The 72,089-nt window shown below is 34.9% G+C and overlaps 3 protein-coding genes across 3 annotated transcripts; 1 reads left to right on the top strand and 2 right to left on the bottom strand.

Moving 5' to 3' along the window:
• The first annotated feature begins 10,906 nt into the window (after nt 1-10,906).
• Nucleotides 10,907-11,753, top strand: LOC141398286 (uncharacterized). The gene is made up of 2 exons (XM_073975566.1): nt 10,907-10,949; nt 11,025-11,753. The coding sequence occupies exons 1-2, from the start codon at nt 10,944-10,946 to the stop codon at nt 11,751-11,753; spliced, it is 735 nt and encodes a 244-aa protein (XP_073831667.1). The 5' UTR covers nt 10,907-10,943.
• Nucleotides 11,754-40,675: 28,922 nt separating this feature from the next.
• LOC141397616 (uncharacterized) lies at nt 40,676-41,749 on the bottom strand. Its single transcript, XM_073974146.1, has one exon. It carries the CDS (start codon nt 41,526-41,528, stop codon nt 40,908-40,910), a length of 621 nt encoding a protein of 206 aa, XP_073830247.1. The 5' UTR covers nt 41,529-41,749; the 3' UTR covers nt 40,676-40,907.
• A 23,896-nt stretch (nt 41,750-65,645) lies between these two features.
• On the bottom strand, nt 65,646-66,764 carry LOC141397615 (uncharacterized). Its single transcript, XM_073974145.1, has one exon. The coding sequence runs from the start codon at nt 66,646-66,648 to the stop codon at nt 65,740-65,742; it is 909 nt and encodes a 302-aa protein (XP_073830246.1). The 5' UTR covers nt 66,649-66,764; the 3' UTR covers nt 65,646-65,739.
• Nucleotides 66,765-72,089: the final 5,325 nt, after the last annotated feature.

Raw genomic sequence — 72,089 nt, 5'->3', positions numbered from 1 at the left:
AGCAGAATGCTCTACAACAAAGTGAACAAAACGATGTTGTCTACAGATTGGGAGACCTACAAAGTTTTTTTCAATAAGTACAACAGCAAAATAAAGAAGGCATGGGTCTGCTATAGCAAGTCAATAGATAGAGTAAAGGACGTAGCCAGATTCCGTAGAGTACTCTCGAAGGACTCCAAATCCATCGGCAGTATCAAACAGGATGATGGCACAGGGACTAACTCCGGTCTAGAAACTCTGGATCTCCTAGCCAAAACCCAATTTCCCAACTGCATGGATGCACCAGGTCGCTCAGGCGATCCACCCATGTGCAACCAAGCCACGGGGGAGTTGAGAGTCTTCGAGGAGACCATAAGCCACACAAAGATAGCTTAGTCGGTAAACACTTTTAAGCCCTTTAAATCACCTGATAGAGATGGTATCTTCCCTGCAATGCTACAAAATGCACTGATGGTATTTATTCCACATCTGAGTCATATTTTCAGGGCCTGTCTACGTCTATCGCTCACTCCGGCTCTGTGGATGGAGGTCACTGTGACATGCATCCCCAAAGCGGGGAAGTCAAACCACACACTTCCAAAAGACTACAGACCAATCTTCCTTTCTAAAACTTTAAAAAAGTGCTTGACCTTGGAATAAGGTCCAGGCTTGAAAATAGTGTTATAAGTCCTGCCCAACATGACTACATCAAAGGCAGATCGGTGGAGACTGCACTGAAGTTGTTGGTTTTATCGAGAGGAATATGATGGGCTCAAACTATACGTTAGCAGCCATTCTTGACATAGATGGCGCTTTTAATAACGTTAAGCTTGAATCCATCCGCAATTCACCCTCTAATTTAGGTTTCTCCACTACACTGATCAATTGGATCGATGCAATGCTTATAATATAATTATAATTGTTCCACAAACATCCCAGGCGGGGCAAGGAAGACCTCTCTCATATAAAAAGTGCACCTCTATTCATCTTAGCTCAATGATAAGGGACCTACAGTTTATCACCGAGTCCGAACGGCGTGTCCTAAGACACCACTTGTAGAGAAGTTTTACATGACTGAAATACACTTGAAATGTCGCCAACATTACTGAGGGGTATTTAGCCACCGTTGAAAATTTGATCTTGCCTAGCGGGGAATCAAACCCACGACATTCTGCGTGTAAGGCGGGTGTGCATACTATTGCATCACGGTGGCACCCATGGATGGAATGCTTAACGGCAGGATAATCAATTCAAACATCGGGAGACCTCCATTCGGAAGTCTGTCACCAGGGGCACACCACAAGGTGGCGTACTATCGCCACTACTGTGGCTTTTGTTGATTAACGAAATCCTTACGGAATTTGACCAACTACGTATAAAAACGATAGCTTACGCTGACGATCTGGTTATAATGATCAGTGGGAAGTTCCCACAAACGCTGTAGGAACTAATGCAAGGAGCTCTAGTCAAACTATCAAGATGGGCACACAACAATGGACTTGGGGTGAACCCATCTAAGACAGAGCCGGTTCTGTTTACGAACAAAAGAAAAGTCAAACCATTCACCCTACCAACACTGGATGCAGTAGCCCTGAAGCTCTCTCTAGAGGCAAAGTACCTCGGCATTGTCCTGGACCATCCACTAACGTGGAAAAGGAATGTCGAAGAACGTGCCATGAGAGGTCTTATAGCCCTTTATTCATCCAAGAACTCCATTGGTAAGAGTTTATGGTTCTTTGGTATGGTGGAATGCATTGAGTAAGACATCCTTTCTCCACAAAATAAATACCGTTCAAAGAGCGGCATCACTTTTAATTACCGGTGTCATGAAAACACTCCACAGGCTGCCCTCAATGTACTACTGGATCTTCATCCGTTGAATCTCGTGGTGCAAGAGCTGGCTGCAAAAAGTGCTCTTCGACTCAAGAAGATAAATTGATGGTGCAACTACGAATATGGCCATTCTACGACGATCAGTGGAGGTAATCAGTGATTATATATCACCACAATAATACTTCGACGAAATTGATGTTGGGATACCCAACAGAGAGACACAACTCCCCACCGCTACCCGGTATAAGGTTATATACCGATGGCTCCAAGATTGAAAAGCAGGCGTCTACAGCGATACTCTCAATCTACGGCTCTCGTTGTTTTGTAGTATCTTCCCAGCCGAAATCTTTGCGGTCCACAGTGGTGGTACTTACATGGGAAGGTGTGACAAAAATACTTCCAAATAATATATGGAACTGAAATTGTTATCAATGGGTCATAGTGGCCTAAAAGCACTCTAAGTAAAATATTGGGGTCTCCTAGGTCCAAAATTTCGCGTGGTTGTCATGTAGTGAATCATTCTGAATTGAAGTATTTTACTGTTACCAACACATTTTTCAACGGAATTTGCTGTAATCCGGTACCAAGAGTTTTCAATGCATAGTAAACCTACCTGCGAAAAATTGTCAGTATTGGTCCATTATTTGGTATACTCCTTATATGTTTTTTATCGATTTATTTAGGCTGATGTCAACCAAATATTCTAAACGAATATGTTCTTATAATGAACTCAGATTTCTGAACACCATCTTATAAAGAAATGTCATATCGGTCCACTTTTGACAACAGCCTCCATATTCGCTTTTCTTGGTACTTTATAAGATTTAACCACATTTGTCTGCATAATTATTTGTAATAAATCTCCACTTTTAGCGTGGCCCAACATTAGGGTGTCCCAAAAATAAAATAAGTTATTTGTTAAAGTGAATACCACCAACAAACATGCTAATAGCACAACAAACATTATATTGAAACCAAATGTAAGAAAGGATAATAAAATTACTTAAAAATATTGCAAAAAAATATAAATTCAGCATCTAAAAAGGGGAGTTAAACTTTTGCAACTTTTGCATTGCAATGTATGTTTAACATAAAACCGTTTAACTTAAAAAGTTTTTTACCTATTTTTATTTTCTAGTTTTTAGTTTTTATTTCGCATTCTGTTTAATTCATTTAGTGCTTCATTATTGCAAGGTTTCTCGTCCGTTAGTTTATTGCAGTTCATCTCCTCTATACGTAGTCCCTGCACAGATCTTACTCTACTAAGAGCCACGTAGGCTTGACCTTCTTCAAACAGTTTCGCACCTAAGTATACGACTGCGTGATCCACACTGCTGCCCTGCATTTTATGTATTGTAGAAGCCCATGATAGTAGTAAGGGCAACACACATATGTGTGTATCGCTCCCGTTGTTTTGTTAACCTGGCTTCATATTCTTCAGGCGTTTCTGACGCTATCATCTGTGTGTATCGGTCACGTTGCTTTGTTAACCCATATTCTTCAGGCGTTTCTGACGCCGTCATTTGTGTATATCGCTGACGTTGCTTTTTTAACCTGGCCTCATATTGCACATGTGTTTTTGACGCTAATTGTTCCCGTCGTTTCTGTAATCGACTATTTCTATCACCTTAACTTTCTTTAGCCCGTTTTGCTTTATACTTTTCTTTCGCTTTTTGAAGCCTTCGTTTACGTTGTGTTGCAGTTTCTGTTTTATTTGTGTTTGTATTTTTTATATTTTTTACCATTTTGTTCCCACGAGTAATGGACATTTAAACGGTCAACCCCCCAGAGGTCCAATAAAGCGGCAAGGCTATGTACAACAAGATGCGCCTGAGTCTTGAGGGGAAAACGCTAACGACATATCATTTTTATCCACCCTAATGCCATACAGTTCTTGGCGCGTTTTAACCTTTCACCTTAACTTGGTTGGTGTACAGCTAACGACGTATCATTTTTAGCTACCCTAACGCCACACAGTCCTCAACACGATAAAAAATCTTGACTTGGGTGGTGGATTCAGGCTGGATTAATCAGATACCTAAATTACAGATTCAATTTCTAAATTTCAATCTTAATTATACGCCATTTAGTGGCTGCGCCCATCTTAAATATTGAGGTTGTATAGTGCACTGTATTATTCTTGTCAAGCCCTTTTATTTGATACCCATATTGGTGGGATTGATAAAAAATTGTTATTAGCCATTTAGAAGGGGCGGCCATCTTAGATTTCAATTTTGCATAGTAAATTGTATTCTACTTGTTGAGACCTTCCATTTGATACCCATGTTGATGGAATTGATAAAACCTAAGTTATCCGCCATTTTATAGAGGCGCCATCTTGGATTTTAATTTTATAAAGTACATTGTATTCTACTGGTTGAGCACTTTCATTTGATACCCATATTGATGGGATTGATAAAACCTACGTTATCCGCCATTTTGTAGCGGCCGCCATCTTGGATTTCAATTTTTTATAGTATATTGTATTCTGCTTGTTGAGCCCTTTCATTTGATACCCATATTGATGGGATTGATAAAACCTACGTTATCCGCCATTTTGTAGCGGCCGCCATCTTGGATTTCAATTTTTTATAGTATATTGTATTCTGCTTGTTGAGCCCTTTCATTTGATACCCATATTGATGGGATTGATAAAACCTACGTTATCCGCCATTTTGTAGCGGCGGCCATCTTGAATATATAATGACTAGCAAATGCCCGCTACTTCGTATGCGAAAAGGAAAAAATATATATAAGCAATATAAGCACGGGAATGGTGAATACTGGCGATTGTGTTGTACTAAGACCTATTTTATTACCAATATTTTTTCGATTGTAGTCAGAATTTACAAAAAAACAAAAAAAAAATGCCGTATCGCATCCCTACACAACTACCATATTTTTTATATCGAATTTCCAAAACTACGTATCATATTGCAAATTTTAGATTTGACTCCAGGTTTTAACCCTTCACTAACACAGCATTCCCTTCCAGTACGAATTTCCAAACACTAAACTTTATTTCACCCCTTCACAACAACAATCCCGCACATTTCAATGCAAGGTTCTAGCTTTAGCGGTTTCGACCAGAACCCAAATAGGCCCGTTAAAATTTCGGCATTCAAAATGGTCATGAAAATCCACGTTTTCGTATATCCCCATATAACGGTGCCTATCGACTTAGTGTATTTTAAAAGGAGAACAAATCTATATTGTCCAATTTTCTTTAAATTTGGACCTTGAATACTCAGAGGATATAAAAGTTTAATTTAAAAAATTTCCACTTCAATCCACGTTTATTTGAAGAGATATTTTGAAGATTTAGAGTATTTTGAAGATCTTCGGCAAATTTTCCAACTGAAATTCGGAATTTGTGGCATGAAAGGTTAGAAAAACTTTTTTACAAAAAATTTTACTTAATGTGCACGGGCATGTCCTCCGTATATGACGGACAATTTTTGAAGGCATTTCAATTTAGGTTTTTTTATTATCAGGGGGTAAATAACTTCTAGTTAACAAAATTGTCGTATTGTATCACGTTTTCAAGTTAACATACCAAAGCGGTCAGAACAAAAACATGTTTGAAAATATACTTCACGTTTGACTACTTAATTTCAGTACACTATTTAGAAACGCCTTGGCGTTAACATCAAATCAATGGAACAATATTCAGTACAATTTTTCGAACTCAGAACTTTGTCTCTAATTTTAGAGTGATCTTCATAACAAATATTTTTCCATTTCGTATTTTTTGTACAAATAGCATATTTCCAAATTATATAATTCCAGCTTTGTTCCTACACCCAACACCAAATTTAGAACCTTAACTGTTTACACAATGCCAAAATGGTTTTGGTACCAACGTGTTACCCAACTTTTCGTACACATAGGTAAACGTTTTAAAAATTACTTCCTTATATTCAACTTATATTCTAACCCCAATTCACTTTTCCAGCTTTATCCGTTCCTCTGAAACCCATTATAGTACTAGTTAGTACTTTTTGTATAAATAAGTACGAATTTTCAAAACCTCCTCCCTACCTCCACTCTAAACACCAATCGCTAATTTAATACCGAATTTCAAAATTCCAGTTCTACCATTTACAAAATGACAAATTGTGCAAAATTCTATACCATATAGCAAATACCAAAAGGTACCAAATTTTGTACCATTTAGCAGTTTTCGTACACGAATTTCCAAAATGTACTTTCATATCTCAGCTCTATCCGTTCACCTAAACCCAATTTATAGCCAATATAGTTCCATTTAGCACTTTTCTATGAGTACGAATTTCCAAAACTACCTCAATCCTGCACTTTAACAGTAATCTGTTTACGCAAATACAAATTGTTCTTCGTGCACATTAGTACGATTTTCTAAAGCTACCTCCATATCTCAAATCTATATTCCAACAACAATCTTAATTCCAAATTTCAGGATTCCAGCTCTTCAAATCCAAATCCAAATCATACTAAACTCACTAATATTTAGGACTTTTCGAGCTTTGGTACTTCATTCTTACTCTTCATCAGTGACCCCGTTCAGCTCAATCCGTTCACCCAAATTAAAATTGTAAAAAATTTAGTACCATTTAGTACTTTTGGTACCCTTATAGTTCGAATTTCCAAAAACCTTTCATTGTTACTCTTCATCAGTGACCCTCATTCCAAATGTTTGTATTCCAGTTCTATCCGTTCACCCAAATCCAAATTGTACTAAATTTTGTACCATTTAGTACTATTCGTGCACTTATAGTTCGAATTTCCAAAAACCTTTCCTTAATTCCAAATTTCAAGATTCCAGCTCTATTTAGTACCATTTAGTACCATTTATTACTTTTCGTACACTTATAGTTCGAATTCCAAAAACTTTCATTTTTACTCTTCATTAGTGATCCTCATTCCAAATTTCAGGATTCCACCTCTATCCGTTCACTTACATCCAAATTGTACTAAATTAAGTACCATTTAGTACTTTTCGTGCACTTTTAGTTCGAATTTCTAAAAACCTTTCTTTGTTACTCTATATCAGTGATCCTCATTACAAATTTCAGGATTCCAGCTAAATCCGTTCACCCAAATTTAAATTGTACTAAATTTAGTAACACTTAGAAGTTTTTGTGCACTTATAGTTCGAATTTACCAAAACCTTTCATTGTTACTCTTCATCAGTGACCCTCATTCCAAATGTCTGTATTCCATCTCAATGTTCACACAAATCAAAATTGTACTAAATTTAGTACTTTTCGTACTCTTATAGTTCGAATTTCCAAAAACCTTTCATTGTTACTCTTCATCAGTGATACTCATTCCAAATGTTTGTATTCCAGCTCTATCCGTTCACCTAAATCCAAATTGTACTAAATTTTGTACCATTTAGTACAATTCGTGCACTTATAGTTCGAATTTCCAAAAACCTTTCTTTGTTACTCTCCACAATTGACCCTAATTTCAAATTTCAGGATTCCAGCTCTATCCGTTCACACAAATCCAAATTGTACTAAATTTAGTACTTTTCGTACACATAACTACGAATTTCCAAAATCACCCTCATGTCTCAATCCTACACTTCAACAGTAATCTTAATTCCAAATTTCAGGATTCCATCTCTATCCGTTCACCCAAAATCCAAACTGTACTAAATTTAGTAACATTTAGTAATTGTCGTACACAAAAGTACGATTTTCCAAAACCACCCTCATTTCTCAATCCTACACTTTAAAAGTAATCTTAATTCCAAATTTCAGGATTCCAAATCCAAATTGTACTAAATTTAGTACCATTTAGTAATTTTCGTACACATAAGTACGAATTTCCAAAATCACGCTCATGTCTCAATCATACACTTCAACAGTAATCTTAATCCCAAATTTCAGGTTTCCAGCTTTATCCGTTCACCCAAATCCAAGTTGTACTAAATTTAGTACCATTTAGTACTTTCCATACGCATATGTAAAAATTTCCGAAACCATTTCTTATATCGACACCACTTCCCAACCTTGATTTCCATACCAAATTCCATGATTCTAGCTATATCCGTTCAAAATATACAATTGGTACTAAATTTTGTAAATTTAAGTACTTTTCGTACACTTAGAGGTCGAATTTCCAAAAAACCCTTTGGTACATCTTTCTAGCTCTCCATCAGTTACCCTCATTCCAAATTTCAGAATTCTAGCTCTTCCCGTTTGCCTAATACAAAGGGTACCATATTTAGTATCTTTTAGTACTTTTCGTACACTTCTAGGTCGAATTTCCAAAAACCCAGCCTTATCTCACCCCTACACACCAACAGCAACCTACACCCAAAATTTCAACTTTCTAGCTTCAGCGGTTTCGTCTGGGCGTTGATGAATCAGTCAGTCAGTCAATCAGTCAGTCAGTGAATACCTCACCTCACTGCTCTTTTATACATATAGATAATGAATAAACATAATTGTATTGTCTCCAAAATCCAAAGTGTATACAAAATTTCAGATTAATCGGTTGACAGGAAGAGGGTGAAATTTGAATTACTAAATTTGACCCAAGAATAAATAAAACAAACGCGGTGAGCTAAATAAAACCATTTAAAAAAATAGAAGAAATGGGACAAAGTCCAACATTTCTTTTCTATCGGATAATCGATTCACGGATAATCGAGGTTCAACTGTATCTATATAACGTCGGTGTCATGCTTAAGTGTTCCATACGCCATTTTTGACTTTTTGAGATACAGGTGGTTTTTAAGGTTTTTCGGTATGCTCATTCTGAATTTCTGATGAGCTTTGTCCTATCTGCTATAGTTTCCGAGATAAACACGCTTCTTCGCCAAATCTTAAACCTTTTTCAGCTATAACATTAATATTTTTTTTTTTTTTTGTTTTAGTTGAAGATTCAATCATGTGATTGTTTAAGTCTGGAGTTTCCCCCATTGGCTTAACTTCATCACTTTCCTCTTTGCAGAGAAAAATGTTTACAAAACGCACTGATAGCTTGCAAAATTTACTGATCGCTACCAATATCATGATTTCATCCTGGCGAAGGGAATTATCAATTGGCTTTAAGTTTTTGAAATGATGATTTGTTAGTGAAAACCTGAACTCTTTAAGCATCGAGTATTCTCATGTTAATGAGAATGATGCTCACTTTTCGGCTTTCCCAAAAACTGAAAAGTCAATTGATAATTCCCTTCGCCGAGATGAAATCATGATATTGGTAGCGATCAGTAAATTTTGCAAGCTGTCAGTGCGTTTTGTAAACATTTTTCTCTGCAAAGAGGAAAGTGATGAAGTTAAGCCAATGGGGGAAACTCCAGACTTAAACATAACATTAATATTTAAAAAAAATTAAAAGTTTAAAGACACGTTTCAAAAATCAAAACTTTAATTTTCGATTTAGCAGTTCTTAATTTATTGAGGCAAAGATGGAAACATTTTTTTGTTACTTTGTTCTATATGGTGTACAATATTTCACATTTGTGTCGTAATTGTGAATATGGAACAAATCAACAAAATTTTTTTTAAAACAATTTTCTATATTTTTTATATTCCAATACATATACCTCTATACTTTTGCAAATGTGTTCTATATACTATGATTAATAATTCAAGTAAAAAAATATAAATATTTTCTTTTGTCAGCACCACGTAGTTGTGACGCAAAACGTTAAAATGCGAGTATCTGAAACGGACAAATGGCGTACGGAACACTTAAGCATTTCGAAGGTATTATTGGCTAAACTCTTTGTGTTTAGTTTTCGCTAGGGCATAAACCACTTCCAAAAAGAATTGTCGATATAGGTCCACATATTGGTATAGCTTTCATTCAATAATATCACCGATATTAAGATATTATTAAGGTTTTAGGCTACCGAAATTTGGTAGTGGACAAGTCTGTAAGTTATTGTCGTTTTGAATTTCCATATTTTGAAGGATTTTACCCATGTCCGATATTTGAGTGGAATAAACGCTATTTTAGTCATTAACAAGTAAAAGTTTATTCATTCCTGCTACAGGGAAGATTTTTGAGAAAAAATGACTATGCCAAGTATTGTCCAATCGTCCCGAAATGGAGCTGGAGTTGCAACTAAAATAGACACCACTAATTTTTGGTAATGACTTTAATGTGTCCACAATGTGTCATTTCGATGAGTCATGTTCTACATGAAGATATCAGCAGAAATTGATTGTCCTAAAAATAGACTGCAAAAACATCCCCGAGAGAAATTAATTAACCTAAAGAATAAATTCGACTACTGTTTGCCCTTGAGATATGCATTTCAGAGTCTTCGCCACTTCCAAATGTATTTTTTAACTTTTTTGTTTTTCAAAATAGTCAGGCTTAATCCCATAGTCGTTGTTTTAATATTTTATTAAAACAACTTTAATTTATTAGTGGGAAAAAATTGGCGATGTTTACCAAGGGGTAAGGCAGGGAATACTATAGTTTCAGATCTCGCCACAGATCTTCATCAGTTCCCTTATTTCTTTTTTTTTTCAACAAGAAACTTTTTATACCCAAGTGTCAATTGCTAGCTCAAATAGATACATGCGCAAAGAAACACTCTGATCGAGAATTTCTTTGGCACTACCTAAACTCTACCTAAACTCTCTATTTTTTAACAATATATACATAACTACAATTAGTTATAACATAATTTACCAACCAACAAATCGTTTCTAATTATTTCTAATCATACATTTTAAAATAAACGATAGAAAATAATTTTGAAATTTAAAAATCAAAATATCGGTGATTGAACAAAAATTAATTAATACTATGGTCAATTCCGAATCATCATTAATTATCAGCTAAACATTCTTTGGCACATAGAAGTCAAGTGAAAAAAGTTATGTTTTTTGCCGTTTGTTTTTCGGGAAGAGATGCAGAAAAAAATAAGAACTTTTTTATTTTTGTTAATTGTTGAAAAAAACCCAAAACATGGGCAGCTCCGAGATTGGAACAATGCACATAGAACGTCTTAGTTATTGACATTGATACATCATCATTAGCACTGCTCAGTTTTCAATTGAATTATGCATTTTGAAATTTTTGCTATAAATTGAGTTGAATTTTAGAGTTCTAATCATATTCTCAAGCTTTACAGCAATACGAACAATACATTCAGAACAATTTGAATAACTAACAACATGAAGGTAATAAAAACGACAGCAAGGATATTGTCAAGAGGTATGGGAGGATTTAATGAGAAATCTTTTCATTGTTTCAAGGCTTTTATGTGTGTTTTGGCATCATTGGCTGTTGTCAATGCCGGAGGTCATGGTGGTTACTTGCCCGGCGGCGGTGGTATAGGTGGATTTGGAGGAGCTTTCAGTGGAGCAAGTGCTGGCGCCATAGCCGGTGGCTACAGCGGTGGCCATGGCATTAGCCTTGGAGGTGGTCATGGTGCTGGTATTGGCGGTGGTCACGGTGCTGGTTTTGGCGGTGGTTATGGAGGTGGTGCTTACAAGGTTTCAAAACCAGTTGCAGTTTACTCTATTCCCGCTGCTGGCGGCTGGGCTGGTAAATCTGCAGGTGGATTTGGTGGTGCTGGAGGTTATGGTGGATTGGGCGGCTCTGGTTGGGCCGGAAAATCGGGAAGCTATGCTAGTGCCGGTGCTAGCTCCTCTGGTTGGGCTGGTAAATCTTTAGGTGGTTTCGGAGGTGCTGGTCTTGGCGGTTATGGTTCTGGTGCAGGCTGGGCTGGAAAATCTCTCGGAGGTTTCGGTGGAGCAGGCGCAGGCGGTTTTGGTGGCTCCTCTGGTTGGGCTGGCAAATCTCTTGGTGGTGGTTTTGGTGGTGCCGGTGCAGGTGGTTATGGTTCTGGTGCAGGCTGGGGTGGTAAGTCAGTTGGAAGTGGTCTCGGTGGTTATGGCAGCGGTTCTGGCTGGGCTGGAACTGGTGCTACCAGCTACGCTTCTAGTTCTTCATCCAGCAAAAGCTCTTCTGGTTGGTGGTAAAATCAACAACAACCGTTGATTGCTTCCCTCTCTTAACGACAATGTATAGTAAAATTGAATAAATGTGTGATCTCTTAAAATGAAGTATTGTCTTTTATTTACGTTGTTCATAGGCTCAATTAGTAAGTTAATTATATCCAGCCTAAGCCTGTGATCTCAGCGAGATCATATAGGAACGGTCGTCCTAGAAGTGTCAATCTTCGTTGCATTTGTGCAAGGTAGGAACAGATGAGGTGCTCAACCGTTCTCTATGCCTATATTAAGATCATCAAATGACTCTATTGAATATATAGTTCTTTAGATTGACCTGCACGACCTAAGCAACATTTTTGTGGGGCGATGATGTTGGTACACTCGTCCATTTTAACATCCTTGTTCATCTTCGCCAGATTTTCCAGTAACATTGTGCCGTTGCATTCTATCCTGGGTAACCAAACTCTGGCACGAAGTCTCATTTGCATTTCCTGGGACTTGGTTGTCGCCCAAGCGTAGCTGAGTTTAATCACGCACTTTCCAGAAATGCCTTTGAGAACTGTTCCATGCAGAGTCGAAATGAGACACAAGAGAATCTTTGTTTGTAAAATCATGTTCCATAATTTTAGCCACAACAATCATCAGGTAGTCCTTAACGATTTCGTTGAAGGGTAATTTTATTGTCGAATACTCAACTGCCGAGTTGTGCTTTAGGTTCTTCCTCTTATCGTTTTGAAATATTTCGACTCCCTCGTAATTCAGGACAATTTTAGTGTAACTGAGCTTGTCCGCCACATACCTTTTGGTACAGGGACGAAAATTCGTTGATTTCTTACTACTTTGCTGACACACAACTGTTTCAATCGCAGATTGCATTTAGTTGGCTAGCTACCAGTTCCTGGCTAGATGCTAAGAGGTCATCCCAGTAAGAGTTTTTAGACTGCAACCGAAAGGGTTTGGTTCGGGGTTAGAATTTTTGCTTTGTATTTTTCTGTCGTAAGCACGCAGTGACGGCTTGAGCAGACTTGGCTACCAACAAGTACTCCGACTGGTGCCCTGGCGTCGAGGGGGAGTGCATAATAGTTAAAACTTTTTGCTGGGTTTTGGATGCATTATTTTACAAAAATTGCTTCAATTTATTGAGTACTGAGTCTTCTATTGGGCTATAAACTTTCCAACCAGTCAGTACCTGTCCCCGTTTTGATATAGACCCCTCCCGATTTTCGGAATTTTAACAGTTTTAGCCTCATTCTCACACCAAAATGACTGAAAACTTTACCCCGGTAACTTGTCAGTACAGATCCTGGATTTGATATAACCCCCCATAGAATGGTACTTCCTGATTTTTGTTACTTTAAAAGTTTAGCCCCATTATCCTACAAAAATGATTTAAATCTGATATTTAGTCTTCGATATAAGAATACAGCGTTCCTACGGAGACTTGATGCAAGTTTTTTTTGGAATTTTTATACCCTAATACCCTAATATGGAGGATATAATTAAATTTGTCATTCCGTTTGTAAAACATCGAAATATTCATCGGAGACCATATAAATATATATCACAAATATTGTCAATTATTTCATATTCCACTTTAAAAAAGGATACATTTTTTCGCACTAAATCAAAGATTTTTGGTATATAGGTTAAGAAAAAATTCGCCAGCACGAATCTGCTTGCGAGCCAATTTTTGGTGTTGCGGACAAATGTTATGGCGGTTTTATGTCGGCTTTTAAAAAATATTATAAAAACGTTAATTATTTTAATGAGCACAATTGTTACTATAAACTTCTCTCAAAGTGACTTCAGCGAGTAGATTGTCATGTAAAATGTTTCTCAGAATTTTTCAAAAGAAAGGTCCATTTACCTGTCATAAAATTACATAAAAATTGTTGGGGATCAAATACAGATTGGTATTATTGTTTCGATGTTACAGCCAAAATAAGCACACATTTTGGTCAAAAAAAATAATTTTTGGTTTGAAAAATATTTTTCACATGCATTATGTAATAGAAAATATTGGAAAAATCTATAGGAATACTTCCTTCATTTTGCTTAAATTTCCTAATCAAATAGACGGATTTTGCTTTATAGACATTAATTTTAAAGCTTTCCCATTGAGGAAGATAATTGGGTTGCGGAGGATATATCTCAAGTCTTCTGAAAAGGAAATAGAGGTCAAATAACCCATTTTAATTATATGCATTTTAAAATAAATGTAAATCGCGGAATTATCAAAATCATTTTGTCCGCATGTGATTTTCATGTAGAGCAAGACCATATTTTTTTAGTTGTATATATTTTTCGAAATTTAATTAGGAGGCTAAAATGTAGCATCGGCTGCATCTTAGCATTAAAAACGCGATAAAATATCGCTAATTTGCTCAAAGTGCATAAAATTTTTGTCCGCATCCGATTTCAGTGTGGCCTCAATATCCGACCGAAATGGCTGAAATATAGTATTTAGTATTACTTTTAACTTTTCCACTTGAAATATGTCGGTATTTCCACCTGAAATTTGTCGGTATAGGTCCACGTTTTCATATAGCTCCCATATAACGGTACCTCCGAATTTTCGGTATTCTGCAGGTTTTGGTCTCCAATCTCCCTCAAAAATAGCTTAAATTTGTTATATCGAGCCCTTCCCGCAAAAAAGATGTAAGCGACATTTTTTCGATTTTCTTTTTTTTATGGAAATCGATAAAGAATATTCCAACACACCATCTCCCAAATTTTTTTCCCACGTACCGTTACGAAATTGGAGCAAAAACAATTTTGATGTAAGCGCCCTTTTTATTTTGTTTACATTTTTAGGTGACAGCGAATTGTCGCTTACATCAAAATTATACATACCATGTAGTTATTCGACTATATTACAAGAAATACGGTTTAATCTTATAATTTTTCAAATAAATACTTGCTATTAAAGTAAGTTGCTTTGTTTTTAAATTGTAGATGCGAATTACTCTTAAAATGATTTGTTTCAAATAAAATTTTTTAATGTAACCGCCATTTCTTAATGTAACAGTCTGATTGCGTGACAGCGAAAAAGACGTAAGCGACACTAATTACCGTTATATTGAAGATATTCCACAAATTACTTATTTTTTTTAGTAAATAGCATTTAGTAACGGAACTATACCAAAACTTTATTAAAAATTTTGGTTGGATCAAAAGTTATTCAAAAAAATCCGTCTCCTGTTAAAATTTGCTTTTTGTCGCTTACACCTTTTTCGCGGAAAGGGCTCGTTATAGTCTTCGTTGGTTGTATTAAACCTTCAACCAGCAATTTATCGGTACAGGTCCACACCTTCATATAGCCCTTATAGGACGGTACCTGCCGATTTTTGGTATTTTGAAAGTTGAATTTTGGGGTTTCCAGAACATAGAAAACTGACTCGCAAACACACAGTCGAGTTTAAGTCTAGCCGTTATTGCCCAATATTATGTATTTCGAGTTTTTTTTTGTTTTTTGTAAATTGTCGATCCGATATTGCTGTAATTTAATATTGTGTGTCGCCAGGAGTTCAAAAGCTCAATTCGGAAAAATGTAAATATTTATTTATTTTATATTTATGTTTTGGAAAGAACTACGATGACGCCCTATATAAGCTCTTTTGAAAGGAGTATTATCATTTGGGATACACTACTCCTGCAATAAGAGGAAGAGCTTGTTCTTATTCACTTCCAGATAGTTAGTGTTGGAGTTTATAAATAGTTCGACCTGGCCGAACTTAACGCCGTCCACAGTTTTTTTTTTTCTTTGAAGATTTTAGGTCGTTTTTGGTCTCTACGAAAATTTTGCACCACATGTTTACATTTTCGCACTACCCCCATATCACCGTACGTCATGATTTTAGCCATATTGCACTTTAAGGTTTCTAGTTGTTTAACAACTTATCCGCAAACATTTTAGACATATGCACGTAGGTGCAGAAAGTTGAAAGAAAGTTTGAAAGTTCTAGCCACATAATCCTAGAGAAATTACTTAAATTTGTTCATTAGGAGTCGATGTGAGAATACAACATTCCTACAGAGAATTGTGGGTTTAGATCAGAGGTCCGCAAAATGCCACTCCCTTTTAATGCATATTCGCGATTTCGTGCTTTTTTCATTGCTTGCTATTGCCATCTCTGTTTAATGCTATTGCTTGCTTTGCCTTTACTTTCATGAGTGTGTGCCAATTGCACACACACAACACACTACAAGAGCTCGTTGCCTTTTTTTTGCACGCTGCCTTCGAAAAAGCACGTTGCATTACAAAAAGCAGTAGATATTTCTGGTCAAATTTACATGTTAATAAACATAAAAAAATTAATGTTGAGACAATAAAAACAACTACTAGTTTAGTTTATCCTATTATTAAAGAAACTCAAAGAAAAAGCGAAATTTGGCAAATGTATTCATTTATTCAAACAGAAGATGGTACGATACTGTGTGGTGGTATGCAGTATTGTGCACACTGCATTTGCGAATCGTGTGAATACAAATGTAAAAGCAAGCAAGCATGCACTAAAGCAGTGAATCATTTTTTGGGGTGAATCTGCTTTTTGCACATTCATATTTTTTATATGCAAGGCACTGCACTATTCGCTTTTGGGAAAAGGCAATAGAGTGTGCCTTTTATATGCATTTTGCGGACCTCTGGTATAGATGCAAGTTTCAATACAGCCCCATATAAAAGATACACCCGATTTCGGTATTTTCTTTTTTAATAATTTTAGTTTATTTTTTTTTTCTAATACAAAAATAGCAGTAATTCCATATTTAAGGTTCAAAAAGGTCAGGAAATGTACAGACATTTTCCGATCACATTAACATCTATAAGTCCACATTTTAGTATAACCCCACGTAACAGTTTCTCCTGACCGAAGTTACTATAATTTCGTAAAGCTGGTACTCAGATCGAAAGGTGAACGTTACCGCCCGATGTGAATACTTTTAAAGGGGTTTTCTACTGAAGTGGCTGTAACTCGGTATTTCGGATTCTCAATGGGTAGGAAACCTCCAGGTAGAAAATTATCAATATAGCTTCATATTTTGGTATATTCCCAATATATGAAGGTAGCTCCCGATTTTACTGGTACACTAGAAAACACAAATTGTTTTTTTTCAACTCCTACCTACTAATATTTTCCATTTGATCAAAAAACCTTATACGTATATGAAATTTTATGCGATCGGTTAACGTTAAACCGTGCCACCCGATCTTTGCTTCCATAGTAATTTGTATGGGCCAAAGGTGAATTTTCAGAAATTGTTCTAAAGGCCACATTTATTGTCCAATCGAAAAGAAAATTTTTTTACTCGATTTGATCGAGTATTTGCTCGCGAAAAGGATTTCTACACGATAAAAAAGCGGCATGACTAGATTCGATCGAAATCAAATCATTCGTGAAAATACACTTTTGACCCCATACAAATTACTATGGAAACTTTAAGGCCCCAGTGCCAAGTGATAACATATTCCGATTGTGCAATCTTAAAATTTAACAAAACTAAAATTACCAAATTTCAGTTTGCATATTTAATTTTATACAATTTTTGGTCAACAAATTGTTTATGGCAACGTTAAGCTAAACCCACACAAAAGCTTTATTCATAAGCCAAACTTAACAAAATATACAAAGTAATTACTAGATGGCGCACTCAAGCACTCAATACAATGTCTACAGCTTTTAACGAATACACAATCGTTAAGTAAACTTTTGAAATTCGTTAAAAGCTTAAACATAAGCGTTACGTTTAAGCAAATACTTTAGATAGCCGCGGTGACGCAGTCATTGTAAAGCTTAGTTTATTCAAGTTCAATGTCACAAATGAAAGGGAAAGCCAATGTGCCATCATGTCGTCATTTGTTAAACATCTGTCTGTACAAAACTTGTTGTTCGAACGTGTGAATAACAATACGGACGAACATTAGTGTAAAAAACACACACACACACCTCACATTTGTGAATGAGTTTCTACAGTCAGTATAATTACATGGTAGATATTTGAGCGTTTAGTTGAGACTTTTATAAAATTGTTTTTAACGAAAACTTTGACGTGGCTATGGATTAACGTTATAAATAAAAGAAGAACATCATTGTCACAAACGTGTATAATACATTATGGGTACTTTACACGATATTTTTTTAACATATGGGTTGTCACTTTTTAAATACAAAATGTATATGCAAAGTAACAACCCATATGTAAAAAACATATCGTGTAAAGTACCCATTACCTTTATTTATTTGAGATATAATTTATGTGTATAAGATATTTTATAATGGAACTTAATAATTTGATGGCATTCGATATAATGGTTATACACACACCTCCATACTATTACCCACCAATACGAGTGTTCGTAAACGTATGGTATTTACAGTGCATGCTTACCTTGAAGTGAGTTGTTGTTCACAATTTAGTGTAATCTCTTAAAAGATTTATAAATTTTTCCAGCCGCGTTGTCTTACTGTATATTCATACGAGTATATACACAACTATCATAATACGTTTTAAGGGATTATCAATACGGAAAAGGGTGAATGTCATAATGAATTAAGCGCTGATCAAAACAAGTAAAAAAAAGTATCAGTCAGTCGACTTTTCCGACAGAGGTATACCCTCAGCCGTGAATTTGCCAAAAAAACGTATGTATTTAGGGGGTCATCAGAATTTTGGGCGTGTGAACTTGCTGATAAAGATATGGATAAGTATTAAATCTCAAAAGTTTTGCGGAGGAGGTACCGAAAGGAATTGACCGACATAGTCCACGAAAATCATCATATCGCAGTAAACAGGGATACAAGAAGTACCTTCGGCAAAAATTTCAAAAGGCTTATCGCATATGGGTGGTACCCTAAGGAATGGACCAATAGGGCCCACTTTTGAACATAAACTAAGTTTGGACAAAATATTTCGAGATCCACTGTTTGGACCAAATCTGTTGCGTTTATGAGATATTGTACTTACCATTTTAGCGAATATTTTCCTAATTTTGAATTTCATCTAATATCCGAAGAAATATTAAGATATGCAAAGTGTGGACCAATGCAGTATTCGGTTCAGGAGATTTTTTACAGTTTTCGAGCCATTTTCTAAAGAAGTATAGACTTGTCACTGAAGAAACTTCTATCATCGTAATAGGGGCCTTGAGAGCAACCTGTTGTAAGAAAAATCAAAACGATTCGAGAGGAGGTCCTAACCACACTTTTCCGAAAGGAGTTTACCTGATTTAAGACTCGTAGAAATATTACGATGTCCAAAGTATGGACCAAATCGGTATCTGCCTTCGAGAGATATCCTGCGCAAACAAAATAAAAAGTCTTGCGAACGATAAAACCAAAATCTTTTTATATTTTGAAAAATACCTCTCCTTAAAATGTTCATAGTTTAAGCCTTAATTGAGAAAAAATATTTTTTTTCCGAAATGGCGCAAACATGCGCAATATTGGCGACATAAGCGAATAAAACATCAGAATAAACTATGGTCGGTAAATGAGGGGGAAATAGACTTTTTCAATTTTGAAATTTGAGATATCTCAAAAGTTATCATAAAAAATATACATGAGGAGATATAGTACCACTATTAAGGAGTAATTATGCAAAAACAGTTTGAAAAGTATAAAGGCTTATCAGTAGACATCGGATTTTAGCATGTTTTTATTTCTTATCCGATTTTACTCAAATTTTGGATCTAGGCGTTTTGAGGGTAAATTTTTCGATTATGCAACAAATATGCAAAATATATGCAAAAAATATGCAAAAATATGCTAAATATGCAAGTGTTTTTTGACAAAAATCGTCAATTAAATTTGGAAAATCATCAAAAAAGCGTTCTTAATTAAGTTTTTGCCGTTTAACATAGTTTTTTGCAGATTATTATGTTATTCAGACTCTCCAGATATTCCGCCACAGCAATAAATCTGGACTAACAAGACTTAAATCAGTTTTCACAAGGCGAGAAAATGTCAAGTAACCCTGCATTACAACATAAGTTGCTTCCTATACAAATGTAGACAATGGAAAAATTTCAAAAACTCAATCAGAAATGTCAAAATCAAACTGTCCAAATATGGTGATAGTTTCTAATCGGCCAAAATTGTCTAGCAGAAAAACAAAGGAGCTAGAGTTAGTCATCGCTATTTTTGTTCAGAGAAAAGCGCAATTTGTTTGGTATTTGGTATTAAAGTACCATTCGAAGAAGTATACGTTTTGAATATCCACATATTAGCTTTGAATATATTTTATAGTGTTCAGTCCTTTATTCAGTATATACAGACATAAATTGGCAATTTGTGTTCTTTGTGGTCAAAAAGCTTCTTTGGAAAAATGCTCTAACTGCCGCTTTAATAGTGTTGACATGGTTTTAGTTTAATGCACTAAAAATACATAATTTGTAATATCGATATACATATATTGTACGCATACAACCGCTTAATGCAGAATTGGAAAATGTTCACTCCTCGGCGAGAAGTAATGCATTATTGTTATACCCATCCACGATTAATAATAAGCAAAATAAAGAACACCCAATGATTAGTGCAAAATGACATCACTTAGAAAAACCACACAATAGAGTAGTAGTGGTAAAATAAGTCAAAAACCTTGGAATTGTCTTTAAAATGGCAAAACCACTCACATATTTCTGCTAGAAAAGTATTTGGAATGTTGATAACATAGTCGAAAAGCCATAACCCTTTTGTATACACAATTGTTTAATTTATACCTATCCGTGTACTCGATAATTTTTACTAATTATTACCAATGCTTCGAATTTTGACAGTTGTTTAATGGAGAAGTTGGTGCAAAAATGGTTTCAGCAACATTTAGTAAAAATTATCGAGTACAAGGACAAACCTTTCATGACACATCAGTCTTGTTGTATAGGATATAAATAAATATATTAAGAAAAATATTCGCGCAATATTGTCATTAAAGTTGCCAAATGCACTATACACCTAAAAGGCAAAGATTTCAAGGAATATTAATTTACAAAACGATGAAATTCCACATCTGTCTCTTGGTTTACTTACATCCTGATGTAAACTTTAAAAACGTCATATTTTTAGCACTACTTTCACAATCTGATTGGCTTTTTCTGGAACAAATACGGCAATTCCAATACAAATTGTCGAGTAGAAAAATCTCACTATTTTTTACACGTACAGCACTTTCGTTTATGTGTTCGGTATTAGCAATTACAATTTAAAAAAGTATTATTATATAACTTCCACGACTTTTAATCATATAAAATAATTTATTTTCCTTACAATTCGTTAATCCGAACAATTTGATAATTCGGACACCGCCGAAACCTGTGGTGTAGGGATTATGTATATATGGGGGCAATATCCAAATCTGAATCGATTCTTACCAAAATAGGGATCGCCCTAGGGCCAAAAAATCCCCAATTTTTATGCGAATTGGTCTATAAATGTGACCTGTGCCTTGTTTTCAAAAAGACATGACCAGATGGATAAGTGCGAATCTATGCAGGTCATCAAAAGGAACTGTGGGTCTATTTCGTTTCATTTTGCATGTTGCAAACTCATTCACTAAGACATAATACGGTTAGGGTATTAAAAATAGTTAACATTGCAATCAAGAATAAAAATTCCGTGCAGAATTTGTTTCCTTTCCCCAATTTCACAATTTTTATTCCCAAATTTATGCCCAAAAAGAATATATTTGTCGATTCGACTAGAAAACGCCATAATGAAGCGAATCAAGTAGTTTTCAACTTTTAACAAAAATTGATTTTAAAAGAATTTCACTTTTTTAAATTATTTTCCGTGTGGAAAATTCAGAGGGACATATTCATGATGGCACCGTATATATTGTTTATATGTTATATGTTTTTAGTAAAATATGAAAGATTTTATGTAACATTCAGTATTTTCATAGACTTAATTTCTAGCTTATTTGTTATTCTGTCAGACAATGTTGGCCGAGCAGAAACTATCAACGTATTTGGATACGTACATCTTGACATTTCTCATTGAAATTTTGAACAAATTTGAATTAGAAATCAACTTATGTTGTAATAAGAAGGCTAGGTTATAGGAAATTTTCTAAGTCTTTTAGTCCAGATTTATTGCTGTGGCGGAATAATAACACTGTGATACAAAAGTGGACAAAATTTTTTTGCAGGATTTCTGATGCACAAATTCGGTTTTGTGGGAGTCCATAGAAGACGAAAATACCTTTGGTTTCTTTGGGTCACTTCGGTTTTTCATTTTATAACGGTAAATGTAGTGAAAAATGGGCTTTCTTGAATTTTCAACTTTAAACGGACATTACTTCTTTTTTCCACAACCGATTTGCACACACTGTTTTTCATTATAAAGGGGAGAGTAATGCCTTTCGAACAAGCCATCGATTTTTAAAATCGGTTAACAAATGGCTATGTAATAGTGGTTTAAGTGTGACAAAAACGCATTAAAAATCAGTAAAACGTTTTTCCTTGTGCTCTAGTCTGCGTAAACGACACCTAACGGTACAATCATTCATAGTTAGCATGTAGAAAATTTAGTTGGCTTTCCAAAATGGGAAAAACCAACAAAATCCGTTGAAAAATGAATGCGTTATGGCATTTTTTGTGTTGCAACTTTTTGGTTTTTTCTCATATTTTCCTTTATAAAACATTGATACCTTGTGCGTGATTGTTAAGCAGGATAATCACAACTAGAATCATACATGCTGAGATACCCATATTTTATAAAGGAAAATATGAAAAAAACCAAAAAGTTGAAACACAAAAAATGCCATAAGGCATTCATTTTTCAACCGATTTCGTTGGTTTTTCCCATTTTGGAAAGCCAACTACATTTCCTACTTGCTAACAGTAAATGATTGTACCGTTAGGTGTCGTTTACGCACCCTAGAGCACAAGGAAAAAGGTTTTACTGTTTTTTAATGCGTTTTTGTCACACTTAAACCACTATTACATAGCCATTTGTTAACCGATTTTAAAAATCTATGGTTTGTTCGAAAGGCATTACTCTCCCCTTTATAATGAAAAACAGTGTGTGCAAATCGGTTGTGGAAAAAAGAAGTAATGCCCGTTTAAAGTTGAAAATTCAAGAAAGTCCATTTTTCACTACATTTACCGTTATAAAATAAAAAACCGAAGTGACCCAAAGAAACCAAAGGTATTTTCGTATTCTGTGGACTCCCACAAAACCGAATTTATGCATTAGAACCCCTGCAAATTTTCACTGTAGCACTGTGTAATTAATACATGATAATCTGCTAAGAAATCGACGATTTACGGCAATAAACTTAATTTAGAACACTTTCTGATGACTTTCCAAATTTAATTTGATGATTTTTGTCAAAAAAATTACTTGCATATTTTTCATATTTTTTGCATATTTTGTGCATATGAAAAATATGCAAATATGCAAAAAATAAAAAATATGAGCCTGTCATTGCACTCAGTTTTCTTCAAAACGAATTTTGGTCCACTCAGAATTTTCGTATCTTTATTAATAAAAAATATGCAAATAAGCAAAATCCGATGTCTACTTATCAGTTCGGAGACTGTACAAAAACAATAAATTTTGAAAAATATACATTTTTGCGAAAATAATGTCACTTCAAACTTAATCTGGGTTTGGACAAAATATTACGAAAGCCAAATTTAGGACCAACTTGGTTAATCCGTTCGAGAGTTTTTGTGCGTTCCAACCAGCCAGTCGGACGGACACTGCTAAATCGACTCCACATTGTCTGAAACGGATTTCGTCCAAACATACTTGGGATCTAAAACCATTATTTCGATAAGCAACATTTTGCCCGTATGAAAGTGTAGATACCCTGACATAAATGCTGAAGGTATAAAAACGTAATTTTTTATACCAATCACAATATGGACGTTGTGCTCAACCTATGTGGCTTGTAATTGTAGAATTCTTCAACAACTTCAGTATGCGTTGAATATGTTGACATTTCTCTGTTTGTCATTCCGTTTGTAAATCCTCGAAATAATAATTTTAGTTCTCATCATGATACAATAAGAAGGTAGCAGCAACTGCCGTTTTTGGTAACATAAGATGTCAAATTTTGACATAAATTCAATGCAATTGACACATTGTGTTACCATCAGCTGGGCTGATAATGCTAGCTTCTTATTGTATCATGGTTCTCACAATATATATTTGAGTGAATATCAAAAAAATTTAGATTCCATGAAGCCAAGGTTTGCACTATTATAATACGCGAACTATTGCAATTTACCAGTAACTATGACCATGGCTAGATCAATTCAAGTGTTTTTGAACAAAGCTCAAAAATTCAAAAATAATTGGCGCGGAAGTTATGACCGCGTAAATGAATAAAAATAGGAAAAAAAACGTTGAAGCTAACGAAGTTTTTTACGTTACTATTTGATTGCTGATTAAACTGTTCAAATGACGGACATACTCGTATGTCCAGAGTAAAAGTAGAAGAATACAAAATCAATATTACACTTCTAATGTATCACTTTTCGAAATATCCACTGCTTCCACCTTTTATGGATGCTGACATTTTGAAGCCGGATTTTAGGTGTTTTTCGTATTTTTAATTTAACTGGAACGCGCATTCGAGTATTACAAAAAACAATTAACAGGATTAAAGTACAATCAATTAGGCATAATTTGATATGTATATTGGATATGTAGCCCACACAGCAGAAGAGTAATCTACTGCCAAAGGCCAAAATTTAGTGCGAACATTTTTCTAAAAAACATATATTTTGGGTACAGTATTTACAATATCCTTTTGAGTGTGCTGGTAACCCGCGATATTTTACTTTTTCGGCTGTCCGGATCATATAAATCATAGATCTTGAAAATCTATCCCCTAGAACGGCGAAAACAGCAACACATCACTCGCGGTTTTGCCAAAACAGCGGTTTAAAAAATTTAGTGGCATGGGAGCTGTATCCGATTTATCCCAAAAATAGTGTGTGATGCTACATCCACGGTTCTTGATGGATTTGATTGAAATAGGATTAGATCGATGTATTTTTCCACGGTTGGTAGTGAAATCGGATGCGCATAAAAAGTGTATGCACTTTGTACAAATTATAAGCGTTATACAGATTGTTGCACACTAAACTGCAGACGACGCTACATCTTAGCGGCCAAAGTAAATCCTGGCAAATGTGTACAAATTAAAAGAGAAGAATTCGCCGTATTGATAAACCGCATGCGCATCAAGTGATTTTGAGGATTTCGCGATTTACACGCATTTCAAATGATACAGTTTTATTTGAAGATTATACCGCATTCAAAGTAACCAAACATTTATTTGAATGTTACCCATATCTTCCGCTAGATGTTAGCGTGTACTCGAGAAGTGATTAGAATAAAAAACGTGAATTTTTTCGTGAAATTTAACTGAAATAGAAGAATAACTCCGATCTAATTTTCTTACTTTTTCTTCAAAAAATTTGAAAAATATTTTCTCTTACAAAAATTTTATAATTTCCCTCAAATTATTTTTTTGCTTTTGCTAAAATGTGCAAACCGCTAAACAGATTTCTATATTTTTGGTTCCATTTGAATCGTCACGATGTTTAGATTTCATACATATTTTTAAAATATTTTTCCGATGCATAAACAGCTTAAATTTTAATAAAACAAGTTGCAAGCAAGCAATTTTTTTAATTCTTTCTTAATTTTTTAATTTACAACTTTGTCACTAATGTTATGGGACCTCAGTAATCACATAGTACGTAGGAGTTAACAATTAACAATGTTTCGCAATATATTGAGTAACGTTGTTTTAAGATTTATTTCTTATTATCAGAATTAAAACCGCCATAACTTTTGCGCGCAACAACCAAAGTTAGTATCTAGAACAGATTTGAGAATCGGATTTTTTTCCCAATCTATGTACCAAAAATCTGTCACGTAGCTTAAATTTTTTTTATGGAAAACTATAAAATTTTGATATTTCCTCATTTATATTCGTGATCAGAGTGAAATTCTACATCGTTATAGCCATGTCCGTTCGAACGGATTGAAGTAGGTGAATACTATTTTGTAAAATATTCCGTATTCTGTTGGTATTGAAAATGGTCTAAATATGCCCACGTTTTGGTATAGCCCCCAACAAAGTGACGCGTCGACGATATAAGTAATGTTAAAGGTATTAGTCCAAATTGACCACCGAATTGGTTGTACCTTGGTATTTTGTGTTTTCGGAGGCTAAACAAAATTTCTACCAACAATATTGTATATATGTAGGTCCACGCTTTATACATGGCCTCCACAAAACGGTGCCTCCTGATTTTTGGTATTTTCGAGGTTTTAGCCCCATTATCTTACAAAAATGGGTATTCGCTGTGGACATAATCATTCCTGCAGAGAATTATCGGTAAAGTTCCACGTTTTAATATTGTCCCTATATTTTCGAAATCGGTAACCGAAATGGCTAAAATTTTGTATTTAGACTTCGTTGTAGGTACAAAACATTTGCTCCGAGAATGAGTAGTGCAGATCCACATTTTGATATAGCCCCCATAAAATGTATCTCCGACATTATCCGACTGGAATGACCAGGGACGTACGCAGGATTTCATTTCGGGGGGGGGGGGGGGACAACTTGACGACCAAAAATCATGAAAAATTCAAATGTTGTGTAGCGTTACGTAAAGCTATTTTAAGGGGTTATGGCCACTTATAAGCATGAGAAAAGCCATTTTCATGCATTTTTTATAGAAAATCTATTAAACCTTAAGTTACCTTCTACTTTTTTTTTTGAAAAATCTTACATGAAAAGTAGGATATCGCTGTAAACAAGACTACAAAATGTCCAAAAAATCATCGAACAGTCTTTAAACTGCAGTTATGTTAGACTTGTATAAGAGGCCTGAAGATGTTGTCCAAACATATTCTCTTGGACCTTGATGTACTTTTGGAAGTAATCTTGCGAACCATATTAAGTTCGATTTTAGACCGAATCGGTTAGTCCCTTCGACCATTTTAGTGAACATTTTTGAACTTTTATGGCGGAGGTACCACCGATATGACTTAAATTTAATTTGGACAAAACATTACGAGATCCATAACATGGACCGAGAGTTATGATGCGTTCCAACCTGCCAGACAAACAGAGATACAGACGGACGGACGGTGGTAAGTACTTCCATCTTGGCTGAAACGAATATCGTCCAAACATATGTGAAGTCTTAAATCATTATTTTGATGAAATCTATACGATACAATCCTAGTGTATATAATCTCGTAATCTAAAGTCTGAGGTTACAATTATACTTCGGTAATGATAAGTAAAAATCAAGTGACGCACAAAAATTCATTTGTCTTCATTATTTTCTCATACTGTTTAGCAGCATATTTGGCGATGGCAGTAAAACAAATTTCTAATTGACTTTCAATATGTAGTCCACGAAGGACCGACCCTTCATACATTTTATTCAATAGATTTTTTATATATTTCCATTCCCATAATACTGAATTCGTTATTTTTGTTATAACCGAATGAGTTTTAAGCCTCTAGAGTTCTATATAGTTCGAATAAATAATAGACATGGGGTATATTCATTAAGGAATTAGCATTTGATAGTGGTATGATATGACATGAAGAAGTAATTCAGATTTTATTGGAAGTTTCTCTCAAAAACAGCTTACAAACGAAAATTTTTAAAATATTTTCTTACAAAACTTGTTAATGATGTACATTTTCTGTTCAGAAACTTAAGAAAATATAAGTTTTAATTTGAAATCTTCAAATATACAAAAATTTTTATGAGAAAAAAATATAATAACTAGTTACAGTAGCTTAAAAAATTTTGTTCGACCAAACCATTTCGGGGGGGGGGGCCGTACATATTTAGACTACAAAACCCTAGTAGGGTTTTGTCCTGTCAGATCCAGTTCGGATTTTATGGCCTCATCTAAACCGGGCTAAATCTACACTTTTTTGCATTTATTAGGCCTTTATCTCAGAAACGAATAGGAATTTGTCCTTGTTGTCTTTAGCAATATTGTAGCCCTAAACTAGTAGAATTTATATTTTGAAAAACCACATAAAAAAAACTCCATATAGGGCATCAAGATCTATAAAATATAGAAAATTTTACATGATTGCTGAAATTCTGGTCAGTATCGGCTAAACTATTGGTAGTTGAACAAAGTAACATTTAGCAAAAATCTTCCAAATAATAATTCTCAACAATTCTTTAAAACATACTGAAACTCTAAAATGCTTACTTCATGTTGTTTCAGCGCTATTTTGCATCATATCTTTTACAACACGTGTTTCAAACATAGTTCACACAAACATTTTATTCTCGCATTTCGGATTTCCCTACATTATTGACATTTTTATTAAATCTTCGTTGAAAAATGTTCCGAAAACAACGTCATAGAGGCATTTTACAACAATGACATGTTCTGAAGAGTTGTGTATTACATTCCAGGGAATATTTTTCCAAAAGATAATGTTCAGAAAAAATTAACGGTTTTGGAGATACGGTGCAAAATGTATACAAATTGTGGAATTTTTGCACATATTTTGAAATTTGAGGCAATAAATGTTGTTTTGCGAGTTCATTATTTCTCCAAATGTTTTATTCTTGTCATTATATACAAATTTGCTTCAGAGGTCAGAAGAAGAATCGCATTGGATTCAGAGATATAGCTCCGAATTTCTTTAAAAACTCAATATTTAACCATGTTTAGATTGGGCCATAAAATCCGAGCTGGATCTTACACAACCAAACCCAACTAGGGTTTCTTGTCGTTTGGGTCTGTACTTTCAAAAAAATCCTCAGTTCGAATTGTTTGCACAAGATTACCTTAAAAATTTTGCACAGTGTAATTCACATTTACATTTACAATAACAGAAGCTAGTGTTGATGGACTGAATATCTTCGTACATATTATTCAACGTAACGCTGAGAATCGACGAGCTTCCGATGCCGAACTAGCCTATCGCGCAAGCGGGTATTTACTCGTAAATTAAATCCACCACTTTTTTAAGCAACAACAGAAGAGAGGAATGATAAATAAACTGGCATATGACTGTAAACTTGGAACTAGTGCAGTACCATCTGCGGGAGTCAATTGGTTATTTTCGTGGACATCCCCTGGTGATGCCATGTTCATACCAGCATCACGTTGTTTTCTCTTATAATTACGTACACGAATTAACCCATTCATACGACATGGTTCACAATTCATAGTAACATGATTCATATTTTCATATGTACTTTGTACTTACTGATTTTAAAGAAAGTTTCAGACGGGTAAAATTAATTGATATGAACTGAAAAAATATTTGTCCTTCTTTCAGTTATCTATTTAATATTAAATTGCATTATTTTCATTCATGTTTTCTATTTTTTTCACAATTTTGGTGTTTTCAGAACATTTTTTAATTTTTCTATTTTGAAAATTAACGAGAGAGAGGCCTGCCAAAATAACTTTTTGGTATACAGACTTTCTGGCAGGCATTTGGTTTTTATACCCTCAGCATTTATGATAACAAGGGTATATACAGTTTCATACGGGCAAAATGTGCCTCATCGAAATAATGGTTTTAGACCCCAAGTATGTTTGGACGAAATCCGTTTCAGACAATTTGGAGTGGATTTAGCAATGTCCGTCCGCCTGGCTGTCTGGCTGGCTGGTGCGCACGATAACTCTCGAACGGATCAACCGATTTGGTCCAAAATTTGACCTTCGTAATATTTTGTCTGAACTTAGTTTAAGTTCGAAGATAGGCCATATCGGTCCACTCTTTCCGGTGCCTCCCCCAAAAAAGTTCGAAAATATTCGGAAAATTTGTGCGCACGATAACTCTTGAAGGGAGTAACCGATTTGGTCCATACTTTGCTCATTGTAAAATTTCTACCCGACTAAAATGAGGTTCCATTATGGACTCTATCGGTCCACTTTTTTGGGTACCTCCCACACAAAATTTCGGAAAATTTCAGTTTAGGACCTGCTCTCGAATCGCTTTGATTGTTGTTTTAGCAACATGTATTCACTGCCCTTCATACGTATACGGTATACGTTTCATCAGGCCTGAGGAAATAGCCTGAAAGTTGTAAAAACCGTATGAAACCGTGTGTAGTGGTTGGGGCTCAAGATAACTCTCTAACGGATGAACCGATTTGGTCTTAGTTTAAGTTCGAAGATGGGCCTTATCGGTCCACTCCTGCAGGTACCTTCGGAAGAATTGTGCGCATGATAACTCTTGGAGTGAGCGATTTAGTCCATACTTTACACATCCTAATATTTCTACCAGATATATCAGGTTCGAATATGGACTATATTTGTTCACTCCTTCGGGAAACTACCACACAAAATTTTGGATAAGTCCACTTTAAGACCTGCTCTCGGATCACTTTGATTTTTGTTGAAGCAACTTGCATTCGCTGCTTCAAATACGGCGGTGAAAGTTTTTTCGGGGACAAGTCCACACTTCTTGAGAAAGCAGGTATAGATACCCCCTAAGTCACCATATGTAGTGAATGGAGAGCACGAAACTCTCGAACTGATCAATCGATTTGGTCCAAAATTCGGCCTTCGTCATATTTTGTCGAAACTTAGTTTCAGTTCGAAGATGGGCAATACCGGTTACCAACTTACGGTACTTCCCCCAATATTTTGAAAAAGTCACTAAAATTGTATGCGCGATATCTCTTGAACGGGGCAACCATTTTGGAGCAAACCTTAGATCTCCTAATATTTTGTTCAAATTTAGTTTAACTTCTAAAATGGCCCTTATCGGTCCTCTCCTTGGGGTATTCCCCCCACAAAGTTCAACAATTGTGCCTAAGTGCAGTTTAGGGTCTGTTCGAAGATCCTTCTGAAATGTATACCGATGTTGTTCGTTGTGGTCCTGTTTACAGCGATATTATCTTTTCCGTGGACAAGTCCAGGCTTCCTGGCATACTGATCCAAACTGAAATGACTAGTGTGCTCGATATCTGTGGAATAGATAGGACTCCCAAAATAAGATCCACTTCCATAATGGACCATGTCGGTCCATTTCTTTAAGTATCTCCTTCGCAACACTTTTGAACTTTAATCCTAATCCAAATTTTTGTCGGTTCATACGCCCATACTTTTGAAAACCCCCTAAATAAATACGTTTTTAGGGAAAAAGTGTTGCAATTTGCACAGGCTGAGGGTATATCTCTATCGGCAAAGCCGACTGATACTTTTTTACTTGTTTTTTTTTTTTTTAGATTTGTACGCGAATTTGAAACGATGGACAAGAAATGCAACTGCAATGAAAATTTACTATCACTTGAATGTATTCTAGTCGTTACACCGTTTACTTTTCATTCATGTTTTGCAGTTTTGCTAAAAATGTTTGGTTTTTTAATAAATTTTTAAATGTTTAATTTTTCTTTTCAAATCGTTGTATTTTTCCAAGCAAATGTTGTATTTTTTCAAGCAAAATCGTGAAAACCTTAAGAACCCCTAAAAATATGAAATTAAATGGCGATTTATTTAAAAATCCCCCGGCGATTTTCTTGTTTCTTGATATTTCTCATCTATGAGCATTGTAGTTTCAGAATCTGCAAAAACTTCCCAGGTGTAAGCACCTTCCATTTAAATTTGGTTAAGGCGCACCGTGTACTATAAACCAGAGAATCGACAAGTTTCCGATACGGAACTAGTTCATATTGCTAGCGGGTAGTATTCGATATGGGTATAAAAATGCATAAAGAGAATTGTGGGTACAAAGGCACGCTTCAATGTAGAAAGCATAGAGCTACGCCCCATTCTTAGAATTTCAAGCTTTTAGCCACGTTGTTCATATTTATGCCTCAACCGTAAAATGTAGGATATATAAAATTTGTCATTCCGTTTGCAACACCATTAAATTTTTGTATGACAATCCAAAAAGTATATATGGGGATTTCTTTGTAAAATCGGGTACTTTTTAAAAAAGTGGTTTTTGTTGCAGCAATATATTTCAGTATATTTTCAGATTTTGTACTAACGGTTCCATAGATATCGCGCCTTGAAAAATACTTAAAACGTCTTTAATATTAGTCCAAACTGATTTTTTATACCCTCCACCGTAGTATGGAGGGTATATTAAGTTTGTTTTTCCATTTGTAACGCATTGAAATACTCATTTGCGACCCTATAAAGTATATATATTCTTGATCAGGGTAAAATTCTGAGTCTATCTGTGCACGTCCGTCCGTCCGTCCGTCTGTGGTAATCACTCTAGCACCCACAAAAATGGAGATAGGACGCTGAAATTTTGGAAAAATGCTTCTTTTGTTTGCAGGCAGGTCAAGTTCGATGATGGGCTATATCGGTTCACGCTTTTAGTATAGCCCCCATATAACCCCCGATTTACGGTATTTTGACGTTTTTAGCTACATTTTCAGACCAATTTAGCTATAATTTGACATTTAGGGTTCTTAAGTGTCAATAAACTTATATAACAAAACTTGTAGACATAGGTCCACGTTTTGGTATAGCCCTCATATAACGGTACCCCCCGATTTAAGGTATTTTGACGTTTTTAGCTACATTTGACATTTAGGGTTCTTAAATGTCAATAAACTTACATAACAAAAGTTGTGGACATAGGTCCACGTTATGCTATAACCCCTATATAACGGTACCCCCCGATTTACGGTATTTTGACGTTTTTAGCTACATTTTCAGACCGATTTAGCAATAATTTGACATTTAGGGTTCCTAGCTGCCAATAAACTTATATAAGAAAACTTGTGGACATAGGTCCACGTTTTGGTATAGCCCCCATATAACGGTACCCCCGATTTACGGTATTTTGACGTTTTTACCTACGTTTTCAGACCGATTTAGCTCTAATTTGACATTTATGGCTCTTAAGCGTCACTAAACCTATATAACAAAAGTTGTGGACATAGGTCCACGTTTTGGTATAGCCCCCATGTAACGGTACCCCGATTTATGGTATTTTGACGTTTTTAGCAACATTTTCAGACCGATTTAGCTATAAATTGACAGTTAGGGTTCCTAAGTATCAATAAACTTATATAACAAAACTAGTGGACATAGATCAATGTTTTGGAATAGCCCCCATATAACGTTACCGCCCGATTTCAGGTATTTTGACGATTTAAGTCGCATTTCTAGACCGAATTAGCTATAATTTGATATTTTGGGGTTCTTAGTGACCAAAAAACTTATATTCGAAAAAATTATGAACATAGGAACATATTTTACTATAGCCCCATATAACGGTACCTCCTGATTTTCGGTATTTTGAGATTTTTACCTACAAGTTTTAACCGAATTAGCTGTAATTTGAACATTTTACATTTAAAGTTCTTAGTGGTCACCACACCTCTCCACCAAAATTGTCTGACATTTTTGGAAAATGCGTATTTTGTTTGCAGGCAGGTCAAGTTCGATGATGGGCTATATCGGTCCACGTTTTGGTATAGCCCCCATAGCTACATTTTCAGACAGATGAAGCTATAATTTGACATTTAGGGTTCTTAAATGTCAATAAACTTACATAACAAAACTTGTGGACATAGGTCCACGTTTTGGTAAAGCCTCCATATAACGGTGCTCCCCGGAAAACTTGTGGACATAGGTCCACGTTTTGGTATAGCCTCCATATAACGGTGCTCCACGGTTTACAGTATTTTGACGTTTTTAGTTACATTTACAGACCGATTTAGCTACAAATTAACATTTAGGTTTCTTAAATGTCAATAAACTTATATAACTAGTGGACATAGGTCCATGTTTTGAATAGCCCCCAAATAACGTTACCGCCCGATTTCAGGTATTTTTACGATTTAAGTCGCATTTCTAGACCGAATTAGCTATAATTTGATATTTAGGGTTCATAGTGACCAAAAAAACTTATATTCGAAATAATTATGAACGTAGGTCCATGTTTTGGTATAGCCCCATATAACGGTACCTCGGTATAACGGTATCCTCATATAACGGATTTTCGGTATTTTGAGAATTTTACCTACAAGTTTTAACCGAATTATCTGTAATTTGAACATTTGACATTTGAAATTCTTAGTGGTCACCACACGTCTCCACCAAAAATTGTCAAGAAAGGTCGATGTATTGATAAAGCTCCCATATAAAAGTACCTCCCGATTTTCAGTAATTTGATGATTTTAACTACAATATTAAACCGAACTAGCAGTAATTTGACATTTGAAGTTCTTAGTGGTCACAACACCTCACCATAAAAAATTGTCAACATAGGTCCATGTTCGGATATAGCTCCTATATAACGGTACCTCCCAATTTTCAGTAATTGGCAATTTTAGCTAAAATTTTTAACCGAACTAACTGTAATTTGACATTTGGAGGTTGTAGTGGTCACCACACATCTGCATCAACAATTTTCAACATAGCCCCAATATAACGATACTTCCCGATTTTCGTTACTTTGAGGATTTTACTTAAAATGTTTAACCGAACGTAGGTCCATGTTTTGGTATAGCCCCAAAACAAACCTCCCGATTTTCCGTACCTTAGCTTTATTTTTTGGACGAACTTTCTGTAATTTGAAATTTAAAAGCCAACAAAAATTGTTCAATTAAGTTCATATTTTCGTATAGCCCACATACCTCCGAACTAGCTGTTAACGACATTTGAAGTTCCCACGTTATGTACCGATTTTCGGTATTTTGAGGATTCTAGCTACAATTTTTAACCGAATTAGGAGTTATTTGACATTAAAGGCTCCCATCAAAAACTGTCAACATAGGCCCATGTTTTATTATAACCCCTATATAACGATACCTCCAATTTCTAGCCCACCAAAAATTGTCAACATACATAGTTAGATATAGGCACCATAAAAAAGGGCCTACCGAATGAAACATTTTATGTGCATTACCTGACATTTTGACGTACCTACTTAAAGTTGGGGACAGGAATGAAAACTAATTACTCCATTTTAGTTCAGAATATTTATGGTGGAGGGCATGAAAAGTTCGGCCCGGTCGAACTTAATGATTTTTTACTTGTTTTTTTTTTTTTTTTGTATTTTTTGTTCCTTGATCAGCTATCTAACAAATAATAGAAAAATAATTTGCAAAGTGGTCTGTGATGCCATTTTCGCGATTTAAAATTTAAAATCAATTCTTATCAATTATTGTACTCTTCTATTTTCTTAAATTTTGTTGTATTAAACTAAGAATTATTACAAAAATTTTAAGTCCTATTTAGAAGTGGGATTAAAATAATTACTATTTTTTCGAAATTTTTGAAAATTTGTCAAGAATTTTTTCCTATATACCACCGAGCAAAATTAGTTTCTTACAAAAAAATTTTGAACTTATGAACATTTGTTTTGTTGTTTTATTTAGAAATTCATCTTAAACATCTTAAAAACTTCTACATTTTTCGATTTTAAAAATAGATTTTAAATAAAATTCTTTATTGAGCTGGATGTCAGCTTTTTTTTTTTTTTTAACATACATTCACAAGGTAGGCTCGGATGTCCATTCATATAATTCATAACCTGTAGTTTTTGATCATCAATTAATTATTTTATTGCCCGGCTGGTACACAGCTATACCAATTTCAAAATCGAAAAATGACGAAATCTTTAAAATGCTTAAGATAAATTCCTAAATAAAGCTATAAAGCAAATGTTGAAAAATGTAATTACACCCTCTAAAATAATATATTTAAATTTGTCATTTCATTTGTAACACATCGAAATATTCATCGGAGACCCTATAAAGTATATATACTCTTGATCAGGGTAAAATTCTAAGTCGATATAACCATGTCCGTCTGTCCGTCCGTCCGTCTGTTGAAATCAAGATACAGCTCGCAATTTTTAAGATAGAGCTTTGTAATTTGGTCTAGAAGTTTCTATTACTCCTAGGATGTATCGTATTGCAAATGGGCTATATCTGTCCACGTTTTGATATAGCCCCCATAGAATGGTACCACCCGATTTTCGGTATTTTAAATGTTTTAGCTTCATTATCACACCGACATGGTGAAAAAAATCAAAACGACCCTCTTAAAATTCACTGTATTCGAATTTTGTGTGGGAGGTACCCAAAGGACTGGACCGATTTAGTCTATATTCGAACCCGATATATACTTGGAAGGAATGATGCCATGTGCAAATTTTGGACAAATCAATTGCTCCCTTCGTTATAGTTCCACCATTTTACAGAAACATCTTGAACTTTTGTGGGGGAGTTACCCGAAGGAGTGGACCGATGTGGCCTATCTTCGAACATAAACTAAGTTTGGATAAAATATTACGATACCCAAAATTTGGTTCGAATCGTTTGATCCGTTCGAGAGTTATCTAGCGCACCTGATATTGGCCTAAAAGCTCCAAGAAACTCTGACGGCACCAACCAAAATGACAAATCCGTAATATAATTCTCGCATGGAGTTTCTGATTGGTGCAGACTTTGCACGTCGTATTATTTCATCCAGTCATGTATCAGGTTGGAATATGGACTATATAGGTCCACTCCTTCGGGTATCTCCCATACAAAATTTTGATAAAGGGAAGTTTAAGAGCTCATCTCGGATCGTTTTGAAAATTTTTTCAATAGGTTGTCCTTGCAAGTCCATACTTTCTGAGGTATTTTTCTGGAGTAAGTCAAGTAAGTCAATGGCCCAAAAGCTCAAAAATCCTGCCGGTACATACTTAAATGGATACTGTGCAAGATAACTCTAAAACTTTTTCTAAAATTTCTTCCAAACTTAGTTTAACGTAATTTAATATCACTGTGTAATTTTTTGAGTCATGTTTTATAAACCATATTCTGACTCCACATTGTGATAGAAGAACAAAAATGAGAAGACATGTGTCTCGCCTTTTTTTTTCTATCTCATCAACTTTCGCGGTTATAGGCCTCCAAAGGTTTGATGATTTGATGTAAAAAGGGTCATTTAGTCAGGACCGTTAGCAAAGTTGTAGCTCTTGTCATAAAGACCAAAATTGTGAACACATATAACCCATTAAACTTCAGCTGCAAGGTGAAAATCGCCATGGTCACATTTTTTTTTAATTTTCTCAAGTTGTGTTATATAGCTATCAAACCGATCAAATTTAAAGCAAGCAGCCAACTTCAAAAATGTACCTCAGATCTCAATAAACATTTTTCTAGAATATACGAACTCTGAAAGAACTGGTCTTAATGTTCAAAATAGAAAAACAATTGCAATTTTTATCCTCTTTTCTCTGGTTCTGCTCCATAGATATTAAACCGTTAAAAATTCAAGAAAACAATCAACCAAAATATTTTAGCAAAGGCTTCAATTAACAACTTTCTGGAATATGTGAGATGTCTATGAACGGTTTTTAATGGTAAAAATAGCAAAAATTTTTTGAAACTATCGAATTTTTAAACTTTTTTCTCCGACTCTGGTCCAAAGATACACAACCGCACAAAAATTAAGGATACAGTCAACTAAAAACATGTACCTTAGATTTCAACAAACAAGTTTCTAGAACTAATGAAGATTCTAGACCGATTCTTCAAGCTCAAAACTAGATTATTTTAGATCATTCTTTCCTGTTCAGGTTCGTAAATAACAAACCTTTCAAATTTCCTTGAGTTTTTAACAGTTTGTTATTTCCAGACGTGAGCTGGGGGAAAACTTAAAAATAATTAATTTTTTTTTGTGAATTTCAGCTTGAAGGACCGTTCCTAGAATCTTTTTATGTCCTAGAAAGTTGTTTATTGAAATCTTAGGTACATTTTTGTAGTTTACTGTATCCTTAATTTTTGGGAGGTTCGGTATCTGTGGGCCGGAATCGGAGATAAAAGTATAAAAATCGAATATTTTCAAAAGTTGTTGTCTATTTTCATATTTAAGAACCGGTCATAGACATTTCGTATGTTCCAGAAAATTGTTTGCTGATATATTTGCCACATTATTGTGGTCCATTGTTTTTTTTTTTTAATTTTGAACGGTTTAGTATCTATGGAGCAGGAACCTAGAAAAGAGGACAAAATTCGCATTTGATTTGCTATTCTGACCATTAAGAACCGTTTCTATAAAGTTCGTATGTTCTAGAAAGTTGTTTACTAAGATCTAAGATACATTTTTCTAGTTGGTTGTTTGCTTCAATATTGATTGGTTTGATATCTGCAGACTAAAATCCGAGAAAAAATTAAAAGGGAAATTTGACTTTGACGATTTTGACCTTGAAAGTGAGGTTGAATGGATTTTATGTGTTCACAATTATTATTGTTTAAGACGAGAGCTAAAACTTTTCCCCTACTTTTCCCCAAATTCTTAGCGATTTAGAAGATATGTATGTGCCTGACAAAATGATCACTTTTGATATCAAGGCCTCAGATCTTTGGGGGCCCATAGTCGAGGTCAACGATTTTCGTCGCCAGAAGTTGTTGTAAAAGCGTACAAAAACCATATTGGAGGTGTCTCAATTAAGCCACTGTAAACAACCCAAAACATGGTCGTATGTCAAACTGTACTGAGTACGCTTAGGCTAAAACTGTCAAATTTTCCAAACAAATGTCAAATGACTCCTTGGGACACTGCGTGTTGCCTAGGCCAGAAGGTTTTTTAGTGTCCCTCGTATTTATACCCTACACCACTATGTGGGGAGGGTATTATAAGTTGGTTTTGGCCAAAAAGTGTTAACGCATCGAAATAATGGTCGTAGACCCATACTTATATATCCCAAAATGAATGTCTCGACGAGCTGAGTCGATCTGGCTATGTGTGTCCGTCCGTCAGTTCGTCCGTCCGGCTTTCCATCTAAACCTTGTAATCACGCTACAGGTCGCAATTTTGATCGGATCGTCAGGCTATTGATTTTGGTGATGGTCGGATAATATTCAGGGGTCGGAATGGGCAAAAAACTTATTTGGAGAAAAAGTCAACGTTTTATTTCAAAGCGAATATCTCCGCTTCTAAAAGGGGTATATCAAAAGCAAAACCTGCTAATGAAAGTAGAAAATATCACGTAGGTGGTCAAACAACGAAGATATCGCAAAAGCCACATAGAACACAACTTTTCATTTTTGCGATTTTAATAATAATGAGGAATATCAAAGCTTTGGTTCTTGACCTTCCAAAGCAAAGTCTGACAATGAAAGAAAAAATCCCATCATTACAATGATGTAAAGCAGGTTGGCGTAGGTATCCAAATAACGGTGATATCGCAATAGTCGGTAATACATCCCATTTTTTCCACTTTTTGGAAATCACTCTACAGGTCGCAATTTTAACTGTATCGTCTCGAAATTTTGGGTGTTATTGGGGGTCCCACAGAGGAAAAAACCTTTTGATTTTTGATAATGGTCGGATATTTTTCAGGGGTCGGAATGTGACAAAAAAAAAAACTTATTTGGAGAAAAGGCCAACGTTATATTTCCAAATGAATATCTCTCTTCTTTAAGAAGTATATCAAAAGCAAAACCTGGCAAAGAAAGTAGAAAATATCACCTTTACAACGTTGTGAAGTAGGTTGTCATAGGTAGTCAAACAACAGAGATATCGCAATAGTCGGTAATAAAGTTGTACAATCTAGTTCATTTTAAAGATCTAGTTCAATAGTTCAGCTCTTTTAACCAAACTAGTTCAGTAATCTAGTTCAGAGTTCACTATCCAGTTCAATCATTCGGATCAGAATCGTTCACCGGCTCTTAATCGTTCGTTTGATGAAGACGCAAACATACACCGTACAGAAACAAACAGTTGAATAATGTAATTTAACTACTCCAGAACAAAAATATTATATTTACATAGTTTATTCCATTCATAAAGAAAGATTAACTTGGTATTAATTTAAGAAAAAAGTCCTTCATTTAGGTGGTGGCTGGCAAAAAATCGTTGTTGTGTGTGTGTAGAAATTGTCATTTCGAAAAAGCTTTGAGCGTCGTGTGCGTTTCTTCTATTTATTTTATCCAAAACAAGGTACTTCAATAGGTAATGGATTCGACATATTGGAATATGTTATGTCTCTATGTTTCTGTAGAAATCTTCATTTTCGAGCAGATATTACATTCCATGTACTTTCATCCAAAACGTAAACAAACTCATCACATTACGAAGGCATCACTTAAAACAGACGACGGCGTCACTTTGCATTTGTGAACGACATGTTGAACTAGATTGTGAATCGTTCGTTCGTTGATCGTACGGTCGCCGACTGATTATAGTTCAGTGAACTATAATGAACTATATCTACTGATCTAGTTCATACGCTCTTTTCAATGAATCGTTCAATTGAACTAGTTCGTTCATGAACTATACAACTCAAGTCGGTAATGCATCCCTTTTTCCATTTTTGTGCAATTACACTACGAAATTTTGATCGGATCCTCACGAAATTTTGGGGGTTGTGGGGGTCTAACAGAGAAAGAATCCTATTGATGGTTGGCATACATCCCACTTTTCCATTTTTTATTTGGGTTGTACTGTCGATGAACCTAAATGCGTTTCAAAAAAATTGACCTGTGTTAATGAAGACATTCAGAGCAAAGGCGCTAAGCTATCCCAATTTTAATATTTTGAATTTTATTAGTCAAAAGATTATGAACAGGTGTAGTGGTGTAGGGTTTCACATAGTCGGTCCCGACCCGACTATACCCTTGGCTCACTTGTTTTCTATTTTATTGTTCTGGTAAGGAAGGAAAGACTATATTTTCGGATCTCGCCACAGCTCTTCATTACTTCCTTACTTTTGCTTGAGAATGTGATTCGCTGAAAATATATATCAATAACTACTTCAATTAAAAATGTTTCTACACAAACATCAATCGTCCCCTCGAAATATAAGAGTGACCACTGAAAAAAAAGGCATTGAGAAGTTTGAGAATGTTGTCCAGAGGGTTTAAGATTGTGTCCTCAAAGACAAAAATCGATATTATTTTTTTCCATTGCAATAAGCACTATTACCTCAAGCATTATGGGGAAATAATCAAAACAATTAATCACTCCCTATATGAGAAACTTGGCCCATGTTGCACATTGTAATCAAAATTCTTTGTATTTAATTTCATTTTTTTCCTTTATTTTTCACATTTTACTTTCACATGTATTTAAATTTAAACAATTTAATTATCGCGATAATTTTGAAACAGTCTCACAATTACAAAATACATTGTTTGTTATTAGATCCGTTTCGGACATTTAAGTTAAAATTTAAAACGCAATTATTTAACTTATTTTTACTTAGAACAACTAAAAACTATTTTAAATTTCTTAGAACGATTTACCAGCCATTGGAATAACTTCCACTGGATGCAGAAGCCTGGGCAGAGGCTGTGGCATAAGAACCGCTGCTACCGCCACCACCACCGCCACAAGTGTTGCAGCCACCGCCGTTGTTGCCTCCCCAGCCACCACTGTGAGCATTGCCATATCCACCTTGACCGCCATATCCGCCTTGGCCATAACCGCCCTGACCACCGGAATATCCTCCATGACCACCATAGTTGCCACCTCCAACACCACCACCATAGCCATGACCACCGCCGCCACCTCCTTTAGGTACTGTGACAGTGTAAACGGGAACTTCTTTCACAGCAATGACTTGGTAAGTGCCGCCGCCTCCTTTATTGTAACCACCTCCATAGCCGCCATGGCCACCATAACCACCACCACCGCTATATCCTTGGCCTCCATAACCTCCACCACCACCGCCATAATATCCTTGGTGACCACCATAACCTCCACCACCATAACCACCGCCGCCTCCACCATAACTAATACCAAATCCACCACCAATGCCACCACCCAAGCCTCCACCAAGCAACTTGCTCTTCAATTTATGAAGAGTGGGTGTGGCAGTGGCCGCGGCCACCAGCAATATTAATATAACAAAACGTTTCATTATCCTCTTAATAACACGAACCGGATCTGGTTTTGTTTGCGAATGAATTTAAGAAGTTATTTGATTCTTTAGAAAGGTTACAATGAACTGAGGTGTCGTATGGTAAAATGTTTCCCATTTATAGTCAAATTGTTAAAATCAAATATTCTAGACATGCCTCACATAACACCTCTACCAACACAAGCACCTACTCACAGAACTCATCACACTCTTCTTTGAGCTGGGCGGGCTATTGTTTGTGCCTCATTTATTTTATTCTAAAATTCTATGGGAATCGCATGCATTTATTTGATGAGGGTGTGTGGAACGTCTTAATGAAAGCAAATCGAAAAAAGAGTCGGCAATAACAGTCACAATTATAGCGTCATCAATGAATACCACTAAGTAAAGTGAGGTGTTAAGTGCAGATGATTCGAAGTTGTAATCCCCTGCATTATTCGGGGGAATATATAAAGTCGAGGGTTTAAATGAAAATGGGCAGAAATTGAGGTCGACTCTATGGTGGGAAGATATACAGATTTCTCAGAATCCTGGTCAAAAGAGATCTTCTTCTACAAATTTTTGAACAAATCCGTTATGAAGACGAATGGCACCTAAGATAGAGAAAGAACCGTCGCGAAATCTCAATAAATAGTTTTTTCCCTGGACTGAGTTTCTTCCGTTTCTTCTTCAGGGAATCAACGATTGGAATAAAGGAAGTATGGAAGCTAGAAATAAAGCCACAGGAGGTCCATCGAGATTATTATTTTTGGTATATGGCGTAGGGGCGTACTGTCAAGAGGAACATTATTCAATATTCATAATCGCCTTATTTTAAATATATAAATACATTTCTTATTGAACATTCAGCACACAATGTTGCTGAGTAGCCCATAAGTTAAGTCGTTGACAACCAACCAAACATTCAATACCAAAAAAGTAGTAAATTAAAAATTTCATGCAAGCAACAGCATCAAATAGAGTGGAGTGGATATTCCAATCGAAAATGGCTATAATTAAATTCGAGCGTGTTATTACTTTGGGAAAACCACTACCACCGACAACAATATCACAATTGCTCATCTTTCATAGCAAACAGTGCCCAGTTATGACATGTCGAAGAGATGTAATTAGAAGTAAACGGGGAAGTTGTTGAACAAGTTATAGAATGTCGCTGGTAGTAGTTTTAATTTACTTCTAATGGAAAGTATTATGGTACATGTGTCATCAGAGCAGGTCTTGGAAATTACAGAAATGATTCGGAAAAATATTTGGAATTTTCATCTAATTTATCAAAGATCATTTCGTTGTAGATAATGTCTGTAATTTGAGGAAATCATTTGATTATTTAAGCGCCCTGATGGTAAGGAAGCAAATTTTATGTTAGTAATATGGTAATACCCCAAAACAAACAACTGGGATGTAAAATAAAACAACTAAAAAATATCAGTCGGCTTTGCCGACAGATATATACCTTCAGCCTATGTGTGGAGTCTTTTTTTGGCCCTTTTTGGACATTTAAACTTGCGGACAAAAATTATGATTAGGATTAAAGTTGAAAAGTGTTTCGGAAAAGGTACTTGAAGGAATGGACCGTCATAGTCCATTATGGAAGTGGATCTTATTTGGGGAGTCATATATTTTCGATAGATATCGCGCCCATTAGTCCTTTCAGTGGGTCATCGTATACATTTTGGACCAGCATTCCAGGAAGCATGGACTTGTCCACGGAAAAAATAATATCGTTCCAGACATGACCACAACGGACACCATCGGTATACATTAACGAACGATCTTCGAACAGAGCATTAACTGCACTTAGTTACAAACGTTGAACTTTATGGGAGAGGTACCCTAAGAAGACAACCTATATTGGATATTTTAGAAGTTAAACTAAATTTAGACAAAATATTAGGGTATTCAAAGTTTGGACCAAATTGGTTGATCGGTTCGGGAGTTATCGTACTGCGACTACATACGATGCCATAGGGGTTTTTTACAATTTTCGGGATATTTTCTAAAGAAGTATGGACTTGCCCCTGAAAAACTTTTACCATCGTAATTGATGCAGCGAATGCAATTTGCTTTAACAAAAATCAAAGTGATTCGAGAGCAGGTCTTAAAGTGAACTTATCCGAAATTTTGTGTGGGAGGTACCCGAAGGGTTGGACAAATATAGTCCATATTCAAACCTGATCTATATCTGGTAAATATATTAGGATGTATAAAGTATGAACCAAATCGGTCACTCCCATCAAGGGTTATCGTGGCCATTTTTGAATTTTTGTGGGGGAGGTACCTGAAGGAGTGGACCGATATGGCTTATCTTCGAACTTAAACTAAGTTTGAACAAAATATTACGAAGGCCAAGTTTTGGACCACTGGCCCTATGCTCCTTATAGGAGTTTAAAGAAATAAATATATAAGTTTTGGACCGAATCGGCAAATCCGTTCGAGAGTTATCTTGCGCTCCAACCCGTACACACAGTGTCAGAGGGGCTTTTTTTAACTATCAGGCTATTTTCTCAGGAAGTATGGACTTGCCTCAGATGAAATTTGTACCTTCGTATAGGGGGCAGTGAATAAAAGTTGTTACAGCAAAAATCAAAGCGATTCGAGAGCAGCTCCTAAACTGAACTGGGAGGTACTCGAAAGAATGGACAGATTGAGCCCATATTGGAGCATCATCTAAGTCTGGCAGAAATTTCACGATATGCAAAGTACGGACCAAATCGGTTACTCCCTTCAAGAGTTGTCGTGCGCACAAATTTTCCGAACTTTTGTGGGGGAGGTTCCGGAAGGAGTGGACCGATATAACCCATCTTCGAACTTAATCTAAGTTTGGACAAAATATTTGCGAAAGCCGAATCGGTTAATCCGTTCGAGAGTTATAGTGCGCCACAGCCAGACAGACAGACGGACGGACAACGGTAAATCAACTCTAAATTGTCTGAAACGGATTTCGTCCAAACATTTTTTTTGCCCGTATGAAAGTGTATAAATGTACGAAATTGGGCAAAAACATAAGAAATATTTACATCGGTGCTATCGTTATGTCGGGCTAATCCAAAACGTGTAGATATGTTTTTTTAAACGCTTTGAACCCTTTACCGCAAAATGACATACAAATACTTACAATTGGGGAGCACCGTTTTATGGGTTTCTATTCTAAATTGTGGATCTATGTCAACATCTTTTGCGGAGACCTTTTTGAACACAGCGAACTCTAAATGCTAAATTTCAGCCAATTTAAACCGAAAATTTAGAAAAAAACTAAAAAATACCTGAAATCGGGCAATACTGTTATATGGAGATATTTCCAAACTTGGACTATAATTTTGTAAATAATAAGTTTTTATAGATAAATTTTTGACCACTTTGAAACCGAAACGCCAAATAACATTAAATTTGGGTAGAAAATTTGATAAAAACATCATCTTGGCACCGTTATATGGGGGCTATTTCAAAAGGAGGGCTTATATCAAAATTAGAGTTTGGTCATATCTTCAAAATATTTAAAATCGTCAGGTACTGTTTTATGGATTCTATTCCAAAACGTGGATCTATGTCAACATCTTTTGCGAAGATTTTTTGAACACAGAGAACTCTTAATGCTATTTTTCAGCCAATTTAAACCGAAAATGTAAAAACTCAAAAATACCTGAAATCGGGCGGTAGTGTTATATGAGGCTATTTCCAAACGTGGACCTATGTCCACAATTTTATAGATAATAAGTTTTTATAGATAAGTTTTTGCCGACTTTTAAACCGAAACGCCAAATGTAATTTGGGAAGAAGATTTCGATAAAAACTTTAAAATACTTGACGTAGGGCGGTACCGTTTTATGGGGGCTATTTCAAAAGGAGTACTTACATATATCAAAATCAGATTCCGGTCAACTAATGTAGCTAATATCTTCAAAATACTTAAAATCGTCAGGTGCCGTTATATGGAGGCTACTCCAAACAGAGCCTCAAATGTCAAATTACGTCTAGTTATGACAAAACAATTTTGCTAACACCTTCAAAATAAAAACAATCGGGAGATGGGCTTATATGGGTGCTATACCAAAACATGAAACTATGTTTAGTTGTCTTTGTGGAGAAGTTTTGTGACCACTAGGAACGTCAAATGTCAAATTGTTCGTAGCTCGGTCAGGAAATGTTGCTAAAATCCTCATGATACCGAAAATCTGGATGTAAATGGACCTATGTTGAGCATTTTTGGTAAGATGTTTTATGACCACTGAGAACTTTCAATGTGAAATTGCAGAGGAACCTCAAATATCAACTTACATGTACATCATCAACAAGTTTTTTCTAAAATCCTCGGACTACCAAAAATCGGGAGATACCATTATATGGGTGCTATACCAGAACATGAAACTATGTTGACATTTTGGCAGAGAACTTTTGTGACCACAGGGAATATTAAAACTTTTACCTAATACCTTCAAAATACTGAAAATCGGAATGTACCGTGATAAATGGGGGCCATACCAAAAATGAACCTATATTGTTATTTTTTGGTGGGGAAGTTTAGTGACCACTGTAAATCTCAAATAAATTACAGCTAGATCGATTAAATAAGTGTACCTTATACCCTAAATACACAAAAAATCTGGAGGTGTCGTTATATGGGAGCTATACAAAATATAATATATATAATATAATAAAGTATTCATTTGAGTTTCTTTAATTAAAACTGCGATTGCTAAGAGTTAAATACTGAACGTGATTTCATTCTTTTTTATATTTTTACATTATATCTGGTTTACACTCGAGTTCCGAAACAGATAGTTCGGCTAAAATCGACCTATGTCGAAAATTTTTGCTGGAGAACTGTTGTGTCCTCTAGGGACCTCAAATGTCAAATTACAGACAGTTCGGCCAAAAAATACACACAGCTAATATCTTCAAAATATCTAAAATAGGTGGCTATACCATAACATACACCTATATCGACAATGTTTGGTGGAGAAATCTAGTGGCAACTGGGAATCTCAAATATCAAATTGCTGGTAGTTCTGTCAATAAATGTTGCCTAAAACAATAGAATACGTTAAATCTTTTTTTGACGTATAAATTTACCGACAAAAATATCGAAACTTTTGGTGTGTTTATCTTATAGAATATGAAGTTTTCGAATAAAAGCTTACGTTTTGCTAATAAATTTGTTTTGTATTAAAGTGTTAAAATTATGTAAGGAAGCATGAACTTGCCCATGGCCCACACAAAAAAATATATCGCTCTTATAAGGACGACAAGGAATACCTTCGATAAAAAAAATTCCATAGGAAACGACATTTATGCGAACATTTTCAACAGTGAGTTACCAGAAGAAGTTATCCGATATAGACCCTTTAGGAACTTGGTGTATGTTTGGAAGAAATGTGATGATGTGCAATGTCTTGGCCAAATCGCCTTTTCAATACGTAAGTTGTTGTGCTCACCAGTCATTTTAGTTGGTACTGACATAATTTTTAGAGAGTTTGGTCCATTATCTAAGGAAGTATGGTCCCGTAAAGAAATTGGGCCGTCGTATTAGGGGTATTTTTTTCCTTTTTCAAAAGCTAATTTAATTTACCTTTTCGTGAAAAATAAATAATTATACATTTTGGTATCTTCTAAGCAACCTAGAGCACGAGGAAAAGCATTTCCACGATAGCTTGGCCATTTGTTAAACGATTTAAATTTATCTTGTTCGAAAGATTTTATTCGCATCTTTAAAAGAAAAAAAGATCAGTAGAAATCCGTTTTGAAAAAAAAAAGTTATGCCCGTTAAAATTTGAAAATCTAAAAAACCACATTTTCACAACTTCTACCTTTATAAAACAATAAAACAAAGTTACCCAAATGAACTAAAAGTATTTTCATTAGTTAATTCTGCTTGGTTTCACGGGTGGTTAAGTCTGATCATCAGGCATATTAGGATGTGGTTTTTGTGGCAGACGAAGGCTACGCTTGGTAACTACTATATATGTATGTATATGCAATTCATTTTGATAAATGCAAATGCGAAATTATATTAGTTAATTGAAAATCCTAACTTTTCCTATAGTCTAACTTGGTAATCCCATTTAATGTTCACAAATATTATGGTAAGTTTTATCCCTACATCCTTTGTATTTGCTCTTCTATATCAGAAGATTTTTAAACATTAATTATTGTCTACGAAGGTTATTGACGAGTTGATGGTGGCTCAGAACTTTGACACTCGGTTGTCGGGGACCCAGGTTCCAGGTTTTCCCTGTCCATTAACCACAACACGACATACATTTTACATCAGAACGCTTGAATATTTTTGTAGTCAACTTTTGTAACACATTGTGGTTTATAAAAATTTGCACGGTCTGATTTTGAGATGTACCATAGAGTTCTCAATTATTGTTTTGGCTACAATTTTTGTCTTTTCACTAGAATCAGAAACGCGAAACGCCCATTAAGGTTTTTTCCTTCCCTACAAATCGCCCCGCCCTAATAAACAGGTATAAATATAGTATTTACATTATATATTTATTGTTTTCTTTAAAATACAGCATCCAGTAACACACTTATAACAATTGGTACAAAATATCAATTGCAGGTGCTACCATGGAGAACAATGAATAAAATCCTTGTTGTTTTATGATAGTCCAGTCAGAGAGCTTAGCTCGTCTAATTCAGAGTATTTAACGTTTATGATTGAAAATGAACTCCAGCTCCTATAAAATTAGCCTATTAACACTAACCCTTCTAAAATACCCCTCCCATTGCCTTACCTATGTCATCATCTCAGCTAATAATAAAAAAATTAAAGCCTTTGTGTATTTTGTTTTTTTAATTACAGTCATATTTGTTTTAAATTACAAACTCAATAAACACATTTATTGTATTTATTACATTAATTTGTTGCGCTTCAAAGATACTTTCGTTTCGACAGCACGACACGATATAATTAATTTTGTAAATATTTTAGTATTTTCCAATTTTGCAAAGGTGATTCCCCAATTACCCGGTCATAGTCATTATGCCACTGGGACCGGTTTGAGAAATACGTAATAATTGTTGTCTTTGGCACATTGTTAAATATTATTGTATGGTAATCAGGAATTTTGTTGTGGGATGTTAAAACTACTATGTATTTGCAAAGTAAAAAGTTAGTAGCTTTATTAATCGTTGCACTGGGAGAACCAGAAACAATTTTGCGAATAGTAAATGAGATGATTTGACATTTTATTGAGGGATCATGATAAATAGTTGGGGTGTAATTAGGGTGTAGTTTATGTTCCTGATCATTACAAATAGGAACATAAAATAACGTTACATACACATGTCACGGTGCTCTTGAATCAAATTTAAATGGAAGGTGCTTACACCTGAGAAGTTTTTGCGGATTCTGAAACTACAATGTTCATAGATGAGAAAAATCAAAAAACAAAAAAAATCGCCGGAGCGCTTTTTAAATAAATCGCGATTCAAGTTGACATTTTTAGGGGTTGTTTAGGGTTTCACGATTTTGCTTAGAAACCGCAAGTCCTATCAAAATGAGATTGAAGAAAATGTTGTAGCTATCAAAATTCTCTACAAGATTGACCCATACGGTATTTTCGTAGGTTTTACCATTTTACTATTTTGCAATGCACTGACTGTATTGCCTCCTTATATTACAATGTTATGCACAGTGCGCCTTAACTAACTTTTAATGAAAACCGCTTACACAGGGGGAGTTTTTGTGAATTCTGATACAGTAATGTTCATAGATGAGAAAAATCTAAAAACAAGAAAAAATCGCTGTAGGGACTGTTAAATAAATCGCGGTCAAAATTCATTTTTAGGTGTTTTTTTAGGTTTTCACGAAACCGCAAGTCCAATCGAAATGGAGCTAAAGAAAATGTTGTAGATGTGAAAATTCTCTACAGGATTGACGTTTATGATTTGTTCTCAGGCTGTACCATTTTTGAGATAAAGAAGCTCAGTTTACATTTTTAGGTTTTTTTGTTATGGATTCGCGATTTTGCTTGAATACGGCAAGACTTATCGGCATGGGGCCTGAGAAAATCTTATAGCTGTGAAAATTCTGTACAAGACTGGCTTATGTAATTTTTCTAGGTTGTACCATTTTTTTGAGATATATAAGTTTAAGTTGGGAAATTGCAGTCATGACATTGTTTTATAAGAGACGATACAGAATTGAATTGAATTTGAATTGTCTCAATTTCAACTTCTATATCTCAAACGTTGTAAAACCTACGAAAATATCATTAAAGTCAATCTTGTAGAGAATTTTGATAGCTACAACATTTTTTTTATTCCCATTTTGATAGGACTTGCAGTTTCCAAGCAAACTCGCAAAAACCTAAACAACCCCTAAAAATGTCAACTTGAATCGCGATTTATTTAAAAAGCGTTTTTTGTTTTTCTCATCTATGAACATTGTGGTTTCAGAATCCGCAAAATCTTCCCAGGTGTAAGCACCTTCCATTTAAACTTGATTCAAGAGCACCGCGATGTATGTATATATTTGATGTACATACATATATGCAGGAATGGTCTACGTCATGTTTCTATAGTTCACTGAAGTAAGGCGAATTATCTTGCAAAAACTTACACTTTATACATACATACATCGGTCTAATGACAACACATGCTTATATTCAAAACTCGTTTTAATAAAGACTTGTAAGAATTAGCGTAAAATTAATTTTTTAAGTACATATACCTGTTTTGCAGTTAGACAACTGAATGTGTTAAGAACCATAAATATTACTCAATTTGTATTGACACACACTTCTTTTTAAGGTTTCTTTTTCCATTTGTAACGCATTGAAATAATCATTTGTTTTCGAACCAAGAAAACTAACATTTTTCTGTATTAATTTATGAAAAATTACTGATAATTGTGATAAAAATGTCAGGTTTTTTGCAAAAATTAGTGGGTCGATTTATTTAATACAAAATAGGAGGTATAAATAAAAAATTAACCCATGTAGTCCAACAAAAAATAACGAAAAACAATAACTGCCCAGCAAAAATTTGGTAGGCACATGTCATTACTTTCTGCATTACCAGGTAATGAGTACTCATTACCCTCCGCATTATCACACAGTACATATATAACAGTTAACACATAACTAGTTACATCCTTACTTACTACTTACTTACTAAGTAATGAGTATGGTGGCACAGGGCTAGTGTGTCCGACAAAAATTCTAGAGTTGTATGTTCAAAGCTCAACGTCGGCATGTGTGTTTTTTTATTTACAAAATTACAAAAAAATGTTGATGTACATGGATGAGTTTAACCAACCCTTCCTGTTCGGGCGAGTGGCCTAGTGTGTAGTGTGTTTGACTACAAATCAGAAGTTCGTGTGTTCAAAACTAGCATGTATCGAATGAAAAAGAAAAAAACAAAAAATGTGTAGTGTTGAATTTGAATATAATTTCACTTCAATTTTTTCTAAAAATAAATCTATGCTTTTTAGCTTCTTTTCGACTGCCGGTATGTTCTTAAAAAACATATTTAAGGAAGTACTTCCGCCCTATGACATCCCCATGTAAAAATAATGACTTTTACGGTATATTTGTAAGTAGTTACTACTGCCAAATTTTACTGAATAAAGTCATTACATAGTAATGACTTTTTTTGCTGGGTGCATGTATGCATATTGTCAAATAAATGTTTTCGAAATGTAATGGATATTCCAAAATATCTCATATTTTCCGTAAATACTTAAAAATTATGACATTTTATGAATTTTATTCTTAACAAGGATTAACTACTAACAAGCATCAATATTAAGCATAGAATATCCCTACTAGGAGGGTTACCATATGGACTAAGGGAGTACCAGGTCATACAACATGTAAACAGGATCTTATAGGTTTTAAACCGGGAATATCTGAATCATCAGGATTTCTGGGGGAAAGTTTTATACCCCCTACGAAGACTTAGTGTCTAATTTCAGCCATTTCGGTGTGATAGTGAGGTGAAAAACTTCAAACTACCGAACATGGGGTTGTTCAGCTATTGAGTTATTCATCAAAAATGTTATTTTCACATGAAAAATATACTTCCCCAATTTCCTCTTGGAAAGCATCTACTTATGGTACCATATAAAGTTTCTACATTTATCTTACCGTTTTTCCAATATGTTGGGGACTTATTTCATTTTCAGTTTGGGGACTTATTTCGTAACGCCGTATTTAGGGGTTCCCAGTAGTCAAAAAAAGTCTTCCACCAAATATTGTGGACACAGGTCTACGTTTTGGTATTGCACCCATATAACGGTACCTCCCAGTATTCAGTATTTTGAGGATTTAGCCACATAATCAGATCATTTATCAGCAAGAGTCGCGGCTATTCGCAGACAGAATTTGGAACACAAAGTAGCGACTTTAGGCAGGCTAGTATAACCGTAGATATCTACAAAAACCAGTCATGATTTCATGACAAGATTTTATTAAATTTATCCGACGTACATCATGTAAAGCCCGATTTGTCGAAAGACCACCAATCCGTCACAAATTCCATGCAAAGCACACATGGGATGACCGTCGTGAAGAATGCGACATATTCAGCGCAATAAGTAGCAGCAAGGCAAACAAGAGGGAAATTAAAAAATAGGGGAGTGCTGGAGATGAGTTCGAATGAAGTGCGAATATTCTGCCAAGAGTGTTACATAAAACTGTAGTTTTAATATTAGCTTTTCCTCTTATAGAGACAATCTAGATAATTTTGAAAAAGGTACTAATTATGTAACAAGTAAAAAAATATCAGTCGGCTTTGCCGTCAGAGATATACCCTCTGCCTATGTGAATTGAAACTTTCACCTGCGGACAGATCAAATACCGTCTACAAAATCAAAATCCTTTTTCCCAAAAGGGTTTCAGAATTTTGTGATCCATTTTAGACACACATTTTGCCCGTATGAAATTGTATATACATAGCCATAGTATAAATGGTCATTCTTAATAATGATGAAAAATAATGAGCCAGTAGTGCATCTGGCCTTTCAATCTAACTAAAGATTTCAGGCAACTGTTGGTGTATGTATCTTCTGGCAGGAGAAACCCATACTCCATGATTGGTATTTTAATATTTAATCTCCATCTATTACAAAATCGTATTTAGCGTACTACGTGGACAAGTAAAGCCTAGGAAATAATCGGTAGAAGTCATTAATCAGGCCTTTTTCCTAAATCAAACTCAAGAGAATCAGATCGGTGCATATTATATTTTTGTCGACTTATAGTTATGGCTTTCGACAGAAGTTTAAAGGTCACCCAATGACCAAAGCTCATACGACTTTACAAGTCGCGATAAGAACCCCAGCGAACAGTAAGGTACCAAAGTATGTTGACATCACTGTCGCTATGGATAAAGCTTTACTAAATTTTGATTGCTAACTTACCGATAATTAACCAAATTATAGGCATTAAGGAATAATTTTTGCACCGCACCGTGTCTATGTATATTCCTGGGTGACTATTTAATGAGAATTAAACCCAAAACTGAATGAAACAATTTGAAATTGAAAATATTTTTGTTCTAAAAACAAATTGTATTTATTTTGCATTTAATGTGAACAAACATTCATTATGATGTAGATAACGTTACGCTGCTGATGTATGCTGTACACAGGGAGCGAATGGCGTGCTTTGATTTCTAATTATTACCAAGTTTTGTTGAAGATTGTTTTTTTTTCGAATCCACGGTTGATTTAGATAACGACAATAATGTCATCAAGACATATTAGTTCAAAATTAAATGTCTAGGCTTCGATTGTGGGAGCAAGTTCGTAAATTAAATAATTACAATAAGTTTTCTGACAAGAAAATAACTCATTACACAGTACAACAGGGAATATGATTGTGGGAAATGTCTTTTTGGAGTAACTTTATAACAGAACTAAAATAAGTAAAAACGGCGTTAAGGTCGTATAAGAACAATTAGTTTATTTTTGTTTATGAAAGTACTAAGCTGTTCCTCTGATTGCGGGAGAAGTATATCCCAACTGATAATATTCCTTTCAAAAGGGCTCATATGGGGCTTCATCGTAGTTCTTTCCAAAACATGGATCAATAATTGCATTTTTTAAACTCCTGGCTATACACAATAATAGACAGCAATCTCGGTTCAAAATTTTGAAAAAAAAAACCTCGAGATACATAAAATTGTGTAATATCGGCTAGAATTAAACTCGGATATATAGCATTTCCAAATTAAATGAAACCTTTTCCAAATTAAATGAAACCTTTTCCAAATCAAATGGAACTTTTTCCAAATCAAATGAAACCTTTTCCAAATCAAATGAAACCTTTTCCAAATTGAATGAAACCTTTATTATTATTGAAAGAAAAAGGCCAGAATATTTTGAAAAGGGAAGGAAATAAAAAATTATATTATATAAAATTATATAAATTATTATATTACATAAATTCTAATCTTAAGTAATGACATAAAAGTGTAACTGGCTGCATGTTTTGCTTTCTTGAAAATAATCATATTGTTACGAATGTAACTGATAGGTTTAAGTTAATTTAGTTTAATTTCCGTTAATTTAAAAATTTGAATTGTAACGTAACGTTTTATTACGCAGTTATTTTATTTAAGCAACAACAACTACCATGTAGAACTCTCTTCATCATTCTAGTCGTTACATTACCTTTTGTTAATGTTCTTTTGTTTGTTTTGCCATAATCATGTAATTATCGTTTAGTTTGTTACTTCTTTTCTTGCATTTATTTGTTGTTGTAATTACGTCATTGATCATCCCCCATGTATGTGAGTCTGGTTGTTCGCTTAGTGCGAATGTGCGTCTGTGTGTTCGTTGTACATATTCGAGGAGTTGCCAGACATTTTCTAGAGGACTCTCGAACAGGGAGACTTTGGGATATAAATACAGGGGAACTGGCAATGACGAGTGAGTTGTGTTTTAAGCGTTGAACTGAACAGATCGGTTAAATAAGAGCTGCGTGCTAACTAGAGACTTGCTGTGTGCTTTGTAATTAAAGTCGGTTCTGAATAAGTGTAATAAAGTAAATAAAGCATTGTAGAAACGTAATCTAAAACGAACCCTGTTTTATTTGGTACAAATCGTATCGGGGAATAAAACAACGTCTACACGGAGAATAGTTAAATCTAATTCCGTAACAATATCATAATTTTTGGGTATCAATTAAGGTTATAGCGAAATAATCCTAAAGAGAGAATTTATGTTTAAAAATTCATAATAACACTGTGACACAAAATTGAGGTAAAAACTGGGGAAGAGATAATTCCTTTTGGGGATGAAAGCCCTTGGTGAGTATATAAAAAATCCCGACGGACAGATCCGCCGTGAGTCGAAGTTCCGAGTTATGACGTGATTAAGTTTCTGCTGACCAAATAAGGCATCTGAAATTAACGTTATATCTTTGTTAACAGTTGTTTTAGCTTATTTATGAAATGACTTGTCTTCAGTCAAATCGAATGAGGATTATTTTCGTATAGCATTTCGACCTTCTTACTCGCTTCCTTCAACGTTCTTTTCGTCTCTTATTTTAAGAACCGCTATAAAAGTACCACATGATGACGTTTTTCAGCTTCGAAATGTTCTTCAAAAATGTCGCTCAGAAATTGTTAGGTACGACCCTGATTGCTTGAACTGTTCGATACAATGCTCAATCACGTCAACTTTATTACGATCTATTGTCCGATAGCGTAGTACGACTCTGTCACACAATTTTATTTTTGAAAGTTTTTTTTTCAGGATAATTTTTAATTAGTAAAGGAATACACATAATAATACAATTAAACCGGTGTAATTTTTAATTTTTAATGTCATATTCAGCAATGTTGAACAAAATAGTAAAGGCATTTTCAAAAATAAAATTGTGTACGAGAGTGGTACTACGCGATCTGACAATACATTGTAATACCAAGCAACCAACAGCTCAATTAACAGGACTGCTCCAATTATATAATGAGTATGTCCATTGAAAATTCCACAAGCAGCAATTTGTATATACATATAACCTTAATTGATGACCAAAAAATATAAAATGTTTAAGTTCAAGGAAGCAAAACATGCAGCGAGTTGTACTTTTATGTCATTACTTATGATTAGAATTTAAGTAAAAAAATTGTTGAAACCCCATATAATTTTTTATTTCTTTTAAAAAATATTCTGGTTTTTTTCTTTCAATAAAAGTAAAGGTTTCATTCAATTTGGAAAAGCTTTCATTCAATTTGGAAAAAGTTTCATTCAATTTGGAAAAGGTTACATTTAATTTGGAAATGTGGAAAAGGTTTCATTCAATTTGGAAAAAGTTTCATTCAATTTGGAAAAGGTTACATTTAATTTGGAAATGCTATATATATATATAGTTTCTTTGCTTGCAAGTTTTCTATCTTCTGGGAACACAAAAATCCAATTAACGAACAATTCGGTAGAAAAATGTGTCAAAAATCTTCAAAAAACCTTAAATAGTGGTGGCAAGGGGTGATTTGTACCCGTAAAAATGTCTTGTACCTTTAGCAAAGACTAAACACCAAATTTCAGCTATTCCGTTTGAATAATTTGGGTAAGACTTTTAAAACAAAGAAAATCTGAGGGTGCCGTTCAATGGAGGCTATAGGAAAACGTGGACCTGTACTGACAAATTTCAGGCTGAAAGTTTTATGCCCCCAACGAAGGCTAAGTACCAAATTTCAGTCGTTTCGGTGGGATATTGAGGCCAGAACGTTCAAAATACCGAAACTAGGGAGGTACTGTTCTATGGGGGCTGCATGAAGGCGCGGACCTAAACCGACACATTTTAGTTGGAAAGTTTTATACCCCAATCGACGACGAAATACCAAATTTAAACCGTTTCGGTGGGAAATTGGTGCCACAATCGTCAAAAAAAAAAACGAAAATTTTGAGAGACAGTTCTACCGGGTCTATGTGAAAACGTGGAACAATATTAATTTGGAAACTTTTATACCCCTAATGAAAACTAAATACGAAATGTCAGCGGTGAGATATTGAGGCCACAATCTTCGAAATACATACCGAAAATCGGGAGCTACCTTTCTATGGGGGCTATATGAAGACGAGGACCTGTACCGACAAATTTCTGGTGGACAATTTTATATCTCCAACGAAGACTAAATACCAAACTTCAGCCGTTTCGGTGGGATATTGAGACCACAAGCTTCCAAATACCGAAAATCGGGAGGTACGGTTCTATGTGGGCTATATGAAAACGTGGACATATACAGGTGGAAAGTGTTACACGCCCAACGAAGGCTAAATACCATATTTCAGCTATTTCGGTGTGTTAATGAAGCTAAAACCTTCAAAATACAGAAAATCGGAAGGTACCGCCTTATGGGGTCTATATGAAGGCGTGGTCCTATATCGACAACTTTCAGGTGGAATGTTTTATACCCCCACGAAGACTAAATACAAAATTTCAGCCATTTCGGTGTGATAATAAGGCTAAAACTTTCAAAATACCGAAAATCAGCAGTTACCGTTCTATGGGGTCTATATGAAGGCGTGGAACAATACCGATATATCGTGTTGAAACTTGTATACCACCAACGAAGACTAAATACAACATTTCAGCCATTTCGGAGGTACCGTTCTATTGGGGCTATATCAAAACGTGGACCGATATATCCTATTTTCAATACCAAACATTCTAGGAGCAATATAAACTTCTATACCAAATTATAAAGTTCTACCCTCAAAAGTGCAAGCTGTGACTTGATTTCAACAGAAGGATAGACGGACATGGTTATACCGACTTAGAATTTTATGGTGATCAAGAATGTATATGCTTTATAGGGTCTCCAACGAATATTTCGATGTGTTACAAACTGAATGACAAATGTAATTATACCCTCCATATTATGGTGGAGGATATAAAAAGGTTGTAGCGTTATTCCTCTTAAAATATTAAGGCTGAGCATATATTGCATCGGCCAAGATGGCAGGAATGCTCTTTTTAATACCAGAGCTTTAATATTTGATGTTGATGTTGTATAAACTTTGCCATTCCCTTTGTAACACAGCGAAATATTCGTTGTATATTCATGATCATCATAAAAATCTAAGTCAATTTAATAGTGCTATGTATATTGATAAATAACACCAAACTAAAACAAGTAAGAACGGCGTTAAATTCGGGCGGACCGAACTTGTTATAGTCTCCACCACGAGTTGTAATTAAGTAAAATGGAACAATTAGTTTCCATTCGTTTATGAAGAAGACTAAATACCTCGGTAAAACAATGTGGCTAACCTTCAAAATACAGAAAATCGGGAGATACCGTTCTATGGGAACGGAAAGTTTTATATCCCAAATGAGAAATAAATACCAAATTTCAACCATTTCGGTAAAATATTGAAGCCACAACCTTCAAAATACCTGAAATTGAGAGGGATCATTCTAAGGGTGCTATATGAAGGCGTGGACCTATATCGACAAAATTGCGGAGGAAAGTTTAATACTCTCAACGATGTCTATGTACCAAATTTCACCCCTTTCTGCGTGATAATGAAGCTAATACCTTCAAAATATCGAAAGTCGGCTGATACCGTTCTATTGGGGTTATATCAAAACGTGGACTGATATAGCCCATTCGCAATACCAAACATCCTAGAAGTAATAAAAACTTCTATACCAAATTACAAAGCTCTATCTTAAAAATTCTGAGTTGTATCTTGATTTCAACAGCCGGACGGACAGACGGACATAGTTATATCGACTTAGAATTTTACCCTGATCAAGAATATACATATATACCTTATATGGTCTCCGATGAACATTTCGACGTGTAACAAACGGAATGACAAATGTAATTATACGCTATTGGTGGAGGGTATAATAGCGAATATACAAACATATAAAATGCTGTTAGAACAACAAAATAAAAAATAATTTAAAAAATTAAGTTTCAGTGTTTTATTTAGAAATGCACTTAAAACTAGAAAATAATCTGTCGCTTAGCCTCAATAAATATATGCTTTCTCATGATTTTTTTTGAGATATTCCATCATGAGAAGAATATATTTATTGAGGCTAAGCGACAAATTATTTTCTAACTTTAAGTGCATTTCTAAATAAAACACTGAAACTTAATTTTTTTAAATTATTTTTTATTTTTAAGTTTTTAGTAAATATATTTTTTTGACCACTGAGAACAAAATTATAGTCAATTTAGGCCGAAAATTTAGATAAAATCTTTAAAATGTAGTACCGTTATATAAAGGCTATAAAAACAAAACCTGGACTTATGTCCACATTTTTTGGTGGGGAAGTTTCTGTACCATTGGGAACTTCAAATGCCAAGTTACAGCCAATTCTGGCTAAAAATGAAGATAAAATCCTTAAAACACTTGAAATCGGGTGGTACCACTATATGGGGGCTATACCAAACAATTTGGTGGAGAAGTTTGTGTAAGATTGGGGACTCCAAATGCCAAGTTACAGTCAATTCGGCCTAAAAATGAAGATGAAATCCTTAAAACACTTGAAATCAGGTGATATCGCTATATGGGGGCTATACCAAAACCTGTACCTATGTCCATAATGTTTTCTATGTAAACTTTTTGCTGATAATTAAATTATAGTTATTTCATGAATTCCTTCGAATTAATAAAAAGTTTTGTTTGTCCTGAAAATCATATTTCAATACAGTTATACATTTATTTATTATCCATTTTCCAAACAAGACTTGAAAATGTCATGCCAAAGAGTTGGAGAAAATGAAATGCTGAAGGGTTCATTAGGATTCATTTGGATGACATGCCATAGGGTTGTTAAAATGAAAGATGTCTTGTCAAAGGATTGGTGAAGATGTCTTTCCAACGGGTTAGTGAAGATGAGATGCTTAGGATCTGAAAATGAATTGCATCTTTTGGGGGTCAAGTTCTTGTTAAAAAGAATAAGTAAATATGCTAATATGACATCCTTTGGCATCGAACATTTTGCTGGGGCTAAAATTGGGCCACATAGGCCCGCGGTTTCCCCTAGCGTTCATGCAACGGCGCACATTAGGGCAAGATTCCAAAAAACGGAGATTAATTCAGGGAAGTATTTGGGTGATATAATATTAATATTTTTCGAATGTTTACACCTCAATCAGTATAACGGAACACATTTTTTTTGCAAATTAAGAGATTGGAGAGGTATATTCGAATAAATGGGTACCATAAAAACTATGAAGTGTTTTTACGATTTTGCTTACATTTATTATTTGATTAATCTAAAATCTTCCAATATGATTAATTATTGGTTAAGCTTATGTTAGGCAAAAAAATTATAAAGTTATGTCAATTTTTTCGTGTAGCTCCCATACAAGGGTATCTCCCGATTTTATGTATTTCGGGGGTCTTGATCAGATTTTTTAGTATATTTATCTGTAAATTAGGATTTATAGTTTTGAATGCCTAAGAATTCATCGTGCGAAAATTTGTCAATATAGGTCAAAGTTTTGGTATAGCCCCCATATAGAGGTACCGTGAAATTTGGTGGATTTCGAACATTTTAGGCATATATTGAAACTAAACTGGCTCAAATTGTGAATTGTGCATTTTGAAGGGATTGAAAATATTTTTATCAAACATCATCTCCATATATTCTCGTTTTGGAATAACCCTTATATAAAATATTCCGCTACTTTTTTTTACTCTAAATACTTTTCAAAAATAGGAGGAAAAATAAACTAAACTTCTTTTGCCATAAATATATTTTTCTAAGATTCTTATATCTATCTGAAGTTGACGATTCCATTCTAGAATGATCACTTTTGATGCGTAAAAAAATATTACACTTTATACACCAAAAAATTTAATTTTTTATGGAGCTCTTCAAATTATTAAAAATTCTTTAGCTTTAGCACAGTGTAACTGTAGAAATAAACTTTACATGATCTTCACATTTTGGTTAGAGACTTAGAATTTTTTAACATATTACCATGTAACGACAGTTATTCCAAAAAACTGAATTAAATTTTTTTTATTTAATCTCCATTTTTTACGATTTCACCCCTTGTGCATCGCTATCATTTCATATAAATCATTATATATAGTACCTATAACATAATGGTGGACGTGCACTCATTGTCTTATGTAGGGTGAACACAGACATTAAGCCAAAACACGACATACTGTACAACAATAACAGAGAAAAAGAAGACAAAACCCCCAAAATGCAAAAATTTGACCCAAGGATATTTCCACCATTTTTGGCATAACTCAAAATGCGCAAACAAGACGCAAGTTTTGTTTGCGCAATATCAAAGACAACAATGAAGAGAAAAATAAAAAAAAAAAAAATCTCACGACCTTCTCACTCTCTTTTTTGTTATACTACAATACATTTCAAAATTATGCAAAATCTGGACACATTTTGACGAATTTTTTAAACACATTTCTACAAACTTTCGCAAAAATTTTTCCTAAAATATTAAGAATTACCTCTGTTTGAAATATCCATTTTGAAAATGCCAAGTTTATATAGCAAAAACTACGTTATGTCGATTTAAAAGCAGCAAAAGTTAATACTTTTCACGTGTTTCTTAAATTTTAAAAATACATATGTTCAACTTTAACACTGTGCTGCACAAAAAGTAAACAACATACGACTTTGCTATTTTGGCTAGTGAGGTAGAATTTTGTACTCGTTAACCCTGTCAAGACAGATTATCAAAAATTTATGTTTGAATTTTTCAATTAAGACCCGTTTTTTTCAATCTTGCCCAACGTGCGGCGGCTGTCGTTTTTACGGTTTACATTCATTTTTCAATTGATTTTGCTGGGAATTGGTATATTGAGTTTTCAGAGGATAGAAAACTTATGCACAAAATATGTTCAATATAGGTTCGCGTTTTGGTATAGACCCCATTGAACGGTACCGGTCGACGGGACATATTTTAAATATTACAGACACATTTTCCAACGTATTTGGTTGTATTTTGGCATTTTATGTTCTTCGTAGATAGAAAACCTCTGTTCGAAATATTAACATCGAAGGTACGCGTTTTTGGTATAGCCCCCATATGACGGGCCCTCTCATATTATGTATTTTAAAGGTTAAAGACAAAAATTTCCACCGATTTTGATGCAAATGTAAATTTTAAGATGTTAGCGAATAAAACTCCTCCCCACATAAAAGCTCTCAACATTGGTCTACCTAGGTGAAGCCTCACAACCCTGCACATCCATTAAGGAGTAAAATGTCAATAATTTTTTGTTTTCATTTGTATCTAAAATGTTTATTGAGCTATTTAGCAAGTCTCTACCATTAATTTTATTAATAATGTCTCTCAGATCACGTTCAGGTTGGAACTGCATTACAATTTTGCACCACAGCATTCAAAAATGTTGCACTATATATAAATCACCAACATTAACAGGTCAAAACTATGAAAATTTGCAAGAGGATTCTTAATTTAACAGAAATCAGCATTTGTTAAAATTATTGAGTCCATTTCTTCAAAACACAGTCAACAACGGCGTTCATCGCCGCGTTTTCCTACCACTTTGGAAAATGCAATTAAATGAAATTTCCGAAGTCATTTAAAAAACTTGAATTTCTCCAAAGACCGCACGTTACTGCAGCTGTTTTATGCCTTTGCGAACAGAGGAGGCCCCAATCTTTCAGAACATATATATCTTAAAACGGGAATGTACCGGACTCACTTTTGAAATATCCACGGAAAATAAAAAAAATAATTTTGAAAACATCAAAAAAGCACTTCTTTCCGATTAAAATTGCACGAAAACAATAAGAGTTTTTGCATTTTTTAAAGAGTAAAATATTATAATTGTTTTGTAAAATATTAAGAAAAATAAATCATGGCATACTTACCATTTGTCCGCGCCACGCTATATTTTTAATGAAAAATGATTTCAGCATGAGCCAGGCTGGGATTCGAACCTGGGACCCCAACAACCAAGTGACACGGTTGCAGGCGTCTTAGCGTTCTAAGCCACCATCAACTTGTCAAAGATTCCGATGACAAATATTGATGATCAAAATCTTCTGATACAGAAGAACAAATAAAATAAAGGTGGAAAAAAGCTGCCTTAGTATTTGTAATAAAGCATTGAAAAATAGGATTACCAGCCAAGTCGGACTATAGGAAAGGTTTGGAATTAAATGACTAACATTAAAATAAATAAATAATTCGAATATACAAATTTCGAATGATTTGTGATATAAATACTAGTCTCCAAGCTTAGCCTTCGTCCACCCACTAAAAAACACCATTCAATATGCTTGATGATCGGTCTAACCACCCGTGAAACGTAGCGTAGTGGTTGAATGTGTGGGACTTCGGTGGATTCCTAATTTTTCAATGTACCTATTAGGTCTAAATAGCTCAACTCGAAAGAGAATTAATTCAAATATCACCCTAAAAATTACCTTCGCCTTAATAAGGCAAAACAAAAAAAAAAGAATCCAAATTATATTTCTTAGAAAAAAAAAATTATGAAACAAAAGTGCAACTTTATGTGCATTTTTAAGTCGTTTCGCGGAGTAAATCTCCAAACTGAGTATGGGTCATTTGCAGTGGAGTACTTAGTTAACGAATTCAATTAAAATTTAAATAATTGTATGTACTTTCAAAATTCCTTAAAGTTCCACTAAACTTCTCATATTTCGCACCGTGCGTTGGCGAAGACAAACTTATGAAACCATTTTCATATTGTGGTGTAGGGTATAAAAATAAGACTAAAAACTCTTAACATATATTAAATCGGCGAAAACAAATTTATAAAACCATTTCCATATATGAGAGACTTAGCGAAACATCGACCCACTTTTATATCTACAATCCTATATTTTTATGCAGACAGGACAATAAAATCGAAGGATTTCCAAAATACTATGCATTACAAAACATCATCTCATAGCTACTATTTTTTACAACCGAGTCCGAACGGCGTGTCTCACAACACTATTTGCCCAAAGATTACGCTGAGGGGTATTTTTGCAATTTCTGCGTACAAATTGGGGTGCCACATCTCAACCAGCAACTTAAAACGCACATATATTACAACTGTTGTGAGATCTATACTCTCTATACTATACCTTTGTAACGTTTGTAAATATTTTGCTTAAACAGATATAAATCTGCCATATATTTTGTTCGCAACATGCAACAAACGAATTACAACGGATTTCAACATTGCAAATTTTCCTTAAACCATACAAAAAAATTTTGATAGATATTTTAAAATATTTTGTATATTGAATACTCACTAGTGTTGCCAATGTCAATAGTTCCCATATGTTTGTTAATTTTTATACCCTCCACCATAGTATGCAATAATCATCTGCGACCATATAAAGTATTTATATTCTTGATCAGGATAAAATTCTGAGTCGATACAGTCATGTCCGTCAATTGTAATCATTCCAGCGTCCCCAATAATTGAGCTAGAACGCTATATTGTAACACCCGAGTGTCTCTTTTTTCAATAGGCAGGTCACGTTCGAAGATAAGTTATATCGGCACACGACTAACTTTCTTGACAGAAGTACCAGCAATTTGACGTTTGAGCTCCCAGTTATCACAAAACTATTCTAACAAATTTTTTTTATTGCCCCCAATATCACAGTACCTTCTTGACAGAAGTACCAGCAATTTGACGTTTGAGGCTCCCAGTTATCACAAAACTATTCTAACAAATTTTTTTTATTGCCCCCAATATAACAGTACCTCCAGATTTTCGGTGTATTGAGGGTTTTAGCTACATTTTTTGGTCGAACTACCAGCAATTTTGCCCCCATATAACGGCACCTATCTATTATAGGTATTTCGAGAATTTGAACTAATTTTTTTTGATAGTTGAAATTTTCATTTGTTATCTTTTTATGTTATAAATTTGAAAGTAAATAAACTTAATGCTTCTGAAATGGTTCTTTTCTTCTCTTGCATCACACCCCTCCAATAAACATCAAGTCAATAGAATCACTCCAATCTACGGAATTAGGCCCCAGATTATTGTTAGGGTACAGCAGAAGAAATAGTGAGGCGGCATTGATGTTGTTCACAGCGATTCTCATTTTTATACCATCCACCATAGTTTTTCCGTTTGTAACGCATTGAAATAATCATTTGCGACCCTATAGAGTATATATATTCTTGATCAGGGTAAAATTCTCAGTCGATTTATACATGTCCGTCATTCGTCCGTATGTGGCAATCACTCTAGCATCCACAAAAATGGAGACAGGACGCTGAAATTTTGGGAAGATGCGTCTTTTGTTTGCAGGCAGGTCGAGTTTGGTGATGGGCTATACCCCCCCCCCCTCTATAGCCTACATATAACGGTACCACCCGATTTCAGGTATTTTGACGTGTGTTGTCATATTTTCAAACCGAATTAGCTTTAATTTGACATTTAGAGTTGCTGTGATCAACAAATTTATATTCCAAAAATTATGGGCATATGTAGGTCCATGTTTTGGTATAGTCCCCATATAACGGTACCCCTCAACATAGGTCAATGTTTTGGTATAGCCCCCATATAACGGTACCTCCCGATTTTGGGTATTTCGAGGATTTTAGCTACAATTTTTAACCGAACTAACTGTAATTTGACATTTGAATTTTCAGTGGTCACGTTCTTCACTAAAAATCGTCATCATAGGTCCACAATTTGGTATAGCTTCTATATAACGGTACCTCCTGATTTCGTTATTTTGAAGGTCTTAACCACATTGTTTGATGGAACTACCCGTAATTTGACTGTTGAGGTTCCCTGCAGTTATAAAACTGTGCCACCAAAAATAGTAAAGACAGGTTGACACTTTGATATAGCCCCATGTGTGCTACCTTTCACCTGGCTGAACACATTTCTTAGATTAGATTGGATAATTTACGCATTCACTAGTACGGTTTATCCATGGTCGAAAACATTTTCAACCTAACATTTGAAAGGAAACTAATTATTCCATTTTAATTTAAACTATGTTATGGCGGATGGTATAAAGAGTTCGGCCCGGCCGAACTTAACATATTTTTATTTCTTTTAATTATATTCAATATTTATTCTCTTTCCCAATTCATACACTTTATTTTAGTATCACATTAGTTGCCACTCAACACTTGCACCACCTTATTCATTGTTCATTTTTGAATTGCTACAACAATAATAAACAACATTCTGAATTAGATTTTATAGCAAAAATTTATTCATCCTCTTCTCATACAAGCAAACAGTCTTAAAATAAATTCATTTCTTAATTTTCATTTTGTTGGGATTTCAGTGGGAATAACTGCCGCTAGATGCAGAAGATTGAGCACTGGATGTGGCATATGAACCGGAATTTCCACCATATCCACCACCTTTGTTACCACCACCATATCCTCCACCAAGGCCAGCACCAAATCCACCACCATTACCGATGCCAATGCCGCTGTCACCGCCATGACCAGAGCCAGAACCGCCACCAAATCCACTACCTTGTCCACCACCATAACCGCTACCAGATCCACCACCGAATCCACTTCCTTGACCTCCGCCATAACCGCTGCCAGATCCACCACCGAAGCCACTACCTTGTCCAACGCCATGACCGCTGCCACTTCCACCACCAAATCCGCTGCCTTGACCTCCACCATAACCGCTACCACTTCCACCACCGAATCCACTGCCTTGACCGCCGCCAAATCCACTACCTTGTCCGCCACCATATCCACTGCCGGAACCGGCACCAATACCAATACCGCCGCCATGACCACCTCCTTGACCGCCTCCAAAACCACTACCGCTTCCATGGCCACCTCCTTGGCCTACACCAAATCCATTTCCACTACCTTGGCTACCACCGTGAACAAAGCCGCTTCCACCACTATGGCCACCGGAATGACCTCCGCCAAAACCACCGCCATAACTGCTGCCACCACTATGACCAGCATAACCGCCACCGTAACCACCGCGACTTCCATGTTTTCTGTGGCCATGTTCCTCACTGCTGGAATCATCTTTTCCACCGGCACCAGCACCTGCACCTCCTCCAAGACCTAATCCTAGGCCCAAATCCAGTCCTAAGCCAACTCCAGCTCCACCACCGGCACCAATACCCAATAATCCTTTATTTTTCTTATGAGGTAGTGCAGTGGCCATTGCCAGCACAGCCATGACCACCAACAACACTGTGAAACGCTGCATTTTTAATTGCCCGATTTGTTTTAATTTGTTTTGAGATCTGCTAAGGATGTCTGCTAATTGATTCCAAGTGTCTGCTTGTCTGGATGAATTACAATGTACTGACCTGTTGGATAGAATAGCCTTGGCATTTATAGGAAAGTTGTGGATATTAAAAATTCTGGACATGCTTGACTGTGTATCCATCCCCAAACAGCGTGTTCATCATATCTTAGTCATTTTGTAGAAAAAATTACCTGTTTTTCTGTTTTTTGTGGATTATTTCATCAAATCGATGACAATGTGAAAAAAATAAATTTGTTTATGGACAGTAGCGACTCGTGGGTACACTCTCCTGACACGCGTCATAAAATCAATTTCATTGGAACTTATGTTTATTTCAATATTTGGAAATAATTCTACATTGCGTACGCAATTAAAACGGTTGCCCGAACGTGATTCCGGAAATAACGCAGAAGTATTCATTGAAATTCATAAAGGCCACCTAATGGATAGTTAAAGTGTTTATTGTCTCTTGTGTGCGTCTGCATGTGTAGACTGTAATTTGTTTGTTATATTTTGTAGGGTGTGAATGAGTATTAATTTCACATCAATGACCAGTCAGTCATATGGAACCTATCAAGAAATATCAATTTGCCATTGTTGGGAAACCCTTGTATTTATTCTCGGCTAAAAGGTATCCAATGAAATCATTTTAAATGAAAATACTTATTGACTTTTGTACATTTGTAATAACACTGTGCAATAATTTTCGGGTTATGGCCTGGGGTGTGGGTAATATGTATTCCGCTAGCAAATCAGAACCCCAAAAGGGTTTTGGATTTTCAGGCCAAACTTTTTTAGAGCCCCTTTATATATAAACTTAACCAAAGGCAATGGGTCCCCAATATCATTCGATATGCTTCGCAAAATTAAAGATAAAGCTTTGAAAATTGATAAATATCTTTTGAGTTATTGGTACAAAAATGTATTGAAACTCCATTTGAGATTTTGCTATTCTGGCCTAATATCATCACTTCTATTTGCAATTTACCAGACCCCATACCAAATCGGTATTGGGGGATATATAAAAATAATAAATACCTATATTGAAAATCTGCTACAGGAAGGTTTCTATTCCTAAAGAAGCAAAAAACAAATTTTCAGCCAAATCGTTTGGATATATAAAAATAATAAATACCTATATTGAAAATCTTCTACAGGAAGGTTTCTATTCCTAAAGAAGCAAAAAACTAATTTTCAGCCGAATCGTTTGGAAAATGTGGCAAAGACTCTCGAAGTACTTCGAAACATGGACCTATAATACATTGAAAAGTTTTGCGAAAAGGTGTTCTAACCTCTTGTGAAACGAAGACGTTAAATAAGAACCTAATCAATTCAAAACAAGTAAGCCAAGGCTATAGTCGGACGGGGCCGACCATTTAATACCCTACACCATTACCCCTGGGAATTAGCTTTCCACATATTAAAATTTCTTTATGTAACAAATAAACTTATTGTAAGAAGTAAATTTGTGTAATCTGGTACCGTATCACACCAACCTTAAATAATAACAGCACAACGCTCAACGATATGGAACCCTCAGCTTATCTCCGAGTCCGAACGGCGTGTCCAAAGACACCATTTGTAGAGTAGTTGTACATGGCTGAAAGATATTTTGCAACCGTTGAAAATTTGATTTTGCCTGGCTGTGGAATCGTTTTGAAAAAAGGTGCAATGTATGTATAAAAACCCAATTGGACAATTAAAAAGTTAGGGCAGCATGTAATTTGCAATAATGCAACAACTGGGAATGGGAAAATGTGGTTCTCTACACAAAACCCATTATATATTAAGCAGTAGGTCCGTTATCTAGCAGACACTTTATTGCAATTTTCATCAGGGGGAAGATCAGTAGTTTTATTTTCATATGTAGTCTACTTTGCCGGTATATGCCCTCCAGGAAATAAAATATAGACCAAATTTTTTTTTTTGTATTTTTCATACGAAAGTAATGGCCCATATTACCCGCTAAATAATATGTGATCATCATCCATAATTGTAAGCATCTTCCTCTAAATAAACTCTTACCTCTTGCAAACTTCCGTGATTATTGAGCCATAATTGCGACCTCTAGCGTGTTTATGATTACACTACAAACAAATGACTGGGTATATTAGGATGTAACTATGTTATCTTATCATGTACACCAACACAATTGGCATCAATAGAAATGTCAAGCGTTCCTCTTCCAAGTATAGCTTACTTGCCCGGAATGTCTCTTCCAGGAATAAATATATAAGCTGTATATTAAAAATTTTCACAATTTTCACACAAAAGTTGTGGTCCATTTAATCCTCTAAATGTTATCTGATCGTCATCTCAAATTGCAAGCTTCTTCTTTGTCATACACTCTTACCTTGTTTAAAATTTCGAGGTTATCTGACTATTGTTGGTCCATTTCACCCGCTAAATATTTCACGATCATCACCAATTAAAATAGCGATCTATTCTGATGTGGAACCGACCTCCATACCAAATTTCGTGACGATCGGTCCATAATTGCGGCCTGGAGTTTGATTCCAATTTATGATGAACAGACGGATACACGGACGGACGGACACACATCTCAAAATCGCTTTATCTCGCCGAGATATTAAGATTGGTATACCACATTGGGGGTCATTTGTATACCCCCAACGAAGACATATACCGACAAATTTCGGGTGGAAAGTTTTATACCCCCAACGAAGCCAAAGTACCAAATTTCAGCCATTTTGGTAGGATAATGAGGTTAAAACCTTCCAAATACCGAAAATCGGAAGGTACCGTTTATGGGGGCTATATAAAAACGTGGACCGATATAGCCCATTTTCAATACGAAACATACTCTGAGTAATAGGATCTTCTATGCCAAATTATAAAGCTCTATCTTTAAAATTGCGAGCTATATCTTGATTTCAAAAGACGGACGGGCGGACATGGCTTATAATTGTATGCTGATCAGCAATATATATATATATATATATATATATATATATATATATATATATATAATTATTAGGATCTCCAACGAATATATAGATATGTTACTAACGTAATGACAAATTTAATTACACCCGACATGATCAATTTTTTGATCCAATGGTTCTATATGTATCTCTACCGTTATTCAATGCTTCATCTTTAATCTTGCGACGCAAAGAGAATAATATTTCCCAATATTTGCTGTTGCACAGTGTAATTAATAAAAACCAGTTCAGGCTATTCATTAATGAACTGAAGAAAAACAATGCTGCAGAAGCACAGAAACTTCTATGTAAGAATCCAGTCAAGGAAGGAAGATGTAAATAATGTCGTTCGAGTTTGGAAATATATAAATTACTACGTATTTATTTATTGATATTTATCTCATATTTAATATAAGATAAATAATACGGAAAGACATAGCATTAGCAGCAAATGCTATCAGCTACGTATTTATCTGACATACAATATAGCATAGTTTTAACCAGGCAGCACAGTTCATTTGAGCTAAGCAATCGGGTTAAATAATATCGGTTAAATATTAAATATTTTTTGAAGGCAAAAAAGCTTCCACCATAGTATGCAGCGTATATTAAGCATGATTTTGGCGTTATGTCCGCTGCGCTTTGCGGACATAACTCCTAAAATTCATTGGGAGTTATGTCCGTGAAGCAAAGCGGACATAACACCCAAAAAATCGCGGACGTAACTCTCAACGACTTTTTTCTTAATTTATAAATTATTTCTTTGCTTAATTTTGAAATTTATAGCAATAACTTGTTTTTAAATTTTAGAGTAGAAGTTAGAATTTAAGCGGACATATGGTAAATTTCAAATTTCCTTTACAATTCCATCGAAAAAAAATTAAATTTTTTTTTACAAGCACATTCACTATTTTTGGTACATGGGTTAAGAAAACAATCGTGGTTTCAAATCTGTTCGCGTTCACAAAATTGGATGCTGCGCCCAAAAGTTATGGGGGGTTTTATTCTCTTATAAAGAAAAAATATTTAAAAATTCCCTTTGTGTTGTAATACCAAAATGTATATATAAATCGGTAACAACATTTAATATCTATCCGTAGACGCCTAAATAGTTGCTAAATTTATTTTCATTTTCGCGGAAAATCAAAAAATAATGAAGGAATCTTGTAGTAAATTTTATTTATTCTAACTCAGAGTCCATAAAAATCTCTAAAAAATAAACTAAAAATACGTACAGAATCTAGACAATGTCCAGAAAAATGTGAGACCAAAATGTTTTAGATTAGGATTTTAAATTGCACATTGCAGCTACAACAAAAGACAAAAGTTTATTGTTGGAACATTATTTCCAGAATATATTTTTTGGTTTAATACGAAAAATTTGAGAACATTTTTTGGGAGTTATTCTACTATTTCGCTAAATTTCCAAACAAACCCTAAATTATTTTGCTAAAACCTCTTCAAGGAAAATAGTTTATCATCGTGAAAGTATATTTGCTTAGAGTGATAAGCAATAGAATTAGGAAATAAATACTGATATTGATATTACAATCAAAGAAAAAACATAAAAGTTAAAAACCGTATAACTCGCGAAGTAGTTAAAATCAGTTGAGGCGCATGTGCTTTTCGCATAGAGCGAGTCCATCTCTGTCAATATGTTTGCTTTTTGCCATGTTTCATTCAGCGACCAAAGTGTGCCATCAGTTGCATCTTACTACACCAAAATGCTTCATGTGGGTAAAAATAACGCGATGTTCATATGATTATAAGGCGCATCCGATTTCAGTGACCCCCTGTTAAAAATACGTCAATAAGACAAATTTTACACAGATTCGTCAAGAACCGCGGATGTGCTACCTGATTCTATTTTTGGTTAAATACGAATACTACTCCCGAATCTCTGAAATTTATGACACACATTTTTGACAAATATCATAATCGCGTATAAAGGATTCCATTTATGTAAAAACTGTTAAGGGAAATCGCGGTTTAGTATGCGGATTAGTCAAAATAAAATTTTGCTTATTTTCCTATTTTCAGGGTACCTATATCAGCGGTTTTATTGGATGGATTCGATCGCGGTAGGGCTCATTAAATCCGGCGCGGAAAAAACTAAAATCACGCGGGGTTCAAGGGTACCTGAGTAACAGTTGTTAATTTTGAAGCCAAAAAATAGGTTTTTAAAGAAAATTTACGCACCAAAAATTCGACTTTGGATTCCTATTACTAGGGAGGTGTACGGAGCACACTCATGTGATATACATCAAACGACGTGGAATCACGAGTTCTACAATCCAATAAGTAGTTTAGGTCATTATCTGGTTGCGCCCTCCAATTATAAGAAAAATTAAAAAAATCCCGATTTCAAAACTTCAAAATGTCGGCATCGATTTAAGGGGGATGCACTGTATATATCGAAAAGTCATACATTAGAACCATGTTGCCCAAGGGGTA

This window comes from Musca autumnalis, unplaced genomic scaffold (assembly GCF_047663935.1).
Source record: "Musca autumnalis isolate F117 unplaced genomic scaffold, ASM4766393v1 scaffold_3, whole genome shotgun sequence".
Lineage (NCBI taxonomy): Eukaryota > Metazoa > Arthropoda > Insecta > Diptera > Muscidae > Musca > Musca autumnalis.
The sequence above is the reverse complement of the archived record's forward strand: the minus strand, read 5'-3'. Positions and strand labels throughout refer to the sequence as shown.

Coding starts and splice junctions, on each gene's coding strand:
- LOC141397616 (XM_073974146.1), bottom strand. CDS start 41,528: ATGAAACGTTTTGTTATATTAATATTGCTGGTGGCCGCGGCCACTGCC.
- LOC141397615 (XM_073974145.1), bottom strand. CDS start 66,648: ATGCAGCGTTTCACAGTGTTGTTGGTGGTCATGGCTGTGCTGGCAATG.